Below are 72,089 nucleotides of genomic sequence, written 5' to 3'. Positions count from 1 at the left end.
TCTGAACTGATAGATGTCCACTCCAGAGCAGGCATGATGTGGGCAGACGTGTCCATGAGTGCACTCTCTCCCTGTCTCCTCTGTAAACACTGGCATTCCATACACATGAGAATGTTATTTAGCAGAGGCTTCGTCAAGAATTTAAAGACCTGCAATGACAAGAGTTATGCGGCTCCTGCAGAATGGTGTGTCTGTTGGTGTGTGTGTCTGTGTGTGTTTTGTTTTTCTTTACATCGCTCTGCGAATCATAAGAACTCTGTTTAGAAATATGGTCAGCTCAGGGGCTGCTAAGACAGCTGTTAAGTGTCCTGTGAGATTGGATGTTGTGTGGTAGAACTTTTTAAGTTGAGGATTTTGCAGTTTTGCAACCAGATACATAAGATGACACATTTATGGCATTTTAATTCTAGCAGACAAACCTTGTGTCTGTATGTGCAAACCTGCTTTAAGGACAGATTCCAGAAACAAGGCTTTGATTCAGCTGACAGCAAGTCCCAGTCCTATTGTATATCTGATCTGATAAAAACAACCCACACTAATGCTTGGTTTAATGCCAGCACAGTCTTTATCCATTTACAATAAATTTGTTAGTCTTTACATCGTCTTTGTGGATGAGCTGAATTATTGTGTTCTTGTGTGTTCATGTTCGACATAACATATAACATATAACTATATTTTGATGTTCAAGAACAAATTTAATCTGTTCTTTAGGGATTCAACCAGTCTGTGCTCAGAAGGAGAGGACTGGGGGGCTTTTAACGAAAGCAAACAAAATCCAACTGAAGTAGGTCATCACCTCTGAGAGCTAAACAACTACTCAATGTACAGGATGCACACATATAGTGAATACATGTATTTGAAGTTGTAGTATTACAGTGAAGTTACAAAGTGTTCAGACCACTTCATTTTATTATGTTGTACGTTCATTTGATAAAGCTGCAGTTTTTACTCATCAATCTATCTATTTTCAATAACGCGTATTGACAAAGTGAAAAGGTGAAACATTTTAGAAATGTTAGCAAATTTATTAAAACTCAAAAACGGCAATGTCTCATCTACAAAAGTATTCAGAGTCTTTGCAATAGCACTACTTTTTGTGATCTGGTGCATCCTGTTTGCTTTAATTATCCATGAGATGGAGATGAGAGATTTAAGTTTTTGATCTTTAAATAAATTTGCTGAAATCTTTAAAAGCACTTGTAACTTTGGGTTGTGATTGATGGCAGTTTATCTATTTAAAAGAAAAATAAACAACAAAATAAAAGGTTGAAAAAGGGAAGTGAGCTGAGTACTTTCTGAAGCATCTGTGTTTGAGTATTACTTTTTAATGCCACAAAGCTTGGTTGCTACTTCTTAACTGCTACTTGGTGCGTAAAGTACACCATAGCACGCCTCATTGCTTTTAAATGTAACTTCCTTCATCTATGTTCTGTCAGTTTGCATCTTGAGTCAGTTACTGCTGTGTTTCGTTTGGTGTGGTCATCTTAAGATTGGAAATGGCAACTCTAAATGGACACTGTAAGGTTTTTATCTACCTCAGATATAATGTACAGTACTGTGTACATTTAAAAGTGCTTGCTTTGCTAACAAACAATGACCCCCTATAATCTCTGTAATGATTTCAAACAAAAGCTGTTTAAAGAAAATGGTAGTTTGAGTGAAGTTGTGGACAAGAGTTGAAAGGGAGGATGATGGGGGTTTCTAGGCAATTCAAGCACTTGTACTGCTTGATTATACATAGTGATGCTCTGATAAGGCTTCATTGAAATTTACAACAAGCAATCTCTACCATATGGACTCACCAAATGGAGATCACAGACTGGCAAAAGCAATCAGCTTTTTAATTAACAGAATTAACAGTGCGATGTTAAACCATAATGACAGCAATAAAAACAGTTGATGTGACAATCAAAGTGCACCAAAAACATTCATAACCATTATTTTCATTAGCGTGAGAGAAAGACAATAGCAGTGAGTGGGGTTATATTGGAGAGGAATCTCAGACCCCACTGTAATCACACTTGAATTAGCTGCAGATTCTGCAAATACTCAAATAGGCTATAAAACATGGGGTCACAGAAAACAGTCATTTGGGTTTATCTTGGACACTTCATTTGATGTTGGCATATTCTCTAAAGGAGTGAGGTTTGTCAGAAGCAATAAACATCCTAAATTTTGAAACATTTCTGAAAGTGAGTTGAGGACCAAATCTACAAAGTTGGCTGACCTGCCAAGATTCATCTTCCAAACTGCCGCTGCCGCATTACAGTGGGAGATCTGATCAGCAGCTGAAAGGCTTTGGCAGAAAATAGCTGTTTATTGACCATAAAACATGTGCGTGTACACATAAAAGCTCAAACGCACGCCCACACATTTACACAAATGCAAGCGTGCACACACACACACACATACACACACAGACACACTCACATAAACACCTACACATACAGAGATAAACCACAGCAAGGGCCATACCCCTGGCAACAGCACACAAAAGAAAGTCAAATTATTAGAAATAATGAAAAGCCATCAATAAGAATTCTGCAGAGACTCATTTCATTCTGTTTTCAACTGCGTTTTTCAGCCCATTATTTTCTGTAAATGTTAACATCACCAAGCCTGCCTATTGATTCTATTATTTTTGACCTTGCATTAGTGTCGGCTAATCTTGCATGCTATAAAATTTAATTTCGTAGTGAAAAATACTCCAAGGCCCTAAGGGTGAGTTATACACAGGTTGCGGCACCCCTGGGATTCATAAGTGCACATGCGGGTAAACAAACCGTACATTTAATGTTTCTTAGATGAGTGAGCAGCGCTGGGAGTTTCATTTCTTCCTAAACCTCAGGATTTTTTCTTCTTTCTTTCTTTTCTGCAAGGGGCCTCAAAGTGAAGGTTAGGTAGAGAGGCTCATTCAAAGATGAATGTGAGCATCTTCCAAAATGATATTGTGTTTTCTCTCCTGTACACGGGCCTGAGAAGAATCTGCACCACAGATGTGAATGCCTCTTTTATAGTGCATGTATGAGGCATCGCTGAAGATTGTTGTATTTTTCAGATCACAATCTAGAATGACCCATGTTTGACCTGTTAACAATGAAGCTCTACGTCAGCTATTTATTCAACTGACACCCAGTAGTAGTCAAATAAGACAATAAGTTTAGAGAAACCATTAAATATCTGATGAGAACTGGTACCTGGATAGTTAAGCTAAGAAAAAAATGCTGGCATTTTTTGGAAGTGCAGATAACTGGTGTGATTTTAGCTGTAGTCCTCAGGGGTCCAGGCCAATAATAATAATAGAAGTATTCCAGCTGATAAATGTGTTTACATTCTCAATCAGGGCTTTTATTGTTTTTTTTCCTGAATTTCATAAACCCAAAAAACTTTTTAGTTTTGTAAATCTCTTTCAACACACACTTTTACAAACTACCACTCAGTTCATTTTGAAAAATGTTAAATTATCGCACTGGATTAAAAAGTCTCCAGTAGTTGTCTTCAACTTGTTTTTGTTAATTCAATGAATGGACAAGAGCAAAAATCCCTTATATTAGTGTGTGTATAAAAATTCTCTTATATTGTAGATAAAGTACAAGAAATATTTTGTGTGTCATAACTGTTCTCCACTAGGTTATTGCTAATCAAACCCAAATATTGCAAAATATATTTTATCAGTATTATGAGTAGCTTCAGAGTGGAGGCTGCTGGTGGGTACTGCAATAATAAAATAGAGAACTATTTTAATAACAGCAATATCAAAACATGTGTAATAGCAGCCTAAAAACTACTCAGTCAGCAAAACCAAGGTTTCACGTATTTGTCTGTACACACACCCCCCGTCCTGAGCCATAATAGGGGGAATTTTTGATTATTTTAGTGAAACTTTTTCTATATAGCAAGGGTTCCATAAATGGACTCTCACAGGCAGCAAAAGAAAATGTTGCAGAAAGATAAGCAATTTTTCTTCATTTTATCATCTCTAGAGGGAGTGGAGTATAATTTAATAGATTTAGAAAGATAGGTGTAAATGTGGTGAAACATGAAGGCTTCCTTGCTTTGGAGCAAACTGGCCACACAGGTGGTTGCATGAAACAGATTGGGGTCGTACCAGTAGTTTCCTAAGTTTTTACAGGCATTTTCTCTTATTGTTGTTAAAATATGTCTCTGGTCACCTTGCTTGTGGCTGCACCTCGTGGAAAATGTGTTACATATGAAGTAAAAATTTGTTCAGCCGGAATTCCTAGCGGATAAGTAAGGGAATAAAAATGGGTGATGTATTAACTAGTTTTTGCATAAAAACACATCAGTATTTTCACTTCAGAGACTGCAGTCTGAATATATGTACTTGTAGCTTTTTGCAAATTGAAGTGAAAGAAATATTAACTTTATCTTAACTTATAAATATAAAGTTGTTATGACATCTCATGAGCTATTTGACCATTTGACCATCTGGCATGTAACAAAAAGCTGAATAGTCAGCTGAACACCTCCAGAACCATAATGAAGATATGAAAGACACCATTATAAATAATAAGTAGATAAACACATGAATCATGTAAATAATTTAAAAACTGGTCAGAGCTGAAATGGTTAATCATGCCTAAAAAAAAAAAATAAAAACATTTATTTTTTAAATCACAAATAAGCAATAATCAGTTAAAGTAAGTAGAGTAGAGTATAGTGTCATTTCATGTATGTATAGTTTTTGTTGCTTGTGAATCTGTAGCACAAAAGCACTGTTAATAAAGACCAGACCTGGGCAGACAGAGTTATTTATATATTTAAATAATTTAGAAATAATAAAGTAATTTCATGACAGCTTTTTTTAAATCTCTTTTTATTCTCAGATAAATTGATATCTTTATCAGAAAAACGTATTCATTGTTCTTCCAGATTAGTCCACAGATGTGTATGTTTATTTATATTTAATGTTCCTCCCATCTTATCACACTTTTCAATTTGGAACTTTTGACACAAACATGCCAGAGCACTTTGCTTCAGCTCCAAAATTAGAGCACGAGGAAAAAGCAGCGGAGGGAGAGAAAGAGACACCCAGTGATTTTCCAACTGTGGATGTCTGTGTTCTGGGTGTCACTTTGGTTAATAATCTTCTACCAATCCTTCAACTTGGGTGCATGTTCAGGACGCTTCAAACCATGAAAACAGCTGGCTTTGTGCAGCCCAACTGTCAGAGTCTCCTTTGCTGTCGATGATGAAAATATCAAACCAGCGAGCCATGAGTGGACATCTCAATCTGAATCTCTTCAGCTCTTCAGGCTCACCACAGCCGTCCTCCCACTGATAATTTTTGCAACATACATTCACATTAGGCACACGCTGAACCGTGTCTATACAATTCTCCCCTTTTATACAATGATGCACAGGCAACATCAAGCTCAGTAATTCTGTTAAACCTGAAATGAAATGGATTTTTTGTTATTTCTTAGACTTGGCTATCACTTTGATATACAATTGTTCAATGAACATCAATTCAATGTCCTTTCTTGCCATGTACTCTTTGCAGATATTAAACAAAATACTGGATTTAATGAAAAAGCCTGAGTTCAGCAATATACATAAGAGAAAGCATTTTCTCTCAAAGCACATACTTCTAGAAATGATCTCCACTCAGGGAATGAGCTGTTTGGCGTGGATACCATCAAATGAACACAGCATCAGACCATTTCAGCTGTCTCTAAATTACCATGCTGCTCTCTGTTGCTTTGCCAGCATGCACTCAATTTCCCCATTTATTTTAATCATTGCAGCAAACAAAAAATAAGGAGTAATAGGTGCGGTGTTCCATGGAAATCATAATCAACATACATGTCTAAACATTTCTGAGTCATTTGTCAAATAAAAACAAAGAATGTGTCAGAATCTACTGTGAGTGCCTGGATCTAAGATTTATTAACCACTAGATAGAGTGGAAATTAAAACATATTAGCTGATTCATTTTCCACAGAGAACAGATTGCACTCGGATGTTCAGAAGAGAGGCAGAAGGAATGCCGTGTTTGTTTTTCTTCTCCACACCACCATTATGTGTTTTCAATATGATGTGACTTGGAGATAAAATTATAGAAGCCCCTGGGACTCATCCAAGTTTAACAAAGCACCAAGGACAGACAACCTTAAGCCCACACACTGCTACAATGCTCCTCTCATGGAGAATGTAATAAATAAATGAGCAGATGAGTTTGGTTTTGACAAGTGAGGGACATGGTGCTCCCTGTGCATTTTTGATAGTGATCTAATTCATCTGGCAGGCGTGGATGTTGATTAAATCAGAATGTCAGCCACTTGACAAGACAAGACACGAGCCGGCGTGGAACCTGTTTGAACAGCATGAGCCATACGAGATGGCCAGGGAGATCTGCAATTCCGCGTGGCTGCTGAACTCCACGCGCTGCCCTGCTATCATCACTTCCCATAACATGTCCAGAGAGACAGACAGACAGATGGCGAGAGACGTGGTGGAATCCACCAAGGTCCACCTCTTCTTTTCTCTCTCAGGGTGACACAAGCCCTCTGACACTGCGGGTAAACATAAGGGTGTGATGGCTGGACCATGTTCCCCTTCACTCACATGCGCTTGATGCCTCCATCAAACCTCCTTGACAATCACAGAGCTGGAGGCAAAACATACGTACGTGTTGAAATCACAGGCTCTGTAATTATGGGGAACAAAGCTTCTCTGAGCAGACTCCCTATATGAGACACCATCAGTGGAAAATCAGAGGAAAGAATGCTTGGGGTTGGTCCGTCAGTAGCAGCACACAATAGGAGTATGATAAAAGGGGAGTTACACACAGAAATCATTGAGGCAGGTTGCTATTTAACTGATGAGTACCTCTCTAGAATCACTATATCTGTGGAAAACTATTGCTTTGTCCCAAATTCAACACAATACCCCAACTATCTGCCAAAACATGACAACAGACTGATGTAAACACACTTTGGCAAGTGATACGCACATTGTCTGAGATTCCTTACATGCACAAGGAATACAAGTGACATTTTGCACACTTGTTGGCATAGGATCACTGTTTTGTAATCACTATCATTTTCACAAATTTGACTTACTTTTCCTAAATTCTTAACACATTTGCTTGAATTGGGATTTAGCACAAAATGAAACGTCCTTGGGTAGCTGATCTCCTGTCTCCCATTCACCTTCCTGGATGCTCAGCTACAAGGAGGTCAAAGTTACATGTACAAAGTCACTCTACTAATCTGCTTTGTCACTCATAAAATTTACACAACATCTCCCTCATGGAAGCCTGTCAGTTTGCTTCTGCCTGTGGCTGTCAGAGAACACAGATAATTACTCGGAGGGACCAGAGAAGGCCTTGATTATTTATAGGTCTGGATGTCTGAAAAGAAAAAAAAATACTATATGATGCTTTGAATGATTTCTTGTTAGTAATAATACAAGATCATTATTATTATTTTTTTAAGTTTTGAAACAACATACAAAGACAGAAGTGGTATTCTTTTCATTTTAGTTTAAGAATCTTGTTACTCACAAAATGAAGATTTCTTGTTGTATAAAATCCAGTATGTGAGATAAAACCTTTCTTCATTCTCATAAGAGCAAATGGCCATTAGAAATTCACAGTGAACAGTAATTTACAGTTACCACCAGGGTGTGACCTACTGTCTCACCCTGCTGGACAATGACATGATATGTAATACTGGTCAGGTGAAAATGACATGTGAATGTAACAGTTGCAGCTGTGTGGAGTTTTTGTTCGCCTTATTGTTGTGCCCTTGCCTGCTGTTTGTGTGCACTTCTCCCATGATACCAGTATACAAAGCATGTGAATTATACTAAGCCTTGTCTGAGAGAAAAACAAGCAGAAATAATGATCATGTTACAGTGATGACTGCTTTTGATTCCCCTCACATTCACATCATAAACATCTCTTTGTATTCTCCATATAGTATGGCGCTGTAATGTACTGTAATGGTTTAATCTCCAGTAGTGTTTGGGATTTATAACCCTTGAAAATGTTGGTTTCTTCAATTCTTAAGAATATCTCCATAAATTTTCATGACTAAATAAGCAACAATCAAAATGCAAAGAAAACTTCTTCAGTGTTTATCAATGAAAACTATGATGAAAAAATATTTGTTGACAATGCTTTTCCATTGCAAAAAAATGAGACTCAAAGTAAACAAGAAGTAACATTTAAAAGTGAAGAACTATGAAAACATGTATTACATTTTTGTCAATTAACAAAAACTAAATATTGAAGTAAATATAAAGGGCAGCTGGACAAAGGCAGTCAACCATCTACTGTAAACATTCTTCCTGATCTTTACAAAAAAATCACTTCTCTGTAGTGAAACACCGACATAGTGAAAAAGTCAGGGGCTGCAGTTTCTGAATAGTTTGTTGCTCTGCAGTGGAGAGTGCAGGTATATGTAGTAATGTTAGGTGAGCTGAACAATGAACAGCAAGCGGTCCTGCTCACTCAGCCATAGTCTGGAAATGAAAACTGGTTAACTGTAGTATTAATGAAACCCATTTTTGCACCCATTGTTGTAACTTATTAAAAAGCAAACCTATCAGAAAAATATGACCACTTCACACACATCAGTGTGATAATAATTACCTAAAATGATGAAAATTATTCATTATCTATACCCGCTCATTCCTCATTAGGGTCATAGGGATCTGCTAGAGCTTATCCCAGCTCCCCCTCTTTGGGTGAAAGGCAGGGGTACACCCTGGACAGGTCACCAGTCCATCACAGGGCCACATAGAGACAAACAACCGCACACACTCACATTCACTCCTATGGGCAATTTAAAATCACCAATCAACCTGACATACATGTTTTTGGACTGTGGGAGGAAACCGGAGTACCTGGAGTAAACCCATGCCAGCACAGGGTGAACATGCAAACTCCACACAGAAAGGTGAGCCCAGGACCTTCTTACTGTGAGACAACAGTGCTAACCCCTAAGCCGCCCTGCTGCCCTGATGGAATTCAGCTTTGGGAAAAATGTATCTTTAACTTTGTCACGTGGAATGGGTGGGATTTATGACCAATGCTGCAACAAGCCACCAGGGGGCAGATCGTTAGTGGTGGCTTCACTTCTTGGGCACTGTACGTATTTTTTGCACAGTCTGCAGCTGCAGCCAAGAAACAAGGGGATTGTCTGTTCTTGTACGAGTATTTTGTAATGCCCTGTGGTGTCATTAGATTTTAGAGTGTATTATAATACTTAGAGCTATGTATTAGCTGAAATGTTGAATATAGTATTCATAAATATTTTGTAATTAAAGTGTAATCACTGGAAAATAGCAACCTTTGCATTTTCTTAATCTTAGAATGAGCCTTTTAAATCTACTGTACAGAGGTAGGGGGCCTCATTTTATGAAAGTAGCCATGCTGCATCGCCATGTTTCTACAGTAGACCAGAAGAGACAAACAAAACACTGGCTCAAAACACGGAATTGCATTTTGCTTTAAAAGTGATGGCCACTGTGCCCTTTCTCATCCAAAAATGTGTTAAATAAGCAAATCTGATTCAACATGCATAAAAAAATAATAGTTATAAATAGTATAAAATATTATTCACAATAGGTTGTCTTGACATAGGAACTTTAATACTGGCTTATTAAATCTCTTAGAGTAGTAAAATAGTGCAAGTGACCAATATCAGTACCATCATAGCTTCTAATTACATGTGCCTGTTTAAATCTAATACGCCACTTAAATGCCAGTGCAAATCAATTTTATGATATGTACTGGGTCTGCAAAGTGCACATCACACATTACAAGCTGGGGTCAGGTGCCTCTTTTTTCAGAATTACAAGGAGAGTTTGCAGACAGATATAAATTTACAATTAGTCTCATCTTGGGGACTGCTTAAGGTTTGTGACAGTGTCTGGGGTTCCACTAAAGGCCATGTGTGTGAAGCCATGAATTTCCTGTGACAGGCTATGATACCAGAGAGGCTATATTTAGGGAGGATAACTAGTACTGCACGGTATAATCTGACATTTGTACCACAAGGGAGTCATACTGCAATGCTCACAAATGACAGTGTCACTGTTGGTTTGTGTCCCCGGTGGAATAGGTTAAAGAGAACAAAACATGTTTTTGCAGTGGAGTGCCGCTCTGCAAGACAGATCTAATAAAACTGTATTTGATTGTGGGGGTATGATCTGACTGTGACTGTCACTGGTGAGTGAGCCCCCTGAGCGCGGAGACAGCAACAGTCTGGTTGAAAAGGAACAAAGAGTCCCTGGGAGCGGTCTCAGTAGACTCTGAAACAGGAGTCTGCATGACTGGCCTGCCTTTGATGGCTGACTTCAGCAGGTCACTTCAGCTTCCCCCTCCACATCCCTGGCCCCCTGACCAAGGACAAAGAGAACAAATAGAGGCCACCAATTGTTCTGCTGTTAATAGCAGTAGTTTTCCATAAATTTCATGTAAAGCTTCCCACTTTAGATGAGCTATTCATGAATAAACATGCTGCATATCCCAGGCAACGTAACATTTTATCAATCTACAGTTACATTTTCGATCTGTTCCCTCATAATTTAAATTATAATGTCAGCCAGTGTGTTTGAGTACCTGTCAAATCGTTTTAAAGAAAACAAGCATGATGTAATTCTGTTCAACCAGGCAATTCATTAGTCCAAGTCGAACACTCCTCGTGCAGTTGACTGCTGCTGTCTTCCCTGCAGACAGGGAGAAGCCACTTAGGTCCACCTTCACCAAGGTGACCAAACCTGCGTCATCCTACACCTGCTTCCTCTCTCAGGAGGAACCAGTACAGACTGCACAACAAAGCTGTGATGGCACACTTGGGGAGTTCATCTAACTGTGTCTTCAATCACCACAACCCAATGCCATCTTAGAATTGTGGGCATTCAGACAAAAAAAAAAAAGTGTATGCAAGAAGAAGTTTGTTTAGGATGCATATACTGCACCAGCTGATTGATGTACAAGAAATGTTCCAGTCACTGTAGTGGTTTCTAGTATAGTTATAGTAAGTTATGTGACATTCAGCATTTTCCTATCCAGATTTTGCATTCTCTTCCAAAGCACCATGCAGAAGGAGAAACAGTAGTACTAATAAACAGTCATATGGAATATGAGTGTTGAAGACATCTTTACTATGAGACAGTAAAGTCATGTTAGTAGAGGCAGTAGAATATTATACTAGCTAGATGCTCAGTGGAGATTTGGGGATCAGCAATGTGCAGGCTGTTTTTTACAATGATATGTTTGAATTATTTCTTATGGGTGTGCATAATGGCAATATAAATCTTTCTGGGTGTGCAATTACAAAGACTGGCATGGTCTATTCCCCGCTGGGTGATCGCCTGCGAACAATGACATATTACCGGCTGGCCGGCAGTGGTCATTAAGAACTGATATGGGATTTATGGCCAGTCTTTAAACATGAGATGGCATTAAAGAGATTTGAATACAGTCAAAATGGCACAAAGAATCCTGCCTGAGAAAGATGGAGCTAATGAACTGTGGTTGGAAAGCAGGGGGATATAAAGTTATTTTGGGTAAAGCCAATTTCTCATCAAGCAAAATGAGTCTGATTTTAATCACAGGTTGTCAGAGTCCATAACCAGCTCACTGTTATTATGATATTGCATTGGTGAGGTTTTATAGGGTTGCAGTGAGCAAAGTTTAGAAATTAATATATTACCACGTGGTTCAATGTGTAATAATAAAATGCATGTTGAAAAGCAGATGACAAAATATGAAGTGTTAATATGAAATATGAAAATCACTGTATGACTGTATTACAAGAATTCAAAATGATGCACATTGTGAGCGATCTCAATCAGTGTTTCTGTGCGATGACAAAAGCTCTATATACCCATGCTACTAATTTCCAGTGGCAATTAAGGAGTCTTACATTCCACATGATACCTGCTGAGTGAGTATAAGGAGCTTAAACATAAGATGTGTTCATTGGAAAGTGAGAAATAAAGACTTTGCCTCATCATATTAGTGCCAGCCCTTAAAGTGACTGTTTATCATGAGGTAGTGCTCAAGGTTTTAATGAGCTCCCTGCCTGTTCTAGTATAATTCCAATTAGTCCCTCCGTCTCATATAATGGCATGATTACCTTGTGAAGCCTCCATTGTTTTCTGCACAAGCTTGAAAGGAACCCTGACTATTTTAATCTGTTTCCTAGTGGCAGCATACCTGCCAAGCCAGTTACACCTCCTGCAGAATGATCACAGGTATTGGTTCATTAATACAGAGAATAGCAGCGTATGAATCCCCACTGGGCACACCTAGTGGATAGATGAGAAAATGAATGTTAAAATCAGATTTTGACTGCATTTTTCTCTTAATATTAAACACGCACTGTTCAAAATTACATTCAGTGTGAAGAGTTTGTTTTTTTTTGCAAGATGGTCCTGCAAAATAGCAACAATATTGTGTATATTTTATCTCTGTTGTGGTTATACTCAAACTACTTCTCTAATAATTCTGTTTTGTTTTTTTTTGAATATCTCAGCTTGCTGATTGTACAGTGAGACTGATCTCAGCCAAAGTAATAACAAATCCTGCAGCTGTGTCAGCCTCTAAAGTAAGGGCCATTACCTCAATTTTGGTTGCTGCCATTTCAGAAGGAGAGAGGAGAAGGAGCTATTTTTGATCAAAACCCAGGGAAGAGGAGAATCAGTCATTAGCAGCAGCCATTTGCACTGTCATCTTGTTTGGACAGCGTGTGGCTTCCACTTGGAAAAAGGAAATGCACCCACCTCATTCAACAAAGCTTCAGCACTCTCCACATAGGGCTGATTTACCAAGAAACTCCCAACATTATCAAAATGACATATTACTCTTATATTTGTCATAAAGGCATGCAGAGAGTGCAGTAACTTCATGCATATGAATAATTGAGCTAATGCTGTTGATTCAATAACGTTTCCAACCGCAAGGACAACACACTCTAACCCCACCATACTGTTCCAAGTATCTTGGTAATTGATGCTCTGAGGACACTGTCTTGCACAAGAAATGTTTCACTCAACTCATAATTTAACAGGGTATCAGCAACAATGAGCACAATAGGAAATGGATGGTAATAGCCAGAACCCAAAACTGAATTTAGATTTTCTCTCAGATTTGACTTGTGCAGAATAAGAGACAGGAGGGAAGAAATGGTAATCTGCAAGAAAACCCTTAAAAGAATCAATTTGGCAAGGTGTCTGAGAATGTGACTTTATCCGGCACTGTGATTCCGACTGTCTCGTGTAAGAGTGGGATGACTGTCTTTCTTCCCTGCTGACAGGCAGACCCAGGCCAAATTGACAGTTCTTTAAAGCGCCTGACAGAAAGTCGCATTAATTAAGTCATTGCTGGACTTTAATTGTGTTAAGAAGTTGAAAAAAAAATCTAATATGAGAAAAGGTTACCAAGTCCTCCGTGGTGTCAGATTTTCTACTTTCTATGAATATTAATGTGCCTAATGAAGACAATCTTCGCTTCATCTCCCCATTGTTCTGTATTCAGGTGCCAAGCTTTCACAGCCATTGATTTGTTGTTAAAGAACAAATATGTCATGGGAGAAAATGACTGCCAAGTCTTTTATCTTAAATTTATCAAGAAAAATGCCTCTCTTTTCAGTTGATGTGTGTGTATTTTTTATTTTTTTGTTATTCTAAAAAGATTTTAGCTGAGTGAGTGTCATGCAAAAGTTGTCAAGGTGTGTTTTGGTGTTAATTAGATGTGGTAAGCCAATTTTTCCATTCCACTGTGAGTAGGGAACAAAAGGAAATTCAGATTTTATGAGGTGCTGTGGGCAACAAACAAATAGAAAGCAAAGCAAATAATGTCTTTGTATTTAGCCAGTGGCATAAAATTATTTAGGCTTTAGCATCAGTACGTCAGCAGGTCCATTCAGAAATAAATGTGTTCGCAAGCACAAAAAATGTTGAATGCTATCGAGATAGAAATGAGTAAACGTGGAGAATCAAGGTTTCTCCAAGGTGGAGAACTGCTGAGCTGCAACTGTCTGCCATTACTGGCAGATACAGTCATGTGATAAGATATTTGATGTCAGGTTACAAGTTCTTTGTGCTTGCCACCAAGCCCGGGGGCTGAACAACACCGAACGCTGCCCAAACTTCAATATTAACCGGGCATCATGATTGCCAGGCATATTGAAGAGACAGAAATTCAAATGAATGTCTTTCCCTGTGATAAGACAACCTGAATCCTTGTGAAAGATGAGCTATGCCTATTTCTGGAAAACGAAGGGCTCGGTCTCGCCACAGGGCAAACCCTGAATAGCCAGGGTTGGAATTACTTGAAAAGAAGGACTGGCTGATGTACTTGGCACTTGTCATTGAGGGAGTGTCTTTTGTTCACAGTGCCATAGATCTCATCTGAGGAAACTGTACAAAAGAACCCATGTATTTGTGAATCCTTTTGTGAAAAATTAACAGATGCATGATACAGAAGGGAAAAAGATACTGTCAGAAAATGAATTTTGCAATACCTCATCAGAATTTACTGTTTAAATTTGGGGAAACCTGGCTTGCAACGCGCCCTTTCAACTGTTTTTTTTTTCTCTCCAAATGTCCTTGTCTTGGATGGCTGTTGAAAAGAGAGTAGTCACCATAGTTAATTTATGTTGTGGGTTGGGTGTACACAAAGTGTGAAGGATGGGGAACTGTGCACTTGTGGACGTCCCTTTATTGCATCTGACAGAGAAGACTTTTTTTCTGATGTCATCCCTCTGTGCATGTGGGAGTCAGTGAAGTTCACATTGTTTCCCACCAGAGGAGACACACACACACACACACACACACACACACACACACACACACACAAGAGAAATCAGTCAAAGCTGCTGAGATCAAGTCTGAGACATCATCAATTTAATGCTTCCTTCAAGGGGATCTGTGATTTTATGTGTTGGAAGAGTTTATGCTAATTCAGGCTGAGATAATCTTGTTCATTGAATATATGATACATTTTTAGTTTTGCAACAACTTTTCAGCTGAAGCATGCATACAATGTTCTTTTGTCACTGAAAGGCCCAATCTGTAACCTGTATGTAACAATTTACATCTTTTAAATTAGGATTGTTTAGTTATTTATGTATTTGTCACTGTTAAAGGTTCAGTTACATCAGTATTGTTGGAAAATCCAAAGGAAAACCTGTGTATTGATTCAATTATGATAAGCCAATTTTTAATCTATAAATTAATTTTTTGCTATTTATGTGAATGTACAAAAAAGTGGAAAAACAACATACATAAACCAGATTTCTCTCAGGTAACTCAGGGGATGTTCTTGCTCAGATTTAGTTCCCATGTGCTTTGAACCAGACTTGCTTTTATTTATGGGCAAAGTTTAACTTTTGACTTTGTGCTGCAATGATTAGATTTTGACAGTGGGTCAGTTTTAAAATTAATCAAATCTAATGGTCATATACAGTGATATTTTAAAATTTACTTTGATCTATCTTTCCCTGTATAATGATAATAATAATATTTTTATTATTTTATTATTTTTATTGCTTTGATTTTGGCCTCAACTGTGGCTACACTGACCCCAAAAAATACAGAAGAGAACAAATGAAGAGCTACATCAGAGAGAAAGTAATGAAACGTCTTTCAACAACACTTTGTCTCCGTTCCTTTGGCCAAGTCTGGGATACCTATTAACACTCCCTTTAAATTATTCATTCTGATGGATAAAACACCTTCACAATTAATTGCACGTGGGCCACCCAACCTCCTTAAATCTGTTCAAGAGGCTGAAATTCACAGCATGCACTCGTTAACTCTATAATTCCCTACTGCTGCACTTTTAAATATAGAATTAAAAATGTAAAACTGAACTGTAGGTAAATATGGTAAAGCTGATGTATGCTGATTAATGAGGACATTATGAAATATCCTCTCTTGATCAGCCCCCCTGCATCCATCCCCCGTGGTAATACGAATTGTAGTGAAAGAAAGGAAACGAGAGATGCCCTTCTGATATGAAACTTTCCTATTGTTTGCGTATTCTGTTTCATGGACATCACTTCAGAGCAAATGAGCACCACACGTCTTTGCACAGTCATGTACATTACATTAGATTCCCAACCTTGCTCCATCCACTGTGAAAATGATATTCAGCATTAGATATTAATTATAAACATCATCTATGTATGCAGTATTAAATGTCTTATTTCTCTAAGATAAGCTTTAGAGATCATGTCTGTGGGGAAGGTCTTTTCTGTCTGACTTGTTAATTTATAGATAATGTGGTACATGATTTCATCTACTAACTCCTAACTTGCTAAAGTGAACTGCTGTTTCCATCTGGAAAGGAATGGATAACACATTTGTGTCACATGAAGGTGCAGTATTGACGCAGAACACAAACATAAAGGCAGACTGATGGCTGCTACTAAACTGATGTTAGTGTCAGTATTGATGTTTTTCTACAATCCTATTTTAAAAATGCTAACTCAAAGGTGAAAAAAAAAGTTATAGAAAAAAGTCATGCTGTAAGCAGCGAGGGTAAATAAGCATTGTGTTTTTGTAGTAGTCTGCTATGCAAAAGCTCATCCAGGAAGAAGAGTGTGCTGCCCTGCTATTTATTGCTGCTGAATGCAACGCCAGCTCAAAAGGCTTCAAATCATTGGGGAGATTGTTAGGCTTCTGTGAAAATTACGGAAATGCAGGGGAAATGGATGAGCAACACTTCATGACAATTAATCAGAGGCCGCTGATTAATAAAGTTCATTTTTTATTCTCGATGATTCAGGGGATTATCAAAAGGACACTGTCCTTGTCATTTTGATTAACAAACCCATCCTCGCTCTGGAAGAGGACGCGCTGAAGGGAGACGCTTTCTTTCGCCCATAAAATAAATATTGAATGAGAATATTAACTCGTTAACCTTGACAAGTATTTGTAATTTTCATAAGGGGGTAAACTAGCAGATTCAGCACAAAAAATGCTGTGGGGGTTTGTGAAAAGGCACAAGAAGAGGGGTGGGGGACGACAACACACAACAAATTAGAGAGAATGAAGAATGCTACTGCATGAATCCTGTCATTTTTATGGGCTGCAATGATTAATTTGTTTGTTCAAATTCTCAATTAAGCCAGGAGGAACTGGCAGAATTAGAAAAGGAGAGCAGTGCAGCGTTGTCTTGGTTTTGCAAGTGCCCTGGGGAGATATAGTCCTACCTGATCTCAGGTCATAAGGCTCACACAGCCTGGAGCAGGGGTGTGGTCTTCAGCATTCATTCTAAACAACCCACGAAAAATGTAAATCAAAATGTTTCGTCTGCCCCTCCTGATAAATCATTGTGCCTTTTCCTTTCATTTGTCCAGGTTGCCTTGTCAAGGGTAATGCCCTTAAAATGTCAATTGTCAGCATGAACATGTATTGCATTTGATATAAAGTACAGTTCACCACACACCAAACACAGTCAGTCGGAGTGTTATACAGAGAGAAATAAAATATGGAGCTTGTACTTCCCTTTTCCCTGGAGGCCCTATGCACTTATTATTTGTCAGAGTGACAGATGTTTTTCAAATGATGGTGTCTCCTGTGTGCTGAACTTCTACCAAAGCCCTACCGACTGTGGGACGCTATACACCATCTGATGGCGGAAACCTCCATGGACTGATTCCCTGCGCTGAGAGGCTTTCTGCAGGGAAGGCATAACAACAGAGGAAGTCGTTGTCAGGGTGGTCCACTACACTGAGGCTCGGACCTGGACCCGCATAGCCAATATTCAGCAGCACAAAGCTCACAATCCACGTTACATTTGCTTATCAGAAGTGAATTTGCTGAGTGCTGTGAATTTGTTTTGGTGGCTGCCACAAATATTATTTACAGCACAGACATAAATATTAATATAGACAGAAAACAAATTTGCAAGTAACTCTTGAAACTGCTCCCTACCATAAACTGAGAAGAAAGAAAAGAGGTCATTTTACAATATGCATTTTTTAATTGTGTGTGGGAGGTAGGCAGTCAGATAGCATCTTACAGTAGAGCTAAAATAGCTTTTACCAGGTGGTTGTCAAAATATGCAGAGTCTACTAGCACAGAGGGGGTCAATGACGTATTTTTTGCTTTCTCACTTTCAGCTCAAATCATAATGAATTTTCAATCAGTACGCATAAATTGAAGTATTATTATTATTTTTAATGATTAGAAACACTACAGTAGATATGGTAAATGTGTCTGGTTTGCTTTAATAATACATATCCTCAAATATGCAGAACCAGTAGTTTTAAAATACATGTACTTAACTTGAGGACATCCCAAAGCAAATGTACTCTTTTTGTTCCACTGCATTTATGTAACATCTGCAGCACGTTGTAGAGAAACATTTTCTAAATTGTAATGCACTTTTTCACTGTAAAAGAGCACACTTAACGAGAGAGAAATCACAGCAAGTGGAGCTGGATCACTGACTCTTTGCTGACCCACTGATGTGTGGGCAGAGTGCAGTGACACAATGCATTTAAAATCAAATACTACACTTTTTAGACTATAGTTGCTCCAACTTTTAATCAGTAAAGTATTTGTTTACCTCTATAACAGTTTTGTAATATTAAAATCAAACAAAAGAATACATCTTGAGAATTCAGGTGTAACATGTCAAAAAATCATCTGGAGAGAGGAGTATTTCTATTCTGTATACACTGCAAATTCACCAAGCAAAAGTGCACCTTTGTTATTGTGTTTACACCCACTATATGATTTTTATAATGAAATCACAATGTGTTTTCCGGACCAGTGGGTGCTTTTAATAGTGTTGGCCACCTTTCTTTTTACAATTCAAGGTGTCCTCTATACAATGTGTACATCCAGAGCAGCAGCATTGACTAGAGCCAGCACTTGTGAAGCGAAAATGCTTATTAGTCAATCAGTCCCCATCGGAATAATGCCACGGTCAGCCAGTGGTGAGGGATAACTCTGTGTGGATGACACTGAGCCTATTCTGTAGGGGATCTGCTTTAGTACAGCTCGCACAAACATGATGTATGGACACACAACCAGAGAAGCATCATGGGACCACACAATGGAAGAGCTGCGGATGAGTTGCTGTAGCAAGAGCACTGCTTGCACTGAACATGCTTTTCAGAACAATGACAGTATGTTCTAGCTTCTGTTTAATGATCCATTTGCCCCTGCAACCTTGCATCAAATCTCACAGCAAAAATAAAGCAGTTACTGGAATGATGATAGAATGATTAGAGCTAATGTTAAAGCCTGTGGCCTACATAGTGTATTTCAAAGTTCATTCAAAGTAATTTCCTCCTTTTTTGCTCTATGTCCAAATGGCTAAAGACCTGCTTAGACAAGAAAGTGATACAATGAAATCTGTCTGTGCGCCTTCAGGAAGTACATGGTGCCAGATGATGATTGACCAGGGCCACTTGCAGAGCTTGTTTTTGAACTACTTTAGCTGGTGAGCTAAACACTAACACACTAGCAGGCCACAAACATGCGAGCAGTAATCAGTCACATAGGTCTCTCAGCTTTGTTCTACTTTCTTTGTACTGGATTATGTACTCCCCCTGGGCATTTTGTTCTTACTGTTACAGTGTATAGATTTCTTTTAGTTTTCTTTTTTTTTTTTGCACACATACAGAACAGCATAAAAACAGATAATTAGCATTAACAGACATAGATTTGGTTAACAGACCTCCCCTCAATTTACAAAAACCAATAAAAAAAAAACACTAGAGCTAATCAGACATCATGAATTAAGTGTGATGACTCTTTCTTAGATAGCGAACTGTTAATAATGTGTACTGTAGTGTGTAAATGCTGTCCATGTTTTTTTTGTGTGTGTATGTGTATAGATGAAGATAGTGTGGCCTGGACTGATACTATGGAAATATGTATTATTTCAGTCGGTAAAAAGCTGAGGGAGGAACAAAACTTTTTATATACGCTGTCAGTTTATAGTGCTAGCAGTTGAAATAAATGTGGATAGAGCAACAACAGCTAATATGCTAGGATAGCTTCTTATATTTTAGACTCTGGCTCAATGTTTCCTCAAAGGTCAGCACTCTCAGGTCAGCTTTAATTCATCTTGATCCATTGATTGTAATGATTTCAACTCAATGAAAAATGCTAGTGTGACTGGGCCTTAACAGAGTCATATTTACTTTGACTTTCGGTGCCAGGGCCCTTCAAGTAAAATACACAAAGGTTTGTCAAAGCATCATATACAGTATTTACGTGGAACATTTGCAGCATATGGGGAAGGGGAAAATCAATTTCCCGCCCCTCTTGATAATTGATTGTATTTTCTGAGTGTAGTGGAAAGATGACAGGCTAGATCTATCATATTTGCAATGGTAGTAAAGCAGCCATTTCTGTCTATCTATCTATCTATCTATCTATCTATCTATCTATCTATCTATCTATCTATCTATCTATCTATGAATATCACCTTGCCTATTTACATCTTTTGTCCGTTTACAGCTTTTTGGATCCTAATATCAAAATATATTACTGTGTTAAACAATATAATCATTTAGAAACCCAGTGGCATTCTTTATAGATTTAATTCCTCAGCTCCACTCAACTCAGACACCTCGTCATTAGCCAGTAAACCTTCTCAAAATAAATCCAATCCCATAAATCTACCACTGAAGAAATCTGATACTTTAAAAAAAGTGACAGCCACTGACCTTGAGATTTATTTTAGTCACAGTAGAAACTGTCTCCCTCAGCAGAGAAAGATGTGCCTGTCCAGATGGTTTTGTGTGGCATCGTCTTGCTAATTGTCAGTGATGCCATCAAAGGGATGTAGCAGACCTGACAACTTAGCTGATGAGCAATAAGATGAGTATGAGGGGGGAAATTAGAGCCAAAAACATGTGACTGTTATTTTATGCAGCCTACCTATGCTTTTAAGCACTTTAAATCATTTGGCTTGTTTCCTGCAATTGTTGCAGTCTATAGTAACATAGAAAAGAGTGCTATTATTTTTACAAACTGGGATTCAAAATAGTCATTGCTGTGTAATTATTGTCTAATTACATCATCATCATAATCATTATTATTATTATTATTAAATATCTGAAACACTAAAAGAGGTCTGGTCTCTATGGTAATAATATGTTACGTGTCTAAATTCACTTTAAAGTTGAATAGACTGCAGGACACAGTAGTGTGTCTCTGGTGACTGTAAAACATGCAAGACCAAACAAATGACAAAAGGGATGATCCTGACCTGAGACTGACATGTGCTAAAGTACATTATAGTCATTGCTAGGATAAAGGTCACATTGACTCCTGTTATAAATTGGACAGGACAGCTCCAGCATACATGTAGTGTCAAGTGTGAGGAGGTCTGATAGAAGATCCCTTGAATGGTTCTGGACACACGTACACATATGGGTGGATAAATAAAAGTGTCTACATCTCGCTCTCACTTAAGATTTGCAAGGAGCAGTCCGTGCTAAGTTCATCATATAATGGAGATGCAGAGCGTGAGGTGTTTTTCTGTCTTTATTTTAAAATGCGCTGCTGGCCATTAGAATAATACAGAAAGGTGAAATAAAAATTAAAGTTCAGGCTTTATTATTGCTACTGCTTATGCTGCATATCTAGTGATTAAATCCACAGTTTCAGCATTTCTCTTGCAGAAAACAAATATATGTACATGTTCATTTGCAATATAATTGTGTTTTGACTAAGACTATGTTGCCTGGAACAGCAATACGCATAAGAGCAGACATTTGCACTGAGATACAAAGGGAAACAACTTGAAAGGAAATAAGCAAATTATTGCAATGCCTCATTAGGCGGGTTTTATTTGACCGTAGCCAATTAGAAAGCATCTGTAATTTAAAACAGTCAACCTAAAAAAAGACTCAAGAATGCATTTCTCTCATGGGACTGAATCCTTGGCCTTGTTTTCATTCAAATTATTTTTACCAGTGACATTTTTTGTTTAAACGAATATAAAGAATACACAAAGGACACTCATGTTTAGAAATATGCAGATAGGCAGCCTATGATAGGAGTTAGTAAAATGAGATGAAAGAGCAGGGTCTGTGAGATTTCACCGAGGTCAAGGTTGCATGCTGATGTGTGTTGGCCTCACTCTTGGCTGTGCTCACTTGTTTTGCTGTTGCTTAGTGATCAATATCCCTTCCTCTGTCTTAATCAAGGACCCACTGAGGTATTTGCGGACTGTTACCTTAATGACACAAAGGTGCTCTTGAAAACGGAGCTGCAGTCTGGGTCAGACTGACAGCTGGTTTAGCCATGAATCACACCTGAGTGCAGATTAACGTGGCACTCCTCACAAACAGAGACAGTGCTGAAATATTGATAAAGGAGAAGTAGATTCTGAGGCTTGTGTGAGTGATCCACATCAAAAGATATGAGCATAACAAGATCCCGACTGCTTACTTTGCAGAGGGAGCCTCGTGAAAAACCGTAACACCTGTATTGCTTATACTGGTTGTTAAGCATTGGAATAAAATTTTGTGCAATATGCATAACCAAATGCTGGAATAATGAGCCATCTGTATGTGTGGTCCCTTCCTTGGAGATGCCAAGAACGGCACCATCTGTGATGCAGCTACCAGCTGTTTTCCTTCTTATTACATGTTTATTAAAAGCTGAAGTTGTCCTCTTCAGGAAGAGGAAAAGAGAGCATGGGTGGCAATGTTGGTTATCTGATTGCCTTCATCTCCATTAGAAACAGACTTGAGCTTCGTTCCCGGTCCTATAAAAATATACTAACTGTTTCAACAGAACAGAGGGAGTGCTAATTAAATACTCCTTCTTTTTCATCAGCGACTCACAGGAAATTAAGAGAACAAACACAAGATTGACTGGCAGCAAAGCAACAAACATGAAAGAGGATGAATGAATCTAATCCACCAGGACTGGAAATAAATAAATAAATGATGTCACTTACCCCACCTTCACTTAGCCCTTTGGGTTTATATTTCAAAATCCCTCAGCAGGGTTTACGCAGCTTTTCTATTTGCATTGTTTTCAATTTTCAAAACCTATTAGCAAGATATCGATCGACCACAATTGAGCATTTATGCACAGCAGGCAACCTACATCCCTCAAGTCAAAATCAGATCACATCTCCCATAATTGAGGGTGGCAGAACTGCAGACCACCCTCTGCAACTGTCAACAAATTTCAGGAGCTCAAACTAAGATGCGTCAGGGATGCATCCTGCACCGAGTGATGGACACTGAGAAGGAGAACTGGAAATGTCCATCAGCATCCTCTGCCATGTGCTGAACAAGACAGGTCAGGTCTGAATAGACACTGACAAACCCAGGGTGGACACACTGTCGACGCAGACTAAAGCAATACCAAGGGACAAGTGACAGGCTGCTCTGATGCCTTACCTAACTGCAGCACATGCACATGCAAAAACAGTGTCAGACTCCTGCGTGCATGCTCATCCATATATAAGGCCTCACATCCCTAAAAAGGAGATTAAAAATAACTTCAGAGGCTGTTTAACCTCATTTTAAAGAGTCAAAATGCTGAAGACTGCACTGTATTTTAACATTGTGTGATGAGAACTGAAGTGCAGAAAGTAGTCTAAAACAGCAAATTGATATTTGTGACAGTACACCCAATTTTGAGGTTAGTGTGTTCACTCTGCTCAATGCTCAATAAAACAAACAAAATGCCCTCAATTTCTGTATAAACAATTACCTGCCATAGATTGTAACCTTATTGGATCGAGTGAAATGTTTGAAATAAATCATTAAATGCGCTGACAGGGCATTTATCTTCACTCTTGCTTTAATGCTCTGTGCACAACACAGTGGATGAAGTCAGTCAAGGGTGTGCATGTGGTGTGTGTTTGTGTGTATGTATGTGTGGTTTGAGTAAGCTGGGCCCCAGTGTGCCTCAGTGTGTGTGCTTGTAAGAGCACCACTGCGTGTGTCAATCCTCCTGTGGAGCCATGTTCTCAAAGCTCTTCATTTTGAAATCAAGCATGAATAATTAAGCCATTTCACAAGGCTGCTTTAACGATATATTACATGAGAGGAAATAGGTCAAGCAGCAGTGTTAGAAAGATTGTTTGAATGGGGTTAAAAAAGACAGTGAACAATACTCCCACCCCCTTATGCCCCATATACTGTACTGTACTTACCGTGCAGAATGACTGACTGCCCCAGCTTCAGGCTCGTTTTCCTACAGAGGTGAAAGCCTTTGTGATAAGTGGTGTATTTGCTTAGTAAGCAAAATAGTTATTGTCAGTTTTTGTAGCGGTGGCATGGCAGTGTGGTGGTTAGTACTGTCTCCTGACAGCAAGAAAGCTCTAGGTTTCTAGGGGGCTTTCTGTGTGGAGTTTGTATATTTTCTCATGTATTCCAGTTTCTTCACACAGTCCAAAGACATGCAGGTTGCAGTTCGGGTAATTGGTGATTCTGAATTGCCTGTAGGTGTGAATGTGAGTGTTTGTCTGTCTCTGTGTGTCCACCCTGTGATAGACTGGTGACCTGTCCAGGGTGTACCCCTCTTGGACGGTGTCAGCTGGAACTGGCTCCAGCCCATCACAACCCTATATGTTCCAGCATACGTGGTAGAAAAGGGATAGATGGTTTTTGGAAAGTGAAGTCTACTTGCCGTAATATGAAATAAAAGTGCTTCTGGAATTATATCGTACACCAAATAAAATAAATACACATTTCAAGTATTTCCTTTTTTTATATTAGTCAATTAAAACTTTACAGTGCCCATTGTTTATTTTAAGGTAACGATGAACTAAGACAAGCTTTTGCTATTCTGCAGGTCTAGCACCTCTCATATAATATCCATCACTTTTATACTAATGAATCAATAATAAAATTCTGTTTTTGGTTTGCTGAACACAGCAACAACAAAAGAGATGCAAGATAGAAACACACTTAAACACTTTTAAGAACTTCTTATTTACTCTGTGAGCTCAAATGCAACAGATCTGTCTGAAATGTTAGAAATGTAGAAGACACACAAATGTCAGTGATAAGCAGGGAGAAATAAAACTGCTTAATTGCAGTATGTCATCTGTCTCAGTGCAGGTCTGAAACTCACTGAAACACCTTCTTGGTATTTATAGTTTTTTGGCCTCTTTTGGGGGAGCACAGAAGTTGTAAATACATTTAGTTATACATAGCTGTAAACACAATATTTAACAAAGCTGCTATGGCTAAAATGTTAGCATTTTATTTATATATCCAACACGAACAGGAAATGTAAGTTCATTGTTGACTCGAATTTTAGATCCATTTTGGTCTTCTAATAGTCTTTAGAAGAATGTGTATATCTGCTAAATGCTCTAGTATTTTTACTACCTAGTAAACACAACAGTGACATATTAATAAAAATATAATCATTACACTATTCTTGCTTTAGTAAGCACATTAAACTTAAAACATTAAGTTTTTGTTCCTTTTTGGGTGTTTTGCAATAGCTCGTTTTAGAAAATGGTCTCTGTTGACAAAGGACACATACATGAAGTTTTGGGCTGTTGCATACAAAAGCTGAAAATAATTAAGAGAAAAAAAATCTGATTTTGAGTTTTAAAGTAAGAAAACAGAAATTCTCACAACGTGACTTCTGTTGCCAGAGACTGTTACCTGAAGACATCATGAACTAAAAAACAACAAAAAAACAGTGCTAGCATTTTGTCTCTGCCTTTACGTTTCAATCTTTACATCATGGCACTAAGCTTCACGAGGTGTTTATTGTATGATATGACATACCTCAAAATGAATACCATACAGCTTGACGCAGATTGTGACATCACTCTTACAATGTGATACAAAACGAACCTGCAAAATCAATGTTATACACATTTATGCTTACTGTGCATACTAGCTATAGACTTTATTGTTTAGTACATTTCGTCATGCACAAAAAAGCCCATGGCAGTAATGGATATAAAGTAGACACCAAAATAATGGAATAAGACAGGAAATATGAGGTATTAACACCAGTCAAGAAGAGAACGACTAGTACCCACTTGTCAACTGTTAGCATTAGGTATAAACAGTGCAACAGTATTACAATAGTATCTGTGTCTCTGTAGTACACTATAAAATTGTGAAAGGGAGTAAGTTCTGACTGATGTGAAAAAAAGCTCCAATGATCTCTGTCATCTGTTACATTCAGCCCTGAGGACAAACACGCTGAGTCCCACAAAGCTTCTTTAACAGTGCTTTCAACAAAAACAACACTCACGTCAGCTTGTTCAACCTCACTTACTTTCAACTATACTGTGTTCTTCTTAGGCAGGATGGGACCACATGCTATTGTGTGTCTAACCACAAGTACCCTTCTTACATTGTCGAAGGAGTTGTTGCATTCCAAACTTAAAATTTTCTGTAGTCAGTTTCAGGAAATGTCCTAATGTCATTGTGAAAGAGCTATATCCAAGGCATCATTTCAGGATGTGTTAAAAGATGTTTGTGTCTGTTCATGTGATCACAGATTACTCCACTTATGTTTCATGTGATTTGTTATTCACCATCTCTGAAACAAGTTCATATTATGCTTGCATCATTATATTGCTGCAATGTAGTCCTGCTCTGAAAAATATTATTTTTAACCTCTTGTCAATCATGCAAATGGAAACCAGTTTTTTTAGACATTCTCTGAATTTGTAATAACTCTTTGCTTTTGGTAAGTTTTCACAAGCATTACATGAATTACATCTTCAAATCAAACAGCTGCTTTTGACTACATGCATATGTTGTTCTGCTTTGAAAATTATGAAACCACACATCGATCACAGGCTGTCCACTGTCACTGGAATTTCATCTTTGGATTAAAGACAGTCTTATACTTTCTACATCATCCTCCTTTTATTATGACTAAAGCATTATAATTAGAGTGCATGTTGTCAAAACTGCCTAATATGAGTCTAGTGTTGGGATACTGGAAACAGTCTCAAGTTGAGTCCAGATTTTGCTCAAATGGATCATTGACCAGTGTAGATCCACAAAATACTTGTGTGTCCTTTTGAATGGTCTAAAGCTACAGAGAGCTTGTAAAGCTCATAGTGAGAAGATCTGTTGAAGTTTGTAAGACAGAGTTTGTTTGGGTTCACTTTGAACTCGGTCTGCTCTTGCACATCGTTGCCTGTGAGATGTTTGCTTGAGTCTGTTGCCTTGTCAGAAAATTGAAAGTGTCTAAGATTTATCCATCTTTTCTGGATAATGTTTGTTATGCCAAAGGTACATGTATAGAGTAATTATTTGGACAATGTTTCAAGAGTTACAGTTCTGACCTTGGAAGAAGTGCCCATAAATCTTGTTAGAGACTAAATGTTTACCAATCCATGGGTCTTTAATGAAGAACCAGCCAAAACAGTCACCTGAAAATTGCAAAGATAAACTGAAAAATCTAGAGAAATTTCACATTCACCTAGATTTTCTAGAGCATTTTAATTACTTAAAATATGTGAGCTCAGATGCAGCCAAATAGATGTTTGAAATGTTAGAGTTGTAGAAGACAGACACAAATGTCAGAGACGAGTAGGGAGGTATAAGACAGCATAATTACAGTATTGTCGTCTGCCTCACTGTGAAGGCTGAAAACCAAGGTAAGAGTCTAGTTTCTTTTGCTCTGTAAGGAAACACATCTATAATACAGAATTTTGAAGGAAACACTTTAACATTCATCTGTTCCTGAATGCACATCTTGTCATAAAGAAATCAATAAAAAAAAGACAAAAGTTTTTGGGTTTTTTTTGGCGATCATTTTTGGCTTTTTTTGGGGGGACCACTTTGAGTGGCAGCTCAACATGCTGTATACATCATTTTATAAGGATGGCTAACATGTTTGCAAACTGTTTTTTATGTACCCAATATATTATCACTGAAATTAGTGTGTTGTAATTCATAGAAGGACATCAAACAGCCGTTACAGTCCAAAAATATTTATAATTTGACTCAACAGATGGTGTCATGCATAAATTTAATAGTATCTCTGCCATATCAATGAATAACATATATAAGTTATTATGATTATGTTTTTACTGGAAGAATCTTAAGTGATTTGCGGTAAGCATCTGATATATTACTGACTTGAAAAACAACAGTGATTCGTTTTATATGTAATATAGCCTGTGGGCTCATGTTAACAGCCATGGTCTCCTAATTTTAGTTGCAATTCTCACTGACATCACACACTGACATCTGTTTTGTCTCTCTTGTACTTTCCCAGGTTACAACACTGACTGTATGAGACATAACATTCAAGGTTAACCCTGACGCCTCACACCAAAAAAACAGTGTGTCTCCACCTCTGAACTGTCCAGAATAAACCATGTAGATAAATCGAACACTCTCAAAGCTAAACGATAAGAGGTCAAAACTCACTGGCATCAAAAGACAATTTCTGGAGCTGCTTTGGTGACAGGAAATAAAAGGCTATTTTTTTTCCCCAAACTGCACAAGGGCCATATGTGACTTCTAAGGATTGCAGGCACATTTTCTGTGTCAGACCTGACTGCAGATCAAGCTTACCTGGGAGTAAAAGTTCAAATATTTAAAGAACTCACGTCCTTTGTCAGAGAAGCAGCTCCAGTTCTTGATGAGATATGAGATAAAACAATAACTTATCATATTTCATGTTTTGGGAAACAACTGGCCATGTCACAGGGAAGATTTTCAAATTCCTTTTTTAAACAAATATATGATTTCAGCCCCACTTTAAGTTTCTAAGTCTGTCAAGTCAAAGTTCACATGCATTAATAAAGTTTTGTTGTCAGCTTTCTCAATGTGTGCTGCAAGGTGATCCACAGGTGGCTGTGAAAAAGCACTAACAAGACATATGTTTGTCATATTTTGTTACAGTAGAGGATCACACTGTAAGAGAAATCTGTTGAAGTTGTATCCTGGAAAATACTTAGGCAGCCAGGTATGATAACTTCAACCATGTGAAGGAAAAAAAGCTCATCAAGACTTACGGGATGACAAATTCCACCATCTGCACGTGGAGCTGACACTGATGCATGAATGGTAGGTAAAAAGTTTGAAATGCAAGTATTGATCAGAAAGTTTTTCAAAAGCAGAGTGTTGCGGATGACATAAAGGTTCACAGTAGGTGTGAGTGGCAGTGGAGCAAGGCCAATCAGAGAGATAAGGTGAGGTGTTGGCGACAGTGGGCACTGGTGTAATGCCTGTCACCGCACATGCATGCTTTGTGTACACACAGGGTGCTGAGAGTTGTCAGACAGGTACGGCTCAGGCTTGATTTGAGCTGTGATTGATCGTGCAGGTTCAGGTGGGGTTCATGGGAGGTCTCCGGTATCACTGGCAAATGAGTGACAGACACAAAATAGGGTGATGGAATATTATCAGGAAGCCATTTGTAATGCGGGGTGAGCCTGGATCTCTAAGGGGTGTTGTCTCTCTGAAATGAAGTCATCCATCACCTCAACTTCAAATTTGATTAGGTCATGAGTAGCTTTTAAAGAGAAACGGAGACTTTAGTATTGTGTTTGCAACCAACATTAGAGGCTGCAGTATAAAAAGTACTAAGCACTGTAAAATATATACTACTAGAATTAAAACTCGAATTACAGATATTGCCAAGGGATGAAAAATATACTCCAGGATCAAAAGCAAGTGTCAACATACAAGCACTTAGTACAACAGGGTAATTTAAACCCAGCAATGTTTTGTGTTTTAAGAAAAATTTTATTCTGCACACAAAACTACAAAAGCATTTCTCCCCAAAATGTAGTGGAGTAATTTAGTTGAAGGGAATAAATTTAATTATAACTAAAATGTTTCATTGATTAAACAATCGATCTGTAAATGTTTTGATCATTGATAAATCTAAATGTCAAATACTTCCCTAGTTTTGTATTTCGAGGTATAAAGATATGTTCAGAGAAAACAAGACATGATTGGCAGGTTAATCTATAATCAAAATAATAGTACTGTGCAGTCCTAGGTTGAATGTTAATAATAGGTAGGCAGCAAACAGTCCTACAAAACCATAAGTTTCAGAACATGTGCTTTCTTCAGAGCTTGAAATCATCAGATGTGGGCCCATCAGATGTGCAAGCCAGTCTGTGCAGAACATTTACTATTGGCACAGCTCCAACCCTGTATCCTCAGCCCATACATCTACTATAGTGAACAGTATAATCTACTGCAAATGTAGCCAATGATCTAATTTGAGTTAGATTTATACATTTAATCCAATAATTGAATTGATCAAAAGAGGAAGTATCGAAGATAAATGTGAAACTGCTGAGAGCAGGGAAAAGGAAGATGGTGTAAACTGAATGTGACTTATGTAATAATAATGAAATTAATATATATATAGATCCTAATAATTTCTATTATATGCATTCAAATACTGGTTTGTAATGGGGCACATTTCACAGAGCAAATAAATCTACATAGGAAAGAACCACAGTTGCAATCAGATTAAACCAGCGAAGCCTTGTTTCTGGTTAGTTTTAAATCGGCTCTAACCAATTGCATTTTCAAGGTAACCACCAAGCATGGGAGCATTAATCAGGCCTTCAGAGTGGGAAAAAAAATCAATGTACCTATTTTTGTGTATGTTCTAATGAGATAGCTACTCCTGGAAGCAGCACAACGGCAGCTTGATGAAGAGATATGATCAGTTTGTAAAAGTAACGTGTTTGTCTTAAATCGAGCATGTTATTCAGTTACAATTCGTAACTGCAGCGGTGCATTCATATCTGCTGGAAATCTTAAAAACTTTGTCTTTCTTCTAGCGAGCAAAGCGGGAAGCTGCATGAAAGGCTCTAAAATAAAATGTAAAAAAAAAAAAAAACAAAAACAGAAAGCTGCATGAAAAGGCGCCGAGCAGAGAGAAGAAAACAGCAACACAGCAGCACACTGCCTGTGCTCCCGTCTCTTTTCCCTGGCCTCTGTTCCTTTAATAAACTCATGGTTATCTAGTGTAACAAATGTCTCGCTGCCATCATCAAGTCCAGGCGAGGAGGGAGGAGTTTTTAATGTTCAGTTTGTTCTATGGATCGATGTCTGCTGGCATCGCCTCTCCCCTCGCATGCACCGTGCGTAATATACTGTACCATTACCCAAACGCTTTTTACGCGCATTTCCTCCACATATTATCCACCGAAAACTGCCTGCGGGACTGACTGACACACGTCGATCAACATATGTGGCACTGATGGACAAAAACGGATGGTGAAAGGAGACGATTCGCCCCCCGTAGGAGGAGGAAGAAGAAGAAGGTGAAAGAACAAGCCAGATTAAACATCTGTTTTCCCGTGACAAAAAAAAAAACAAAACAAAACAAAAAAACGATTCCTAACTGGATTTCTTTTTTAATATAGTGAGAGAGAGTGAACTACTCCGAGAGCCAAAATAAAGAGTCGAACACACACACTCTCTCTCTCTCTATGCAAGGACTATCGTAGACCGCATTCAGATTTCACCTGGACACAGTAGTGAACTGCGACTCCAAAAAATGCCACGGAGGAAACAGCAGGCTCCCAAACGGGCTGCGGGTAAGCGATTTGGATTTGTTGTTTTTTTTTTCAGAGAACCAGTTTAATATGAGCATAACATTTGTTGATTGTTTTTCTTCTGATTCTGTGGGTAGCGTGCCTCTAACGCAGGGGTTCCCTCTGAAACTTTTATCATGCGCGACCCCAGAATAAATAGGAACCAGACCCCCGCATTTAGTGAGATATTGTCCCGATGCGCCGCACGAGAGCCGGTCTTTGTAGTTAGATACAATTTAGTACAGTGTTCTATGACTGTGTATGTACTGTAGTGAAGAATACAGACACAGTGACACAGACAGTATTCTCTCATTCTCTCATTTCAATGGGGACCATCTAAAACCCACTGAAGGACTCCAACAAGGGCCTCGGACCCCACTTTGAGTACCGCACTGCTGTAAGAAAGTCAAACGTTAAAACAATAGGAGGGGAAGTTGCAGCATCAGGAGCCGCAGCTGTGAATAAATGAAGAAGAGTTAATAATGCAACCAACCAAAAAAAGTGTTCATTAGTGAAGAGAAAGACATAAACGCTGTGCGGTTTTCCCTCATACAACATGTCACAGGCTGTTCATTTGTTCATCGATCAGAAAGTTTAGTTTTGAGAAACCTCCCTGGCTGCGTTTGATTTGACCGGCATGAAGTGTAGAGAGGGACTGAAAGATGTGGAGCCGCTGTATCTGTAGCAGATGAACTCTGTATGAACTCTTCATAATCTTATGGACAAATGGAGAATGGGCTACACTCACTCACTCTCACACCCACACACATACACACACACGCACTCCAACCATGCTGCAGGCAGGAAGAGGGACACACACATACTCCTTTATAGCACACAAAATTTTTGTGCAGCACGGTGTTGTGGTAAAATATACTGTCTGATGGTTGTGTGACAAATTTACGGACACTTTGTTGAAGCAGTTGGTGAAATAATATTCTCATCGGCCTTTTGTATGGTTTAGAGCAGCATGTCCGCTGTGTGACTGTGTGTGTTTACTTTTTCTCTTCATAAAATATAATCCTGTTAGATTTTGTACAACTGGGACACTGAATCTCAGTTTTTCCTCTCTACCTGAAGACACCCAAATATCCTATTAACCATATTTTCTGTTGATATATTGATTCCTAAAACTGCAAAATTTCTCCATAAGAAATTTTCTAATTCACAAATTCAGCACTACCTTTGACCTTGTTCTGTGTAGTCTCATCCGGTATTTCATGTGAATTCTAATGTTCCTAGAAAATTGCCTCATTATGATGGAGTTGGTGGATTAAAACAAGATTGATCAAGGGTATTCCATCGTTTGAGGATGCAATTACTTGGTTGTGGTATGTTGAGAAGTTATCAGTCTTTATTATGGTTGCGGATGTAGCAACCAGATGGCAATTGTTCTCTGCCAATAATAGCGTCTCTTTATACCCGCTTAAGATACTGAGACGCTTATCTGCCCAGCACACTCTCAGTTTACACAGGCACATGTACACACACACACACACACACACACGGGCTCTCATTGCCACACAGTCGCACACTAAATATTTTTCCCACATTTCAGCCTCCAAAAGACCTCTTTTCTTAAAAAACAATGCCCCCAGTTTTTATTCTGAGAACTTTTGAGAAGATGCCTAAGTGATCCCTTTACACACTCACAGCTGCCTCGCCTGTACTCTGGTAAATGTGTCAGCCCTATAGAGAAATAAGCCTTCCAGAAGAGTTTCTTCATTGTTGAGGTAATTGTCTCCTCTTTGACAGGCACATTCATCAGTGGCTTAATGGTCAATCAAAAGTTGGCAGGCAGAGTGTTTTCATTCTTTCCTATCCACTACATTAGGAATACTTAATCAAAATGTCTCCCGGTAATGGCTGTGAAGAGTTCATGACTGACTGATCCGTTGTCTGTGCCGATAGAAAATTAACAGCTCGGCACTGGAGAGATGTGGGCCTGCAGATAAACAAATTGTGCATTAATATTTCATCTTCAAGACCTGGGATGTGCTATCAAGCGGTGGAATATTCCTGGGCTGTGTTGTCATTTTTCTCGCATTCAATTTTTTTCCCCCTGTATTCTTGAAGGCTCTTTGCAGCTGTAACTCATTTCACTTGATGACTTTACTGGGGTTACAGAGAGTGACGACAAATTGATTACCTGGCAGAGCAAGAATGGAGCGAAGAGAGACGCAGGCTGACAGTCATGTTATAATAATATGTTTAATGATGTGTGGATGGGGGAACAAGGAGAGAGAAGTATTGAAATAAGAACATTGTAGATGCAAAGGAATAGGTTTCACTTTTTTTTTGTACAGCTCTTAAAGATGCAGTATCCCTCTTGATGGAAATAGCATTTTGCAAGGTGTTGTAAAAAAAAAAAAAACACCATTCTGAGCTCAGACATTAATTCAGAGGACATTCAGCATCCATGGTGCTTGTATACCCCTCTGGGAATTGTATTATTAATAGGCATATTTGTAAATGAGCCCACAGACGCACCAGTAAAGGCCAGTTGTTTCTGATTTACTTCCTTTGCATACATTGTTCGTATGGTAATTTAAAATGCCAATTACTCACGAGTCTAGAATAGGATGCACTAAACCTTTGCTTTATCACTGAGAAGGCTTCAGTAAGACAAAGGGCTATCAGGCCACAGATTCCAGGATGAACTTTGCGAATCAGGTTTATATATGGTGTAAACATAAAGCCCTATAAGTGCAAGGGATGCATTTTTGAGTGAAGGGAGCCATATGTTATTTTGTGGCCATGGGAGTATTCCTCTTACTTTTTTTTTGTTCAATAGCTCTGTGCTTCAAACCGTTAGCCCAATTTGCTGTTAACAAGATAAATTGGAGAACAGACAAAGGCATTAAGTGTTGCAGTGCCAGCTAGTGACTGACAGCAGCTTGTGGGAATTGGCTAGCAAAAATTCCTCCTAAGTGGTTTGTTCAGAAAACATCCTACTATCAAGGCAGATGTTGTTTATCCAGTTTTGGTAGAAGAAGGAAGTCCATTTTGAATGACAAAAGCTGGGAGGAAAATGGCAGCAAATACGAGGGTACCCTATTATATATTTTTTTAATACCAGATTACACCCCTCTTGGTTTACTATCGCTGTGTTCACTACCCTGTTGTCTGCAGTGACAACAGCAATTTTTATATTCTGTGGTTTACCTACATTTATTTAAAAATTGTTCTAAAGTTAGATCAAAAAAGCACAAAACTCTTGCTGACCATAAAATTCAAAAGTTTTTTTTAAAATTTAAAACATGTCATTTTTACAGTCATGTTTGTGCAACATTTTATATTTTTCCTATTCTAAGCTTTTCCACAAACATCATGAAAAACTATGCTGAGAGTTCCTGTTGACTGAAGCATCCCAGGTTTAGCTATTAGTAAATGAATTATGAAAATGACCAATGGCACAATACGCAAAAGACAGATGAAATGTGACAACTTCACTCTTCTTCAGTGAAATGTGCAGTTGCCAGAGAGTGGCGCACATAATATAACTGCTACTCCAGAGCAAAGGAACAATTCACAAAAACAATAAGGCAAACCTTCTTCTTGGCCTTGGTAATTATGTGACTGTTGCTGTGTGAATAGCTTTATCACACCATTTGATCTTTTTGGATACTCGAATTGAAATCTTGCTTTTTCCTGTATTTTTCAAAGCTGACATCAGAATTTCTGCATATTCAACAACTCTGAATCCACATAATAAAAGCTGATAAGCTGATTTTAACAGCAAATATTGTAGTTTAAGAGGGTTTAGTCACTTTTTCAGCTTTTTTAGACCCTTCTGAGAGCAAATCTGCCTCCAATAAAACTAGTAAGTGATATTATCATTAGAGAGTATTAAATCTCTTATTTCCTGTCTGTATCGCTCTGGATTGGTATAAACCAGGCAAATGTTTTGTTTTGATCAAATCCAGCCTTGAAATTTTTGTTACACCAAACCATATACTTACACTTTGTTGCAATGCTTGCAATTTTCTATCTTGCAGGCACTCCCTATAGAGATACCCTTTAATAACTTTCTCCTCATCAGCTAGTTTTTACGCTCTATATTCTTACTACAGTAAAAACAACAACAACAAAAAAAAACAAAAAAAAAAAGAAAAGGAATATGAAGGCAGGTGGTTTTAGTGTGATCTCATTAAATTTCTCCTGCATGCCAGTCAGGTGACAGGTGTAGATAGCTAGTAGTTTGCAAAGGACTTTTGTTTGTGTGAGAGGCAGACAGGGTGGTGCACTGTCTAGGTGATAAGAACCAAGACTCCTGTGCCCTCCAGCACAGTGATCTCTCACTTTCCCCTACACTCTGCGCTCTCCTGTGTGGAAAAAACAGCCTGTTATGATTGGTCTCAAGGCAAGTGCCTATGCAGTGTTGCACCTCTCTACAGCAACTGCTCATTCACCTTGCCTTCCCTCTGAGACCTGCACTAGTTTCCAGGCAAATGACACAATTTGATATGCCGTTGGGGTGATTCATGTGGATAATGTTTCTATGTGATCATCACTGCAGAAAAGAGACTATTTCTTGTTATGATTTTTTTTTACTCATTAAGTCTAACAATAACTAGAATATTGAGAGAGTTTATTGCAAGCAGGCTAAAGCTCATTATTTCTGCTAGACATTCCAAGTACAAAAGAAATTATGTTATGGTATTTTGTCCAAGTCCCTACAGATATAATGATTTACAGGGGAAGAATGGGGTGGAGACTTTATAGCTTTGGTTGTTCATTTATGTGGATTTAGACGATAAGAATGCAAGACAACCTTACAGTTAATACAGTAGCACCATGGGCCTGGTATTGGTTACACAGAGAAGGTGTGGTATGTTTTAAATGGCTTATGGTAAAATGCGATCCACTTCATGTGCTTTGTATTACTGTAATGACAGACATTCCCATCATAGTTCATTTCTGTAATTTATATCATCTGTTGTTTTGTCAAGAGCATGTCATCTCTTTTTTTTTCCATACAGAGTCAAGAAGATTTAAGTGAGGTCATCCGTCTTGTAGTTGTTGACCTACATGTACGGTAAAGTGAGTCGGAGAGCATACATGTTGGCCATATGCTTAGGTGGTCTTTAGAAACAATTACAGGCGGATCAGGATAACCTAACCTGAGATGCTTTTGAATGAGGTTGCCATATTATTAGCATTATTATTTCAAATCACTGCAAATCTAGGCAGAGAGCAGCCGAGGTCCATGTGCTGCTTTGCTTTTTTTTTTTTTTTCAAGAGTAGATTGGATGATTATTCAACACATAATATGCACAAACTATAAAGAGAAAAATTATAATTGAGCCCCCCCCCGGTTTAATTTAAATCACATATACTGCAAAATGTCTAGTAATGATGGAATGTGACATTTCTCTTCGATATGCAAGCGCCAAAAAACAGAGAAAGCATTAATCTTAAGTTATCCGCGGTGTACCTGATTTGCTTCTTATCAAATCCTTAATGAGCTTCAATTAAGATTTATTATGCAAATTAACCCTCAGCTGCCACTGACTGAAGGAGCAGGAGCTATGACAATATTGTGCTAATGGTGTGATCTGTAACAATTACAAAGGTAAACTGCCTTCACACTGCACGCTCCATGAGTCTCATAGCGGTCAGTTTGCTGAATATGTATTTAGGTGTTCTGGAGATTTGGAAAATAATTTACTAAGTCTCCATTTTTAAGTGCCCTAGTGTATTTCATACAATTGTTACAGTATTGCTGATAGCCCAATGTTAAACCACGCTACAACATAAATAAAAAATCAATAGGGTCTGTAAAGCCTTCATTTCATGACAAAATGAAGAGTCACTAAATGCATTTCAACAGTGACAAGTATTGTTCCCCCCCCCAGACACACACACTGCTGGATTATAAACAAAACCTCAAAATGCAGGTAGAAAAACAGGCACAGTTTTCTGATCAGTACATTTGCTGCCCTACAGTCTAGCACTGTATGAAGTTGTGAACCTTGTACCTTTTGTAACTTCATTTAGCAGGATGTTGATGGCTTCCTGACAGCTTTACAACCTACATGTTTTATGAGTCGTCATGTAGAGCAATTACATAGAGTCTAATTTGATGAATCAAGTCAGTGTTCCGCCGGCTCCATTGACCTTGCTGGCCTGTGATCTTCTCTCTCCATGAGGGTCAAACAGAGACGTGCACACTTTGTACAGTTCAGCCGCACTCAGGTAGAAAAAAAATCTGGGACACATACCTCTTATTACAGCCAATCAAGATTGTGCTGATTTGTAATGAGCAATTGTCAGTTTGTTTTAAATGTCTTTGGCAAATCATCAGTCCAAATGAATCAGTTAATCAGCCAGGCAAAGCAAAATAATGCATTTCCAGTTTCCAATCTGCCATATTGCAGTGCAGAGTGATTCTTATGTTTTTGATCCTTGTTTAAGTTTATGGTACATGCTACATAATGTTGGTGCCTGAAAATGAACAAGCTGAAGTAATCACAGTTGAAGGTATTTTACAGTCATTGCCCCACAGCTAACGCCATCTAACCACCTTTAACTCGCTGATTTAAACTGGGGTGTTTGAGGGACATGGCCAAAGAGACAGCATATGAGTGGAATAAACAGCGGGCAATATATATATACATGCCAAGATGTTTTTTAAAAAGTACCTTGACTGTAAGACTTTCAGATGGTTTAACTGCATTTAACAACATTTCATTTTCTTTCATGTTGCTTAAAACAGCCATGTAAAGCTTCCTTAAAAAACTGAAACACATACAGTAGTTAAGTAAGTATTTGAATCGGTACAATTGAATTAGAAGCTGGCTAATCGTTGCATGTATCGTTAATGCTTTCAGTGTTGTTTTCTTACAAACTCTTCTCTCAGTAGTAATACCGATGTGGGAGATAGAAGCTCCAGCTTTCTAATTAGTAGAGCTTTCAAATACTGAAGGGCTCATTTGATCATTTTTGTGAACAGCAAATACACTTTAACACCAAACTGACTGTGAATAAAAAGTTTGTTTTCCTCAAATACAATGTTTGGCCCCTGACAATTTAAGGTAAACAAGAAATGAAAAAATGTTATAGATCCTAGTCTCTTTTATTTATCTATTGAGAATTTTTATTTTATTTTGATGATGCTTGGGATTAAGAACAGTAAAATGATCTAAAATTATTTATGCATCTTTATGTAATTACTGTACTATTAAAAACTGGTAAAGATGGTTGAATTGATGAAATTGTAAATTTTACATCAATATTTTAAATACATGTAACTACTAGAAATATACTCTAAAGATCATGAGCATCTAATAACCTGTGGATATTAACCAAAAATATTACTGAATAAGCACATGCTGAACAGTAGCAACATTTCATTAGAGACGGAAAATGTGAATACATGTTACACACATTTATGTTTCAACATGAACTAAAGAATATTGGGCTGTAATCTTAATGAAATTAATCACTGTTTGCTTTGTCTTTACCCATTTCCTGTACATGAACTGTGTACGGTGTTGTGTTCAGAGCCTGTTCCTGCGGGCTGTGCCTACCTGTTTGTGTCTACAGTATGTGCTGAGCTAGTCTGTTGAAACAGCTTAATTGATACTCATTAAACAGCAATGACAGCTTAGGTGTCTGTGATGAATGTAGAATGATTCTGTTGTACTTACAACTTGATTAAGGAGAAGCACACGACATGTCAGTGTTGTAGCCTATGGCTTGGTCTGCATGCACTTTCCAGCTACTAAAAATGAGCAGTCTTATCGCTGCCCCTGAGATAATCTGTTGCAGTTATGTGTCCCTGAGATAAACAACTATTCAGAGTCTAAATGAAAAAGTATCACAAATTCACATGAGGATTAAAAATAGCTTCTGGTTTATTTGACTTTGATTTTGATAACTTGGAGAGTGTAACACCTTGCAATAAACTTCATCTAAAAATGTGAATTATGTTGACTTTTCTTTGTGTTTATTCAGCCACAGTCTGGCATTTCCATACAATAATAAAGTCAATGGATGTCAGGCAGATGAAAAATGTGCATCTTGTATTATTTCAGTTAGAAATTAGAAGAAATTGGAATTGGTTCAAAATTGACTGTCTTTGTAATGAGTGCATGACGAATGGTATAATTTAGAGAAGAAAATGAATGCTGGGAAACCAAAAATATTATTCTGCAGCATTTTATATGCCATGATATTCCATGAAGATGAACTAATTTCTCTAAATACCCATAAAATCTTCTCATAATATTTTTTGTATCTTCATAGAAACATAGTTAACACAATGGAGTTCAGGTCATCAGGCCAGATACTTAAGTTACAATAATGATGTGATTTTCTTTAATTTTTTTGTTTTGTTTTGTTTTCTGTGATAGCTTCAGAGAAAATGCTACATTAAAGTCCTTATCACTTAGCTTCTTGCATTGTCGACATTTGATTAAACTGACGTTCCTTTCTGTAACAGAAAGAGGTCTTTTCCCCATTTTGAGTATAGATGAAATATGGGGACTTTCCACAGAGGATGGATTTACAACTTTATCCTCACATGATTAATATTACACTGCAAAGTCTTTGTACAGGAAACAGCATGTCTAATTATGGTCCAACTGTGTTTGACTGAGAACAAACATGATGCCAAAGGCTGCTCATAGGAACTGCACCGACACGTCACACAAACGGTTCGTGTGGGTGTGGGGTGATGTCATCATCACCCGGATTTCATGATGCTAAGCCCACAACTGATTGAGCAATGGCAGACTTTAGGCTTTCATTGTAGTATGCCCAGCTGGCAGCAGCTTTCTAGAAACAGTGTGAGCATATTGGATTTATCCTCAATAAAAATCCTATTGGGAAGTGTTTCCCTTCTTTTTCTCATCTTTTCAAGGTTACACATATCTACCAAACACATAATGATACCCATGACCTCACTTATGATAGCTACAGTATGTCCACATTTGCTGTACTCTTCAGAGCAGATGCAGATTCATCACCCTCCCCTCACTGCGAGAATTTCAGGGACTCCTTGTCCTCCCACGTTTGTCTGTTCATCATATATCTCAGAGCAGACATTCAAGAGGTTGCTAGCCAGGCCAGCTATAAGTCATCCTATCTATCAAGACAGGACCGTGTTACTCTGCTTGATTTTCAGCTGTTACTTGTAAACCAGAACAGCATTCTTAAGATTAACTGGGTGACAGGGAGGCCTCTAAAAGCAAACTATAATAGTGTAATATGTTACAGTCATATTTTATAGCCTTTAGTGTGTGAGGTCAAGTATGCACGGGTGTAGATGGATCAGCTAAAGGATCTAATAGACCTGCATTGCACCTCGGGGAGTGCAGAAAATAATGGTGTTGTGTTACTGCTGTTTTTCATTAGGCTGATAATAATAATAATACCGGCACACACGTCACAGGCAACCTGGTTGGTCGTGGTCAGCCTCATAAATGCAGATCAGATGTGGCAAGGTTATTCTTTCCATCATCTTTTTCACAGCTTATCTTCAATACATTGGATAATCCTTTGAAGAATATGTTTTTGTCTTGAAGTGTATGTGCATGTGCGCTTCAGTGTTTGTCTGGGAAAAGTCATTGATATAGAACTAACTGTCAAAATAAGTCGTGTTCAATCCAAAACCGTTTAAGTTGTCAAGGACACATTTTCCTCCCTCCCATATCCTGACAAACATTGAGTCAGCAATTGTCTGTTGTATTTTCGGTACTGGTATCTCATGCTTACCCCCCCAGGCCATTTTAAAGTTGTAGAAAGTGGTCATTTTCTCTGTGTCAGTAGGAGGTCAGTGTTGTGGCAGTCAGCAAAGCTATTCAGTCTGGTGAAACAGAGTCTGTTGGGAACCCTAAAGACATTTTGTCCAGTGTAGTCACCTCTCACTGTCTGTCTTCATGTCTCCCTCTCTTTCTGTTCTCATGGAGCTCGTAGAAAGTCAAGAAAGCTTGAAGCATCTGTCGGATTACTTTAAGACATGACACAACTTAAGAGTTCTTAGCTGTCAATTATTTACACTCACCCATGGAACACACATGTAGGAATCCTGTTGAATATTTGCATTTGCATACCCTCCCTTTGTGTTTGGCCATTTGTCTTTAAGTCACAACTAGTTCTTGTTATTTCTAGCTCTTATTTAGCCTGAGTATCTACCTGTCGTTCTAGCTCTCTGTCCCACTCACTCTGTTAGTGACTGACATGTCCTCTCTGTGCTGTATAGTGTATCCCTGGTAACTGTCACCTGGGGCCCACTCGTCACTAAAATGTAACAGAGGTCATACACAGATCATTGCTTTTGCCAAAGGCCCTGACATTAACACAGAGTGCCCTGTGCAGGACAGTGGTGCAGTGGCTGGTCAGTGATGGATCTGGAAATAACAAAAGTATAATCTGCTCCATCATCACTATTATAGACCCCGGGTGTTATTGCTTTTGTGTGGACCACTGGTTTGGATGAGAGGGGGATTAACAGTGGCCGAATCGCATCCATTTTATGCGAAATGCTGATTTTAATGATGATCAGAGCTGCATTTATCTTTTCCACACTTAGTTTACTTTCACCTAGTGTAAGTCTGTACTGTTTACACCAGGATTGTGTTTAATAGTAGACTTATTGGCCATTTACCCATTTGTGATTAGTTTATCATTTTTGTAAATTATATCAATTAAAGTTTAATGTGATTGAGAAAGTGCATATCTGGCAAAGCTGATGTTTTGCTTGAAGTCATCTATATCTGCTGACTGCTATGTGGTTATCTACTTATGGTAATAAAGACACACCCCTTGTAAGTCACATCTGCCAATTGAAGCTGAAAATATCTACATAGACGCAAGCTGATCATGTTGACAGCTCTCAGTCTAGACTTTAGCTTATGCTTGATAATGTTAGCTACTGTTATTGCACACAAGTCAGGACCAACAGCTGCAAAAAGCTAAAAAAATGATTGGTAACATGTAACCAAATTTTTAAAAAGATTATTGATATTAATGTATTCAAATACTGCAACATGATGTGCTCAGTTAGTTAACAGTAGATAGGTTTTTGGCCAAAACTCATCACTCTGTTGGTCTTTGTGAACAACAAAATGTGTAATCTTGCAATCTGCCAAAATCTGATTGAAACAAAGCAGTTTTTCTGTCTCTAAAAAACATGTTTGGTTTAGTGTATACGCACTAGTTTCACTGTATAGTTAGATTCGCTAAATAAACATTGTTACAGCTTATAAAATCTAAAAATGAGAAGCACACTCACAGCTTTTCTTCTGCCCTTGATTTTATGGGGGTTTGTTGCAGAAAGGTTGCAGCAAAGGGACATGTTACATTTAAAGGGGTCACTGTTGCAATGGTGGGCTCTGGCTCAAACCCTTAACATTGCATTGCAGTATATTTCTGAACTCACCCTTGATTTCTAACAGGCGGATAACGCAGCAGCTGACCCTGTAGGCCAAAACTTCATAAATGAGCAAACATTGTCATCAGTAATATAGACTTGTTATATCCGTTATCAAAATCTACTTTTAATGTCATAAAAGGAAGAGGTCATCATCCAATCTCTGATCACCTTGATCAGTATCAGGGCTGATTTTTTTATTGATCGGTATCGGCTTTATTGACCTGGACCTAAGTCCAATCCTTTGTTTTACATCAGCTATCACATAGGTGTTGTAAATGGAGAGAACAAGCTAAAGGTGAAATGTCTGCAGTGTGGAAATATTTTAAACTAGAAAACAAAAACTGTCCAGTAGTCAGATGTAATGGCTGCAATGTGTGTATTACACCAGGCAGTAGAAACAGAGCTACATTCAATACTACCAGTTCTGCAGAATACAGTGAGTTCAGTCGTCACATTTTACTGTAATGCAGCACTAAGCTGAATTTGATTTGTGTTTGTTGCTACTGTGAAAGTTAAAGTTAAGATGTTACACCAGTTTGAAGTGCAATTGTGATTACATTGACTTCTGGTTTTACTGTTACAATGCTGCACTAAGTGGAACTGACTTGGATTGGTTCTAGGCATTTAAGACACATTTTAGTTTGTTGACTTTGGTATTTTGTTAAGAAGCAAATGAAAACCAATGCTGCGCTAAGTGGATTTGTTTTAAGAGCCATATAAAATATTTTCAGTTTGTTTGGTGTGTAAAAATAATTAAAACATTAATGAACAGCTTGCATGCAGACATTTTTTCTTAATACATTGCAGAGCTTTCAGTTGTCGAGCATATGCACTGGATTGATTTAAATAATTGTAATGTACTTGAAGTGTTCACTGTGCAAATGTATTATTTAGGAAATATAAGTATTGGAACGCTGTATCTGCAATATTAAATGACTGGATTGTGACCTCCCTAATAATATGTACCTCCTTTAGGAATGTGGTTTGTGCTCCTTTCAGAGCCACTGCTCTTTTTACCACCTTTAAAATCTTCCTTTGAAGTCAGCTATAATTCCTAACCAGGAATTCCTTCTTCTGTCAGTGAATTAGTTGTTGATGTGGTGGATCTGTTGCGCTCAACTTCCAGGGGGGGCATCCTCACTCTCTGGACTTACAGACTGGCTTAGTGTAGCTGTTTTTTTTTATGACTTGTCTGCCACATCCTCACATGCCTCAGTGAAACAAGCTGCACCCGTTGGTGCTATACGACTGCTTGCAGAGTGTGATAACAGAATTTATCTGTGTATTCTGAGACTTGTGACTGTAAGTGTGGCTTAGCAGTGGCTGATTAAGTTTCTGTATGGATATGTCTATGAAGGTTCATAAGGCTTTCAGACTGTCCTGTTGGAGCAGGGGAATTAAAGCCAGATGCCACATGAACACATTGCTCCATCCATCCATCAGCTATGCTGCTTATCCAGTTGAACACATTCCTTTATAGAAAGCTTATCGACATGGTTTGGAACCTCTTTAATTTGCTTTTTGTCTTTCAATGACTCCAAGATTACATTGATATCAGTCTGGTTTGTGTTTGGGGTTTTTGACCTCCCTACGTTCTTCTCATTTGTTCCCCCATTTCTGTAAGTTACAATGAAAAGAGAAACCCATTAGCCAGTCAGTCGCTGTATACACATGCTTGTGTGTTTATGTACCCATGATATTGTTAGTTGTTTGTGGGTTTATGCATGCGTTTGCGTGTGTTTCCTACATGCTCTGTGACTACCCTTAGACCCTGGCAGCGACCCAGCTGAAAAGTTCCGGTACTGTCCAGACGCATCCTTTAGGGACCTCATCAGCCCCTGAATTTCCTTCCCCTAACGCCTAAGGGCATCCATATTCATTTCCTCCTCTGATTTGGGGAAAATGATGAAAGGCTGGCTTTTTTCCCATCTCTTATTTCCTGCCAAGTTTGCCTGCATTTTAATGCAACGCAAATCTGCAAAGACCTGCAAACATGCTCCCTTTTGGACATGACCAGTTCCACATTGTTAGTATCATGCCGTGTCAAAAAGGAGGTCCAAGGTTATTATAGTAATAATACAGTACAGTAGTGCTAAGAATTTTTGCATGAAATAATCCTGTATCACAAAAGTGTCTCATTGTTCAGTTACTAAAGTTTCACTATTGTCTGTATTTACTTCCAACAGAATGCTTGCTCTGTCTCTTCATAGAGGCCTGCTTCTCATAAAATAAATATCTCATCCACTGTCAAGTTATGAGAGCTTGATGATATCATGGAGATAACTGCATTGGTTTGAAATAAACCTGTGATTAAACTGGTGGGTGGGTATTTGCTCTTGCCGAAGACGGGAAATGAATGTTAATGAAAATAACAGTCACATACAGTAATAACCCAACTCTATAATTATTGGCATGCTTTGATGATGCCATATATACTCAACACACATGTGCCTACTTAACTAAACCTCAGGTAGACTATTAGGTCCACTAGCAGGATCCTGTCTTTTGCTATGCACAAGGGTGCACAAGGTTGCACAGGGTGGGGCAGCCCAGCCCAATGAAGGAGCGTGCTCGTGCAGTCACCAAGACAACCCTAAACACACATGTACACAAAGGGAAGGCCCCACTGTGAGAGAGGATCATCTCCACCTCTGGGTGGATAAAGAGCGGTGTGGCTCCATGCACTGGAATGCACGCCTGCCCTACAGGCGTATACAACAGTGTGTATACGCAGTGAAACCATCCCACCCTGATCATTATTCATGACACACCATTCATTGAGGTTTATACTTACAGTGCTATACCTAGAACACATTGACCATGTGACTTTTACTGTGCATATAATGTGGAAGCACAAGAGCAAGTTAATCCAAAACTACACCATGTTTTGCTTGAGATAAGAAGTGAGATTCATTGTGGCTAATAAGTACAGTGGCACAGCTGATTTTTGTATTAAACACAGGTAGAAATACTGATCAATAAATACTGTTGACGATTTTCAGTGTGGTTTTCAAATTGTGAGTTGAAGTCTGAAAACACTATGATATGGTGAATAGGCAACTTTTTATCCAATACTGTTTGCTTTGTGTCTTGAAGTAAGTGTGACAGCTTATTTTCAAAAATGGCACAGATAATATTCACCAAAGGATTTATAGAGCTCTGAACTTACCCTGTTTTGTTGGGCTCCAAATCTGGGCCACATATGATAACAGAATTATGCTTCTGTACAGTAAACATGTGGATAGTCATGCAATTGTCTATCATCCGAGGCCTGCAAGATGCAAAATAGCTTGTGGCTGTGGGTGTCTGATAGACTGATAGGGTCTTTTATAGTGCAGCTTTTTAATGTGTGACACAGAGAGAGTGTGTGGGCATGTATCGCTCTGACCCAAACACACTTTTCCTGCTGACTGGTACAGCAGCCAGTGTGTCTCTGACCATGAGGGCAGGTTTTATTTTTGTTGACATGGGGTGCATTTATATAATGCAATTTCCTCAACACATTCCACAATATGAAAATGAGTATAGTGCTGCAAAGGCTGAGCTTTAGTCAGAATTTCTGACACACTAAGTTTGTAGCTTATTTCAAATCCAGTAACATTTTCCATGATGCTGTTTTGAAGTTAATAAAAATTTGTATTCATGGCTGCACAAGTTTGGTTGCATTGGCCTCGTATATACAGGAGCTTTAGTGTTAGGTCTTATGGAAAATACAGATTTTAAAGAGGGTGAGTAAAACTTAAGCACTGCTAGGGGACACAATTCAGCTAATTGTAAACAGCTGCAGATGATATCACCCTTCAGAGTATGGACAAAGCAGGGGTAAAAGTCCCACTGAAAAGCAGAGCATTAAAAGAAAACACTGGGATCTAGTGTGACCTACTGAGGAAAATATAAAGTGTCTGTTTTAACAATAAATGATACTAATTTACTCTGTCCCCAAGTAACTAATGTGTTTTGTGAACAGCAATGCATTTGCACTGCAGCATCCTACAGGCAAAATCCCCACTGAAAAGCCCATTAGAATCAAATGAATGTCAAATTCTGCTAAGTGTTTGCACATGACAAACATCTAACATGGCTAATTGCGGAGAAGTGTCAGGGTGAAATGTGTTTTAAGCCTAAGATGATGCAAAATGGCATCTTGTATTTTTGTTTTAGTACAGTTGCAATAAAGCCTAGGTTTCTAGTATATGTGCCAGAAACACAAGATTTCATTTAGAAACTGAGAAACGTGTGTCTGCATTCTCACTGTTTGTCAGCTCTAAATCATAGTGGTTATTAGGGCTGGTTAAGAAAGAGCAAAGTTAAACACTGCTCACTTTTCCAGACAAACCTCTGCATGGTATTTCAAAACCAAAAGGCATGTATTACACAGATTATAGAGAAAGAAAAATCCTAGATTTATTTTTCCTTACATGTTCAGTGTGTTTTGAATCAGGGTATGTGCAAGTAAAAGTATTGAATTCAGTTCCCTCAAAAAAGGAAAAAAAAAAAAAAAAAAAAAAAGGACTTAGAAGATTTTAAAAAGTTTCACATTTCATTTAAAGAGGTCTTGAATTTTTCCTCCCCTGCTGCAGACAGTAGCATTAGCTCTAAGTTTTTTTGAATGTGGTTTTGGCTGTCACGAGGTTTTATACATCAAGAAACTACGAGTGAGACTGGGGAAACTGCGGATTATGCACACACTAGCTGGATAATTGCAGGTGACTGCAGGCGGCAGAACCTAGAAAGTTTATCCATTTCTAGTGATTAAGTGTCACTTTTTTTGCAGTTAAACTTGTAGTTTAATCTATCCATCGGTTTTCTCATTTTATCTTGGTTCAGGTCACATTAATAGATTAATTTTATTACTAGCAAGGAATTATTGCTATGTACAACTGGGAAGTGACATAAATTTGCAGTTAATAAATAATTGCAGGCCTAATTTGTTTTCCAGCATTACATTTTTTTTGGTATTACATGTAAGATTCTTAAGTCTTTACTATAGAAACTATGAATTTAACATCGTAGAATAATACTAATAATAATAATAATGCAGTGAACTGTTTTGATATTCCTTCCTTCCTTTTTAAGCAAAATGTTTAACATTTTCACAAATTCCACTTTTCAAATATGATGCTGTGATGCTTTTGCTTATTGTTTGTGATAACGAATGGAACATTTTGGTCTGTTGGCCAGATTTGCTTTCATACATGAAAAAGGAAATTTTGATGAGCATTTTTCAGTGACATATTACAGACAAAATGATTGATCATATAATCAGGGTATTAAACAATGAAAATCTTGACTAGTTGCAGTCAAAGTTAGTTTTTGGGTCTGGTATTTGTGGTGACCTGGCCGATATGTCACACTGTGTTCCTGTGTCTGCTTGTCCTGGACTTGTACAACATCCAGTGTTTCTGTGCAGTAGTGTGACTGGGCACCATCTTGTGTCCTCAGCAATAGCAGCAGGCTGTTCCATGGCAGCACACCAGCTGCCTGTAGCAGAGAGGGAGAAGAGCAAGCCTATCTCAGATTTGGGTCTGTGAGTTATTGACCCTCTTTGATAAACCCCTCTGAATGACACTGGTATAATTCAGCCTAAAAGTTTGCACTGTCACCGGGATGAGCTAACTGTCTTCACTGAATATATGGGTGCAATTTTCGAAATAGGTTTATAGCAATTCTTGGGAGAGGAGGGCGAGATAGTGATATTACTGACTTTATCACTGCAGCTGAGCAGCATCTAGCACCTCTCTCCTCTGTATTTCTCTATTCCTCGAACTGTAGCTCAATGAAGGATCACATAGCACTTACACTGTAGGTATTACTAAAGAGAAAAGAGTCTTATCTCCTAATGGGGGACAGGAAATGATATGTCATTATTACGGTAATGCTGTAGTATCTACTCTTTTCATAGGCTTCTGTGTTTCTTTTTTCCTCTGGAAGGATTTCGCATCTAACTCAGTATTTTAACTCGACATTTGTTGCATTGTGCAAATCGATTTTGTAGCTTAGCTATTTTAATAACCATTCATAGTTATAGTTTTTTAAACAGATGGGTAATTTTATTAATTTAATCTTCAATTGCAAGTACAGTAATAAATCTGTGGTCTAATGTGTATTTAAAGGACATTATCAAAATTTTCCAAAACTTTTTCAGTCTGATCTTCATTGGTTAACTCTTTATATTCAATGATCACTACTTCAGAGAAACATAGTCACAGTAAATGTAATTTATTAATAATAGACCTGTTAAGCAATAGAAAAATAATGAGTCATCCTGTCTATAAACTGCACTTTTATTCCCCTCTAATTTTGACTCAGGCTACATTCTTAATGTATTTTCCACCGTGTGATATGAGCAGCTCATTGATGAAACCTCACAGAATCTTTTTCTGTTTTTCCTTTCACAGAATCTAAACCCATAAGAATCTAATATGCTGAGCCCAGTATAGTGCATCCTATAAATTGATTTTGACCCTGGCTTTGAACAAAAGGAACACTGTTGCTGTGGCTGATGCCACTCCCTCTTTGGCTCATGCTGAATACTCCCCTTTAATAGTGTGATGGGTGGTAGCTGGGTGGAAAAAAGGTGCCTTATTTAGTGGGTTGAGAAGAGGCAGGCAGAGTGAGGATGGGATCTCTGACTGGCACCAATCAATCACTCTGTGAGGGGAAGCTAATGAAGCAGGCTATGGTTTATTAAAGGGTTAGCAAAGAAAAGATTACTGTTGGGCTTCAGCTTCCCAGAGGCCCAAAGAAGGAGGATACAGTGCACCTCTAATTTTTAGGTGCTAGCCATAAAGCAATCAAGGTGTTTACTTTGAGCTGGCTCCTATTATGTGATCTGGGTGTGAATAAATATAGTTTTAAAATCTGATTTTTTACTAGTTTTAGAGTTTGATTGTGAAGTCAAATTACATTGAAAATGTACTCAATATAATGGTCCCAACACACAAACTGTTTCATAATATAGTAACACTAGCCCTTGGTTTAGCATTTGGAAACACAATCTGGATTTTAGGCAAATGTTCATTGGATGAAGTCCGTAAAATAACCTTATTCTGAAAAAATATGAGCAGATTGAAACCCAGGCACTCTTTCAGATAGTTTGAAAGACAAATGAGTAGCAGGGGAGTGAAAAATGCAAAGCAGATGTTTTTCTCGCCGTTTTTAATGGCAGCAAGACATTACTGATGCCATTACAGAGACCTTTTATGGCTTCTTTTAATCCCCTGGCCTGCCTGAGGAAAGAAACCCCTTGTGGTGCAAAGTAGCCTCTTTACTTCAGAACGACAATTTGAAACCATTTCCAACTCACTTCCCTAATCTGCCACAGGGTTTTACATGGCTTCCTCTGTAATTATTCTGCTCTGAAATCAAAGGTAAAGAGGCATTAAAATACACCTCTTAGGTAAACATATGCTGCTCATCATGTAGGGCTTGACTCAAAGTGTCTTTTGTAACAAATAATGCCCAAATGCTGCAGCTTTTGTGTAGTATTTTTTTCTGCTGCAACTTATTTTGGTCATTTGGTTCACATTTTCAAACAAAGCAATCTTTTATAATGAGATCCAATAACTATCTTCGAGCTCCAGTTTCATATCCACATTTGAAGCCGTAGATTTACAAGCAGTGCAGTGTTTGCTGTCTGCTTCCTGCATCAGACCTAACCTGTAAAGCTCAGAGGAGCACTTACAGGGGTCTGGTTAGGGGCTAAAAATGAGGAGGAGATGAACTATATGGCTCCATCCCACCGTCCAGCTGACAGTATATCAACAATCGCAGCCGTATGGGCGTGTGTATGTGTGTGTGTGGACATTCTACTCATAAATATCTCCCCCCTCCTTCCTTTACTCCACCCCTTCCCCACCAGCCCAAAGGGGCCTCTCTGATGGTGATGGCGAAAGGATGTCGCTGTCTGGGTGATTGAGTGCTGCTGGTCCTGGCCCTGGGCACATCCCTCCTCTCTGAGCCCAAGTGGGAGGCCTACCGCTGAGCACTGGCCTGAAGGGACTAGCCTGGAGGCGAGCAGCCGCACAGCAGTAGGATGCGCCTCTCCTTCTGTCTCTGACACAAGAACACCAACTTAGTGCAGCTGCTTCAGTGCAGATTAACAGAACAGACAGCAGAAATGATTCAATTAGCTGAATATGTTTATTCAGATGCTTTTTAAATCCGTCTATATGTGTTACATCTGTGTGTGTTAGCCTTGTCTGAACCTGGACCTGATCTGTCTATGTCATTGTCATTCTCAGTCACTCAGAAACCTGAAATGATCAAGCTGCAGTAATTAGCCCCATTTGCTGCATTGTAACTGGGGGCAGACGGAGGTTGTTCGTTCAGTCGGTCGTTTTTTCCCAGAGTGCTCCATAGCTTAATTTTTCTGATCCTTCTAAGCTTGTTCCCATAGATGCTGCTGTTATTTTAATGCAGTGGCTCTTGTGCCTTTCATCAGTCATCAGAAGCTCCAGTGTTTTGAGGGAGGGAAGAGTTCATTTTGGAAACCCACTGTCTATTCCCTTTTTGGGTTTTAGCGCCGTCAGCCTTCCCACTGCCTCCACCATGAGAGCCTTGACACTGTCCAGGTCCGTCCTACTTGGCAAGGGGGAGAGCTACAGAGAAAGGCAGAGTTTATTTCCTGTTCTTGTGAATCATATATCAGTACAATTCCCCTCTGTGCTGTTTGGCAACGGCGGAATGACGGGTGTCATTTATCATATGGACTGAAAGAGGCTGTGGGAAAAGGGATTTGAATTCTTGTGGAAGTGTGTGGACTCTCCTTAGTGGTGAATCATTAAACGGAGGAGTTTTTCAACAGGGATATGAGTAACTCCTCATGCTGGTACTTTGTTCCCCCATTTCCCTGGCTGACTCAATCATTAAAGTCTCAAAAATAAGATTTACTAGTTTTATATAAATTGTGAAGGGACATGGCATTTAACTTGTAATTGGGGATTTTGTTCTGCTGAATCCATTAAGTTGCTCTTCAGTCTTGGTTTGATGCAAGCTCCCTTGGTCATGCTTTGGAAGAATTATATTTAAGCTAATTTAAATTTACAAATTTGATTAGCACTGCATTTGTCAGCTTCTTGTTGTCCCGCTAAGTGATAACATTTTCATCTTCATTCTACGGTTATTTTTTGCTCTGGGTTATGTTGACTGGTATTTAAGATTGTGCTTTATAAACATTTTGTGTTCCTTTGGATTTTTCTTTTCACTTGTCAGGGACGGTTACTACTTCCCACATTTTGAGTTGGATGATCAAAGAAAACGACTTTTGATAGGCTGTCACCAGCTCTTCAGCAGCACTGGCAGAAATAAACGTGTCAAGCTTGAACTTATCCTCAGAAAAACATACTCCTTAGCCCTGCTGCTCTAATTGAGTATAACTCCCAGAAACCTGTGAACACATATGCAAAACTGAGTAGATCATAAATCAGGCTTCTACAGACAGCCGCTGCCCCCCATATCCCACCCCGCACTCCTCCCAGAACCTCCCCAAAGGAACTACCGGTTTCCTTAAGCTGGCTGGAAATCAACCTTTTGTTTTATATTTTTGTACCCAACATTTCAACTTTTTGTTTTTTCAAGTGAAAGTTAGATGAAGTCCTCATTAAATAAAAAGTGTCAATAAGGTATTGTATAGGGAAATGTGGCTCAGTGTGTTTCAGCTGTCAGCAACTGTTAGCTGTCTCTCATGTGCAGATCACAAAGTTAAATGTGCTGTCAGCAAGTCCTCAGCTAGAAATAGACGTGTTGAGGTTAGCCTGAGAAGCACCCCCTGCTGCCCGGCAGAATATGGATCTATCAAACAATGTGAACACACATCAAATCTCAGTGTAAAGGTGTAATGAAGCACATTTTCAGGTTTCAAGGTGTTGGAATCTGCTATGAAACAAGGATCCAGAGGTATCTAAAAGGCTCCATTAATAACACATTTGATGTTGATGTTATTTGGTAATATTTAGCATTTAGGGCACAGTAGTATGTAATGCAAAGGGCTGGGTTGCTTTCCTTCTTGCAGAGACTTATATCTTGATGCTTTCTGAACCCAAGCTCGGAGTGCGTGACCTGTCCCAGAGGCCCAGAGTCGCAGGCCGGTATCTTGACATGTTAGCCTGCCACTGCCTGCTAAAGAAGAGTGTAGATGCCCCTGAGGTAAATGAAAACATTTGGTTCTTGCCAGACCTGTTCACATCTCAGCTGGGCCACATGAGCTGGCAGGTGACGCGTGTACTGAGGAGAATCGGAGACCGCAGCAGTGGCCTACTTCTTTTCTTCCGCACAGGCCATTCAGGCCACAGCACAGAAACACAGATGGATATGTTCTTGGCTCAAAAACAGCCTGGTGAAATTGACAAAGACTGACCTGCATCCAGATGAAATCCAGGCTGTATCTTGGGCTTTCTGGGTTTAGGGATCTCTTTCATCCCCGTACTGGTGTGTGATAGCATCATGCTAGTCTCTTTTGAATGATAACAGTCAGTTCCTCAGTGTAGTGTCTAAGTTTAGCAAATCCTCTTTTCAGTGAATTTAGGGGTTTATTCTGTGGCTGTGAGCTGTTGAGCATCTTTTTTTCATACTGTAATTTTCAGAAATAGTCTTGACATTGTGTCACCATCTTATATCAAACAGCTGCAATTACCAGACAATCCACATTCAGGTCCCGTGGGGACATATGATTGCAATTAAAAGCACAGGGCAAATGTTAATTAAGGAAACTAGACACTTGAAACTGGAAACAAAGCAAATGTTTAAAATGTTTTTACTTTTAACCTTGTACTTATTTTCACTTACTTTGATATTTGCAGCCTGGTGAAAATTACAGTGTAATTTTAGAGATGCAATCAAGGGTTTTTTTTAATCCTTTGGGTTCGCACTGAAATATTCCATAACATCTACAACCAATTAAATATATTGTACATTTTTAATTAAAATTAATTGTCACTCTGAAGATATGTTTACACTCCCACATAATGTTGTTGGTAAATGTTAGGATGTTCACTAGTTGACTTGTAGTGGCTAACGCTGCAGTTCATCGGGTTATAAAATCAGAAGGAATAACAGGCCAACTTCTGGCCATTCTTGTGATTGATGAGCCAAGCTTTATTTGCTGAGGCGGTGTGTTTGTTCCTGTGTAATTGTCTACCAGATGGCTAAGCTAACTGTTCTTAAATGCCTTCAGACCTGCAGGGGTCCTGGGTCTTAACATTTTCCCTGCTAATGACATTATGCCTGCAAACATCATAGTTTTTTTTTCTTTACTTTCCGATCTCTAATGTTTGGGATCGGGATGGCTTTCCAAGGCATTTAGCTTAAATGATTTCTTCTGTACAATTCTGTACAAAGTAGATGTTTTGAAGCTGCTCTGTTGGTAAACTCTTTTTGTGAAAATGAGCCCACCTGAATTTGAAGGGAGATGAGAGGGTGTGTGTGTGTGTGTGTGTGTGTGTGTGTGTGGATGGGGGGGGGTTGAACTCCACTCTACCTGTGAGGAGTCAGATTGGAGGAGAAAATGGATCTAGGTGGTAGTGTGAGTCATCAATCACAGCCCCTGAAGGGGAGCTGCAGCTAAAGCTGCTCTGAAGTGCTATCTGTCAGCTGCTCCGATCCAGCCGGGGGGACTAGAGAGGGGCCATATCACCACCCATCAGCTCATACTCAGCACACAACTGCCATGTAAACATGTGCAGGTGCTCCTGTCAAAATAACCCTTGTCCCAGTTCACAAGATTGCACATATTTTCACAAATGGTCAGTCGGCCTTCTCACTGTGACGACATGTTCTTCAGAAAATAACTCAGGATGCTGCACTTCCTGTAATAGGTTTTTGATTGTTCACACTGTTGGGTGGTTTATTGTAATTTAAAAGTGAGTGTACTGTTTCTCCTTCTTCCCTCCGTCCCTCCTATCCCGATCTTGAATAAAGCCACCAAGTGCTTCTCCGCCAATGTCGAGCCACAGCTGTCGATACCTCTCAAGATGGATAGTTGTTCTGCATGCTTATTGATTCAGCACAGGCCAGAGATATAAGTATCATTTGTCATTTCTGGAATTATTTGGAGTCCTAGTTAAAACCCAGAGTGGTGGGGGGGGGGGGGGGGGGGGGGGGGGGGGGGGTGGCTGTGCCTTGGGGGGTTGGTAGTTGGTGGGGGAGTAGCAAGTTGTCTCGGCTTTGATGAATGACTGCACGGGTTTTTGGTTTTTACTGCGAGCGCCGGGGCCCTTTAGCTGCTATTTGCTTTCACCATGGTCCAAGAAAAACAATGCAATGGGTCCAAGGACTGAGCAGCATCGTACTGTCATGTAGTGTAACACATCAAGCAGGGTGGTCTAGGCAGAAGAGTCAGGAGGAGGGTGGGCCTTGGACACTACACGCTGCTTTTCCAAAAGACCCAGTAGGTTGTAAGCCATCCCGCTGCTCTGCGGTCCCAGCTAACAGCCCTGAAACACAGGCTATGAATTTAAATATTTAACATCCAGAGTCTACAGTGTAATGACGAACAGATTTTTCTTGTTTAAGAGTTTTTCTGTTGTTGTTTTTTTTATAGTTTAAAAGAACATACAGTAAGGAAATGTAAGGCTGTTGTTTGGTAACAGTAGCTCCAGGATATCCCCTGTGACTTTGATTATATCCTGTTTTGGGCATCAGGCCAGCGGCAGAGCTGGCTTCATTACTGTATGGATCATCTTTTAAGACCATTTAAGATCAATGAGAGCTTTCGTCCACTAATGACAGAGACGCTGAGAAGTTCATTACACTCAAACCCTTTGATTCATTCAGCTTCTGATTCATTCAGTTACCAGAAATTTTTGCGTTAACAGTTTTTTTGTAATTTCAATGAGAGTGTTTAATTTTTAGCTTAAAGTGGGACTTGAAAGTTGAGTAAGAGTGTTTTGGAGTTTGGTGAGGAAAAAGTGTTTAACAGAGGAACATGTTTAACAGCAACAAAAGAGGAAAGAGAAACCTGACACATGAATGACAAGTAATTATTTCTTTTGTCCATCAAACTGTGTTTTGATGCAAGGATGCGATCAAAAGTGATATGAACAACTTCAAGCCTTCAAATGAAAATGATTCACAAATCGTGTGAAGCCTGAGTGTGAGCTTTTGTGTTGTGCTGCAGCATGAATCATTTGGAGACACACACACACACACACACACACACACATGCACACACACACACACACACTGTGCAGGGCAGTCTTCTGCCTGACCAATATTATTGCCACAGCTTTTCAATGCTAGATGACCATTGTGTATTCATTTCCATTTTAGCTTGCCAAAATGTCTTCTCACAGCAGGAGAGGGATGGAGTGAGAGAGAGAGAGGGGGACAGCTTTGTGTGTCTTTTAGTTCCTGTCTGTGAATATCCCCATGCGCAGTGGGCTGACCGACTGCCCCTGGTCTCCCGTCAAACAGGACAGTGCACAGGGCCTGCTACATTCTTATCTCTTGTCTTTTCTTTACATGGGCCTTGATTAGCACTGCATCCTACACTCAGATTCAGAGAAAGTTTCTTTATTAGCATTTTTTCATTGTGCTCTGGTTTCTACAGGAGCCTTGTAAAATGGGTTGTAAAAAATATAAAGTTTGAATAATTAAAAACAATTATAATAGTACACTGTACCTTTAAGTATTCATTTAAATACACGGCTGCTACAGTATATCATGAAAGAGGGTATTTGCATTAGTAGGGCAGTCTTCTCCATTTTGTCTGCCAGTGCAGCGGGAGGACAGACAACAGAGGCCGTGCTTAATCCCTTTGGAGAACTAGTGCATGAATTGATATATCCTCCTCTCTCTTCATCCCTCTCCCTCTTGCTAATGTCTTTCCTAGAACTTGAACAAACAGCCTGTGCATGTAGGACACATAAGACAGATGTTTAGGATTACTTTCACCTCATTGCTCTATTGTGTGCACTTTAAGGGAGCTCAGCTGATGTGGAATGCCACTCATTCAGGCTCTCTGCTCCTACAGGGCTCCTCCTGTTTATCAAAGTGCCATCTGCACTCAAGACAGAACAACACAATTTTAAGGAGCAGCATGTTGGGGAGACAGATTCAGTGGCACTTGGAAAAATGTAATGTTTCCTTGCCTGCTAAATTTTTAATGCCATCTCGTAGATTAAAATCAAAATGGTAACATATGTAATTGAAGACTAATAGTGTTTTGTTTTTCGTCAGTGTGGGCACATTTTTCCTCTAAAGAATAAGGTAGCCCTGTTCTCCATGTCTGCCTCTCTTCTCTGTTTATGTGTGAGTGTTTACAGATGTAGAAACAAATGGGCCAGACCCACATTGATATTGTTGAGGGGTGACATTATCTTTTAGCAGAGCACTTATCTAATCTGGCTGCCGTGGGAAGCTGGAGGAAGTGGCTATGGGACAGGGGCCGGGGATGCTGCATCTTTAATTACCATTGATATCGCAATAGAGAGGAGAGGGATAGAGGAGCAGAGCTGACGGGGGAGAGGAGGGGGGAGTCGAGAGAGGGAGAAGACCCGTGTTCACTTTTTAATTAAGGCTCCGTAGTGTAACTCGTCAATGTACATTATTGGAAGAATGAACGTCAATGCCATTGCTTTTTCTCTCCCTCCTTTATCTCTGTCAATGATTCAAAGACATGATTTATGGTTCGTCTCCGTCTTTCAGGATCATCCATCAAGCGCTGGCTCTGCGGCAGCGCCACCCGTTGTAAATCATTCTGAAAGCCTGTCACTCATTTCCATTAACCGTTCCTCTGTCGCTCTGGTCTCCGCCTCCCTCAACCTCCTTTTTTTTCTACCCCCCTCCCTAACCCCCACACCCCACATTCCTCCCCCTCGGTGCACCTACAGCCACGCAGGGTATCAGTTCCGTTCCGCTGCCTCGTCCGCCTACCTTCTTTTCAATAAATTAACCACTTTCTCCCATGCAATGAATAAAAAGGCTGTGCACTCGTCTTGCAGTCGGCACCTACTCCTCCTCCATTATGGCTGAACACCTTAGAAATGCCACTCCGCTGACTTGTAGGCTAAATGAAGATATAGCACAGAGAAGATATTTTTGTTGCGCTGACTTTTCCAGCGGTAATATTTGAACAGCTTTGATATATTTGCAGTGTGGTAATAATGAACATATCTCCCACACACAAAGGGCGCTGCATCTGGTTTTATTAGAATTCTTTTACTGTAGGTGACTTGAGGATAATTTGCCAAAATTTGAGCACACAGTAAAAACCTGTGTACTTAGATTAGACTATGTTCACATTGTTGCTTTCGTGCATTAATTCTGCAAAGCATTAACAGTTAATAGAAACAGTGTTGTGTCTGTATTTATTCCATGTAGTAAAAACAACACTAAGTGGGCAGTGCTGTTATTAGAGGCTGCTGGTTTTTTGTAAATTCTACCAGTAGTTTAATTCAGACACTCTTACAATGACTGTAGTCTTTAACCAGTTTTTATAGAAATAGGTCTTATGAACAGAAATAATTGGGTGAATGGAGCGACTGTCAATCTCTTACAATGGTGGATGTGCCTGCTCTGGGGAGCCCAATTCACTGACTTCTTTTTTCATTCTAATCAACATCTAGATATCAACACAGCAGAATACCCACAAAACAGCAGAAAGGGGAAACTTTCAACTATTGGGTGCCAACACATTTCACTATTTGGGCAGCCATTGTTCTCAGAATGGGCTGTCAAAGTGACAATGCGCACCAGGCAAATCCAGAAGTTTGCACTTTTCAGAAAACAGCAGGCCCTAATCATTTTGTGGAGGACGCTTGACAACAAATTTGCCATTAAAATGAATGTGAATAGGAGAGAGCGGGCTGTTTGAAGCATCTCTGCCTCTCTTGCTGTTGCTCATCTTGTCCCACAGAGCTCCAAGTTTGGCGGGCTTGCTTCTCTCTCTTTATGCTTGCCATGAAGCAGCCTTTGGTCCCACTAGAAACTGACAGTACCACGCTTCAGCTGCAAATTCACTCTGTAGCCTCATTGTATTTAATGAAGGGAAAAAGTGGCAATCTACTATTAATGAACTTGGAATGTAAAAAAAAAGGCCTTCCTTTGCTGAAAACCGTATAAAACTGCTTGTACAAAGAAAGCTTTGGCTGGAGCCCATCCAAAATCTAATGAAAGATCTATACAGGGACAGAGCAGGCAGGAAGAGTTACTGAAATGTAGATTGTTTTAATAGAATACACACAGTCTCCTCCAAGTGCTCTATCATATTCATCAAGGCCTGACCCTGATGGTGAGCTGTTGTTGTTTGGGAAGGCCAGTGTTTAGGGTTCATGCAAAGTTTATGATGCAGGCACTGTACACACTGCATATATGTCTAATAATCTCAAGGGAAGACTAAATAGAATGCAGTCCATGGAGAGAATACTGAAGTGAGAAATGATTTTATTTTGAAACTTTTATATTAAAGAATAATGCATGTTATAACAAGACCAATTTAATAATAGACAATTGAACCCTGAATATTGTCCCTCAAATGCAAAATATTAATACAGTTTACAGTACATCTGATGATGACTAAATTGGAATTGAAAAGCTCTTTATTTAAGCAGGCTAGTGGGCGTGAAAAACAAACAGCACATTAGGTGAGTGTAGGCCATCATACCTTTCACTCAGTATCTCATAAAACTAGAACAAAGGCCTTATGTGTGCAGTGCAGTGGTCCTTTAAACGATGGCCCACTTTCCTCTCTGCTGCCACGCAAACATTCCTGACTGACATTCAATCAGGGAAATTTGAACCGAAGCAAGATGGTCTTTTATTAGTACCGCCCTGTTTGCTCGACTGGTCAGCTCCAATATGCGAAGCGGTTTGAGTGGCGTACTGTAAGATGATGGGTTCACTCTCTGATAAGGGTGAATGAGGGGTAAACTGCACTTCTGCAAAAAGGAACCATCAGACCTCATCATGTCGCTCCTGGAGAGCCGTGTCACAGGCTCTTCAGAATCCAAGTGACAGAGCGGCACAAGTGGAAAATATAGAGGAGCTGAAGCCACCCTGCTTCTGCTCCACCAACTGGAACTTTGTATCACTAAGGGCAGAAAAGATCATCTATAATCTGACAAATATACACTGAGGCTTTAGAGCCTCTTCAGTAGTAACATTATTCTACGTGTTTGCTAAATTGTTTGGATTTACCCCTACTCATTAGCAGAAATAGGTGAATTGGTATAAGTTTTTTTTTTTTTTTTTTTTTTACTGCTTATACAGACCAGCACATTTCATTAATTATTATTCACTGGGCAGTAATTGAAAGAGTTGATTCCCCTAAATTGCAAACAAACATGTTTTACCCTTAGATAGTGACATCCATTAGCTTCAAAATGACCCCTGCTCTCATTATTATGGATTTATTAGCATGTACATTACTTTACTCAGGTAAATTTCTTGTATATACTTTCATTTATAACAATGCGTCGTATTTTATAAACTGATATGTTTTAATGCAAAAAGCACCTGTTAGCGTTACCACAACAGTTAAGTACATATATATGTTTTTTGCAATTTTGGTCAACCAGCCCTTTAAGAATGCCTAAGACTTGTTTGCGCCATCCATCCATTCATCCATTATCTATACCCACTTATTCCTAACCAGGGTCACAGGGATCAGCTCTCTTTGGGTGAAAAGCAGGGGTACACCCTGAACAGGTCTTGTTCTCTCCATATATTTCAATTATGTATTACGTCTAAATAGCAAATTCCCATCCATCTTTACACTGGCACTTTGGTAAAGGTTTATGAAACACTATGGGAATGTGTGTGTAATAGTGTGTCTGCTGGTGCTGATTGGGGACCCTTTGGTGAGATGCTACACCAGGCAACTCCATGTGATGTGTTTGTTTGACTCTGGTGCTGGGGTGCAGATTGCAATTCTCTCCCACCGCTCACTTCCAATTAGGCAGCGGGCCGACTGATGCGTCTTGGAGTAGAAGCTTGTAGCAAGCATCATAAGGAGCAGCATCGCCCAGTGACATCACAAGGGGAAGGTGCTCCTGGAGTTAGGCAGGGTGATCTGATGTGGCTCAATAAATATTATGATTAGCATCCATGCAACATGCAAGGATAGACTTTGAGAATTCTCAGAGTTGGGTCATTAAATAAAAAATACCATTATAATTCAAACTAAACATGCTCAAAAGCTGTGTGTCTGCCTGAATTTTTTTTTTGTTTATTACTGTGTTGATGGTGCATTCCAAAGTTCTCTGTGTTTTTAGTTAACAGAATGTTGGTTGTGAAAACATTTTTGATTAATTGCCATAATTATTGTGATCATTTTTGCCCAAATGAACAGCCAGATGGCAGGATATGGTGTCATATTTGCGATCCTATCATATTAATCTGGCTCTGGGTCCATCTGAGCACATTGTGTAGTTTGCTGTGTTCACAATCTGTCCTCAAGTTGTCCATGTATTTTTGAGCTGAGAGTTTTTATTTGATTATATTAGACTATTAAATATTAAAGTTGAGGGTGTATGAAAGCAAGGCATTTATCTGCATGAATAGCTTGTGTTTAGTGAAGTAAGTAATGCGCTTTAAGTAACATCTCTGTCATGCATACAAAAATTAACACGAGTTTTTCCATCTCATGGCTTTGTAGTCAGAGCCTCAGAAAGACCCAACAAAACCACTTTGTGGGGGTTTATAGCTGCTTTTAAAGCTACCTTCTATTATGCAATCTATGTTTTGTCCTTTTTGTATTGATCATGATGTGTACCACCATGCTGTTAACAGTTTGCTTCTAAAGACGACATGATATATATTCAGTTACAGTGCATCGGCATAATTACGAAGCCTGTTTAGGGGCGTCATAGGAGTCATTTAACACTAAAATACTGAAAATGAAATAGTGGGTCAGATGGGAACTAATGACAGATTCCTATTTGAAAGCAAGTCAGAAACTATTTCATTCTGTGATATCAATTAACCTCCAGACAAGTTTTGTCAAAAGGAGCAGCCTGAGTGTGATTGTTCTCTTTTTACTCTGCAGTGTCCTTGGGCTCAGAGAGACTGTTTCCTGACAGGGAACAATGAAGAGAGAGGTGTTTACAGATCTTTACAGATGGCTCCAGGGCTCAGAATTAGCTCTTCACTATTTCTCATGTGATTCAGCTCAGAATTAACTTCAAATATGTCATCAAGACTATCATCAGGATATGTGACAATGTATCTATTTGATCTTGATGTGCACTGCTCACTGAGTTAGTCAGATATCACTGTCAAATATTAAACCTTGTGGCATGCGTGTCTCATTCTAATGATAGCTCGCTGAAGAAATCACATCATGGTGATTTTTGTAAAGGCACCATCCTGTTTCCAACTTTGCAGGCACAAAATAGGTTCACAACTTAAGAAAAATGTTTTGTACACAAAGTACTTTTGACTGACATTTCACACCTATTTATAACAACAAATGGGCAACGTACAGACACAATTAATTGGTACACTGCCTAGATGTGAGTGAAAAGAGAGAGGAGAAAAAGAAGAACCAGACAGCCTGGAGATTGTTCAGTGATCCTGACTTACCTTGTTAGCATGTGCTCTGCCTATCCAGCAGAGCACATGCTCTCTTTACATGGCATACATCCAGGAGATGAAAATGTCATGGAGCAGGTTCATTTTGCAAAGAGGTTTTGATTGCCATGCGCATGTAATTGATTGTTCCAAGGACAGGGGGAAATCTAGAAATGTCATAACAGTCCTGCTTAGGTTGGTCCCACCGCTAGGCAATCAATGAGAAGTAAAAAGAGATATTGATTTGCGAGCAGCAAAAACTGTAGCTTGAGACAACCAGAGAGTGCTGGGGAAAGTGGCACAGACATGCAGACCTGTCACTGGTACCTATGAATTACCCAATCTTCTCTGAAGATAGTGTTACCTCAGATACTTACAGAGAGTCCTGGGCTGGGTATTGAAGCTGTCCATTAGCTAAGCTCCTGAGGCTGCTAACTCTCTGTGGCTTGTCAGATTAATGAAGGCAATGTTGACCTTCCAAGGGATAAATGTTGATGTTCTCACCATTACAAAAGTTTCTGCTGGCATGTTAATACTGGAAACAAAATGCCCTTTGCATCTGGCACACACATTTCTAAAATGACTGACACATTTTGAATAGACTCACTTACACAAGAGAGTGGGGACTGTGCTCAATGAAAATACTAATACCTAAAGTTGACTTGTAACTGTTGTCATGTAAGCCTTTAACAGCAGTCCATTGGTCAGCATGCTGCCATGAATGTAGCCGTAAATGTAATGTGCTATTTCCTATGCAGTTAGCTGGTTTCTCTATATGTCGGGGGGAGGGGGCTGCTGCCTCTGTAAATCCAGGCCTTGCTATGCCAAGAGTCTGTTCTAACGGATAAAGGTTATAAACACTTCAACTGCCTGATTTATGATGGACACCCCAGGTTTTTTGACCTTTGCATATCTCTGTCTGAAGATATAAATTTGTAGTGACACAGATTGGAGGCTTTACAACAGTTTATGACATGCTAAATCTCAGGCAGGGCATGCTGGCCTCTTGTTTTGTAAGGCTAGTTAAGATGGGAGTTCACTAGCTGGGACTGTGAGACAGCATTTTCAAACAGATACTCTTTCTGAGGTATGAAAAAAATGTGTCCCAGAACATGTAATTGGCTGTTCCTTACTTTTATTTTACACAGTGATGCACATGTTTTTACACTTGCAATAATGTTGGTTTGTGAAGCATATTGGCAACTTATTTATTCCTGACAAACTTGTCTGTCATAATGATGATGTACAGTAGGTGTTGTCTGTTGGTGTTGCATTGTCCTTAAGTCTGATCTTGTATTAAAGAGTAATGCAGCTTGGCATGGCAGCAGTACTGTGGCAGACCAAAAGCTGGCAAAGCACAGTTACAAATGGTGTGAGAAGTAGAATTAGACCTACGGGTTTCATGGAGTGATCCCTGCCAGAAGGTTAATTGGTGCCTCTGGATGTCTGCTACTTAGGGCATCTGATAGAAAGGCATAGAACAGCAGGAAGGGCAGCTGTTAATCTCTGTCAGTTCCATCCTCAAATGCCAAGATAAGACACAAACATTCACATTAAAATTGATGTAACAGCATGTCAGTAGTTATTTCCAGGAAAACATGAATTTGAAAAAGGTGAATTTATTTTAACAACAGAACTTAAAACAACAGAACTCAAACCTTTACTCAAAAAGCCTAGTCTTGATCCAGGTGTCTTGGCTAATTATAGACCAATATCCAACCTGCCATTTATTTCTAAAATCCTAGAAAAAGCTGTTGCTAAGCAGCTATCAGACCACTTACACAGGAATGAACTATTTGAAGATTTCCAATCAGGATTTAGAGCACATCATAGTACAGAAACAGCACTGTTGAAAGTTACCAACGATCTTCTCTTAGCCTCAGATAATGGACTTGTTTCGATACTTGTCCTCCTAGACCTTAGTGCAGCATTCGACACCATTGACCACAACATCTTATTACAGAGACTGGAGCATGTGATTGGTATCAGAGGAACAGCGTTAAAGTGGTTCCAATCCTATTTATCGGACAGATTCCAGTTTGTTCATGTCCATGATGAACCTTCCACACGAACAAAAGTTAGTTATGGAGTTCCACAAGGTTCTGTGCTAGGACCGATTCTGTTCACCCTGTACATGCTTCCTTTAGGATATATCATTAGGAAGCACTCTATTAATTACCACTGCTATGCGGATGACACTCAGTTATATCTATCTATTAAACCTGTTAACACAAACCAGTTAACCAGACTTCAAGCCTGTCTAACTGACATAAAGGCTTGGATGACCAGTAACTTTTTACTTTTAAACTCGGAGAAAACAGAAGTCATTATATTTGGGCCTAAAAATCTCAGAAATAACTTTTCTAAAATTATAGCTACTCTAGATGGCATAGCCCTGGCCTCCAGCACTACTGTAAAAAACCTTGGAGTTATTTTTGACCAGGACATGTCCTTTAACTCACACATAAAACAAATTTCTAGAACTGCATTCTTTCACCTGCGCAACATTTCCAAAATTAGGAACATCCTGCAGAAAAACTAGTCCATGCGTTTGTTTCCTCAAGGCTAGATTACTGTAACTCATTACTATCTGGATGTCCTAATATCTTAATAAAAAGCCTCCAATTAATCCAGAATGCCGCAGCCAGAGTCCTGACAGGAACTAGCAAGAGAGATCATATTTCTCCTATATTGGCTTCTCTTCATTGGCTCCCTGTAAAATATAGAATAGAATTTAAAATCCTTCTTCTCACATACAAATCCCTTCATAATCAAGCTCCTTCATACCTTAAAGACCTCATAGTACCATATTATCCCAATAGACCACTTCGCTCTCAGAGTGCAGGCCTACTTGTGGTTCCCAGAGTTCTCAAAAGCAGAATGGGAGGCAGAGCCTTTAGCTATCAAGCTCCTCTCCTGTGGAACCAGCTCTCAGCCTGGGTTCAGGAGGCAGACACTCTCTGTACTTTTAAGGCTAGACTTAAAACCTTCCTCTTTGACAAAGCATATAGTTAGGGCTGGCTTCAGGCAACCCTGAACCATCCCTTAGTTAGTTATGCTGCTATAGGCCTAGACTGCCCGAGGACCATCGGTGCACTGAGCTCCCCTACCCTACCCCCCCCCCCCCCTCTCCCACCTCATGTATATTCCACCATTGAATGTTACTAACCTTGTGCTCTCTCTCTCCCCTAGTTTGTGCTCTCTCCCTCCCTCTCTCTCTCTCTCTCTCTGTACCTTCTGCAGGTGTCCCTGGTCCTGGAGCTGTTTATCACTGATGTGCAGTTACTGGCCCCACCAACTTGCAGTGTCTATTTGTTGTTTATTGTTGCTGTTCTTTTCTCTCTGCTCTATCCACTCACCCCAACCGGTCGAGGCAGATGGCCGCCCAAACTGAGCCCGGTTCTGCTGGAGGTTTTTTTCTTCCGTTAAAGGGAGTTTTTTCCTCTCCACTGTCGCCAAGTGCTTGCTCATAAGGGAATTGTTGGGTTTTTAGTTTTAGTTTTTGTAAAGTGCCTTGAGATGATTTGTATTGTGATTTGGCGCTATACAAATAAAATTGAATTGAATTGAATAGAACTTAAAACTGAACGTATTGGCAAATTTTAAGGTACATAACATTTTCAGGAAATAGCCGTTACATGACGATCTGTACAAGGAATGTGCCACTTCAACTACCACTGAACCAGAAAAATGTTCATCTCCCCACTTTGGTGCACTTTTTTACCGGTCCTTCAGTTTTAGTGATGACTTTGAAGAGAGGACATCAACTGGGAACTTGTCATAGCCATTGGTGTTCTCCTTCGCTGTGAATACTATATATAAAACTATAAATAAAACATACCTCTGTGCTCTTGACAACTCTCTCCCTTAGCATCAAGGGTGTTTTGGAAACCATCACTGATCGTGGTTGGCCAATAAAAACATCTCTCTTGTGGTGGATCAAGGTCACAGCACATTGGGGCTCTTGTGTACATGCGTGTGTGTCTGTGTGTGCAAGCTCTTGTTCACCAGGTCCCATTCTCCATGTTTGTTTTGAAAGCCCAAATCCCATCTCCATCTCCATCCATTAGTTGGCAAGCAATTCACCTCCAGGGTTTCTCTTGAGGCACTTGTGAAATATTGATTAAAAAAAGTCTTATTTTCAGAAGGCAAAGAAGGGAAGACATTCTACAGGCTGCCCAGCATGGGACTCCTGAGTACTCAGCTTCAACCAACCACTCATGGAGTGCCCTCTATTCAGAAAAGAAATATTAACCACATGAAATACATAAGTGCCCGGACAGGGCTGTTATGTTCTATTCATATTTAACTCAGAGCACACATCTGCCACATCTCTCCCAAAATGCACATTTTCCAGCATGACTCTGAGGTTGAAAATATCTTAAATGTGTGACAATGCTGAAAAGCTGTATTTATTGGAGGATGCCTACAAAATATTGGCTGATACTGGTTGTGATATTGCTGATATGGGTTGCTGGGACATTAGCTTTAAAATAATCTGTAATGGTTATTGTTAAAAAAGGACATTGTAATCATTTGTAGCGGTGTTTATATTATGAGTAGCAGATCCTGCAGCCACATTAAAAACCCTCTATGCTGAGTCAGAGTATCCCACTAATTGGATGATGGGAAATGTGTCAATTAGAAATACTGTTGTTTAATTATCTGTTAATTGAAGCAATAATGTTTGTGCTGTATGAGTTGAGAGAATGAACAGGTGAATAATGGAAGAAGTAATTGCTGTTTATGAGACTGTCAGGGAAAATATAATGATGTGACAGATTGCCAGTAATCTTTTGAAATTTTGTGTAATTGTCTAGTTTTAACACTGATAATTGAATCAGATTTTCCACCAGCATGATCAACACCTTCAGCCGCATGAGTATTCATATTTGCAACATTTTGCTGTCAACAAAATCAGTTTCCCAATGTTGATTTACTGAATATCAAAGTGACGTTGTTGTAATAGTAGCTTTGTTTCTGAAATATTGTTTTCACATCTTTTCCAAAAACACTTTGTAATTTATTGATGGGGCATTGCAGGATGTTAGGATATCTGGGTTTAAGATGGTAAGTCATTCCTCACTGAAATGTAGTTTCAGGGTAACTGAGCTGTTATCCAGAGCAGAAGGCTTACATTTTCATTGCAGTTTTGAGGCATCCATAATCACCATAGAATAGGTCATTTGCAATAACACTTAAGAGGCCCCAGAAGAATCAATTTGCTTTTGTCACTGGCCAATGATTGTTGTAAACATCTCAACTTGAGGCCAGAAAAACCTTGGACACAGCATTAAGTCAATGGCCTGTCGTGAATCACATGGTGCTGTTACACCAGAAGCACTCTGTTAGTAAAGACATTATGTCCACCTATACTATCCGCCTCCCAAGGCACAAAGCAGCCACCATTATGTGGTCAGAAATTGCTTTTGTGACTTCTCACAAAAAAAGAATACTTGATGCTGTATGTGGCTTGTCTAAATATTGTACCTTTGAGGTCAAATTGTAAAGTCATTCAACTGTTAATGGTGCTGACATTTGTTTTTATTTCTATTCTTTTTCTAGTGTACATGCCTGATGAAGATGCTGTTCTTCAGGATACGGTCACTGAAGACGATGGAGAGAACGACCCTCAAACTGAGGAGGAATGCTCAGAAAAGACCAGCCCTAAAGTGTCTGAGGACAGAGAGCTAGACAACAAGAGTACGAACACTTACAGCAACCAGAACTCTCCTGTTAGTGTCCTTTCCAACCAAGAGGCAGAGTTGGAGTCACGCCTTAGTGACAGCAGTGACAGACTTTCAGACTTCAAAACCTCCTCACCAATTGAGAGCCAGAGAGATGAAGAAAGTCGCAGCTCCAAACATAAGGAGGAGATGGGCAGCAGTCTGGAGAAAATGAGGGCAGCCTATGCAAACTTTCTCTCTGATTCTTACTGGACAGGGATAGGAATGGACTTGAAAATGGGGAAAAACACCAGCAAAGCCAACTGTGACAGCACCAACGGAAGTACCAAGAGTGAGTTTGATTGGCACCAGGATGCACTCTCTAAGACCTTGCAGCAGACACTTTCCCCAAAGCCTGTGTCCAAACCTAACCTCTTTAGCTCTGTCCACCTATACAGGCAAACCACCAAACCCTGTGGTTCAGTGTTCACAGGAGCCAGCCGATTTCGCTGTAAGGATTGTAGTGCTGCTTATGACACACTTGTGGAGCTGACAGTCCACATGAACAAGAGTGGACACTACCAAGACAACAACCACAGCAAACAGAGTAATTCCTCTGCCTCGTCGTCTAAATCTAGGAAACGGAATTTGCAAGATATGGAAGGGAAAGAGGATGCTCAAAAAGTTTTGAAGTGCATGTTCTGTGGCCACTCTTTTGACTCACTCCAAGATTTGAGCGTCCACATGATTAAAACTAAACATTACCAAAAAGTGCCTTTAAAAGAGCCAATACCAGTAATCACACCCAAATTGTTGCCACCAGCAAAGAAGCGGGCCTTTGAAACAGCAAGACCTTGCTCCCCTGACTCTACAACTGGTGCATCCGGCTATGCTGAGGCACAACGTGCCACCACCATTTCAAATGCTAATAATAATCGCTATGGCTATCAAAATGGAGCAAGTTACACTTGGCAGTTTGAAACGTGCAAGTCTCAGATTCTTAAGTGCATGGAGTGTGGAAGCTCCCATGACACCCTTCAGCAACTCACCACACATATGATGGTTACTGGACACTTCATCAAAGTCACAAACTCAGCCTCTAAAAAGGGTAAACAGTTAGCACTTGACCCTCTGGCCATCGAGAAGATCCAGGGTTTAGCTGAGCCTGCTGTCAGTGACACTGAGGGAGAAAAGGCGACTCCAAAAAATGCCTCCCCTGGGAGCACTGAGAAGGATAGCGAGGGGATGGGGACATCAGACAAAACAGAAGAAATTGAAGCTAAAGATGACAAGGAAGAGAATGAAGATCAAAAGGCAGGCAATGGGGCTTTTAAGTACCCTTATCTCCGTGAGGAGGACCTTGAACAGGACTCAGGTGGAGGAGGGGACATTCTAAAATCTTTAGCAAACACAGTGGCCTCTGCCATCAATAAAGCTCAAACAGGAACACCAAGCTGGAGTGCCTACCCGAGCATTCATGCTGCCTATCAGCTCTCTGGCATCATCAAAAGTGCCCCTCTCTCTGCATCGCCACCTGCTCAGCTTAAGCAGACATTTAACCACAAACTGAGACCAATTGCCCCAAAGGGGAAGTTTTACCACAGTGCTGTGGGAGTTGAAGGTCCCCAAGGACAGCATCAAAATGTGGACATCAAAAAAGAAAAGGCTGGCATTAGCGATGGTAAAGAAAGTCAAAACATTAAGTTTGATCTGGTGGAGAATGATGACAGCGATTGTCAGGATGATTCCTCTTCCTCTTCAAAGCTCGATGCAGGCTGTGTGAATGAAGGGAGTGAAGCGATCAAAGAGAAGTTGAGCCCAGATTTCTCTGACAGAGGCAAAACACCCAGCCCCTCTGCCAGCAATGGACGTAGCACTGCTTCAGAGCCTCTCAGTGACATTCCAGATATGCTTGGCATAAATCCACTTAGTGCACTGCAGTCTGTTCTGAACAATCACCTGGGCAAAGCAAATAAGCCCAATAATTCAAGAGCAGATAAACTGTCTCCTCATGCCAAGCCTATTTTTTCTGACATTAACCATAACAGTGAGAAAACAGCATTAATGCTTGGAAAGCCTGCAAAAAATAGGTCTGATAATAGCTTTCTCTTTGTTAGCGATGATCAACCAATAGACCTGACAAAATCTAAAAACACAAAGCCAAGTTCATCACTACTACAGCCCTCTACACCAATACCGCAGAAATATGCTCTGTCTGACATAGCTGATATGGTTAAAGTTCTTCCAAAAGCCACAACGCCAAAACCCTCCATTCCACCAAGAATCCCCACCATGAAACTGGAATCAGATGTCAGGCGCTTTGAGGATGTGTCTGCTGAGGTATATTCCGTTCATAAGCGTAAAGGTAGACAGTCAAACTGGAATCCTCGCCATCTTCTCATCCTGCAAGCTCAGTTTGCCTCCAGCCTCTTCCAGACCTCTGAGGGGAAATACTTGCTGTCAGACCTTGGCCCTCAGGAACGGATGCACATCTCCAAATTCACTGGGTTGTCTATGACGACCATTAGCCATTGGTTAGCAAATGTAAAATACCAACTGCGGAAAACTGGAGGAACCAAATTTCTGAAGAACATGGACACAGGCCACCCAGTTTTCTACTGCAATGACTGTGCTTCCCAGTTTAGGTCACCGACCACATTCATTTCCCATCTGGAATCCCATCTCGGGTTCCAAATCAAAGACATGTGCAAAATGCCAGTAGAGCACCAGACAAAGGTAGAGGAGCCAGAACTGTCGAAGGTCCTCAGTGTCAGAGCCACAGAGGCTCTGGTCACAGAGGAGGACACTGACTCAAAGTTCAAATGTAAGCTCTGCTGTCGGACATTTGCGAGTAATCATGCAGTCAAACTCCATTTGAGTAAAACTCACAGCAAATCCCCTGACAACCATTCACAATATGTGGAAATGGACAAGGAGTAGTTTTTCATATTATTGTCACTTTTTTCCTTTTCTTCCTTTTTATGTTGATACACGGGTCAGACATTTCAACCATTTTTAAATTAGCGTTGTGTAGTGTGCATTGCATCATTATGATGTTTAAAACATTTCATGGAGTACCGCAAAGACACACTGGTTAGAAATTGTATAAGGAATCACTAAGAGATACTTTTGCACCCTGCTCAAATGCATCACCAGTAATGAAATGTATTACTGCTTGAAGAAACATAATTGCTGATGTTTGCATGCAATAGCCCAGGCTATGACTACTATTTATTTGTATGATATGTCAAGTTTCAATTGTATTTCAAAGACAAAATAATGAACTAATTGTACTTTACAATTTCTGTGATGCAGTACCCCTGCAACGTGCAGGCCTACAGGTAGCCCAACACACAAGAACACACATGCAGACCTGTACAGTGTATTGCTATGTAAAAATGTTTTGTGTTGCAAATGATAGAAGAGAAAAAAAGCACTTTAATAAATGTTTAATCACAAGTTTAGACTGATTCTGTAGATGACTCAAAAAGAATTAGGCCGTTTGGAAGCAAGGATATTACACATGTAAATATATTTTAGAAGAAAAAGAAAAAAACAATGTGTTTCATGCAACAAAGATAAAGTCAAGGCAGATGATACCTGTGATACATGCACCTTTTTTACTTATTCAAATAAAGAGTTAACATTTGATACCAGTTTGTATTCTTTCCCCCATTTTACAAAGATGTTTGCTTGCAAATTTATCTACAGGAAAACATACAAGTTAACATATATGAAGAATAAAGTCACCAATAATAAAAAATACATGTATTTCAAATAAAGCCTTTCATGAATGTTCCTGTTTCCAACTGTATCTAGTACAAAAATGCACAGTTACCAGTATGTCCAGGAAACTATTGAAGAAATTATGAGGAAAATATTCTAATACAGTACCTTACCTTACAGTAAATATCTATTTGCACTACAAGGTTTTAATGTATTGGAAAGGAGAACCTCTAAGACACAAAGGACAACATCCTCACACTGTACAGTAGACTGCATTCTCTTTTACCTTATGACTTTTAGATACACTTCAAAGATATATCTTCTT

General features: G+C 39.3%; 1 protein-coding gene across 2 annotated transcripts; it reads left to right on the top strand.

The window, feature by feature from the left end:
• Positions 1 to 30,993: 30,993 nt before the first annotated feature.
• On the top strand, positions 30,994 to 71,689 carry tshz2 (teashirt zinc finger homeobox 2). Of its 2 annotated transcripts, none has more exons than XM_026333295.1 (2): positions 30,994 to 31,489; positions 67,938 to 71,689. In XM_026333295.1, the coding sequence occupies exons 1-2, from the start codon at positions 31,450 to 31,452 to the stop codon at positions 70,976 to 70,978; spliced, it is 3,081 nt and encodes a 1,026-aa protein (XP_026189080.1). In that variant the 5' UTR covers positions 30,994 to 31,449; the 3' UTR covers positions 70,979 to 71,689. The 2 variants fall into 2 exon arrangements, with proteins under 2 accessions (XP_026189080.1, XP_026189081.1); XM_026333296.1 differs by lacking the exon at positions 30,994 to 31,489 and adding an exon at positions 50,824 to 50,896.
• The last annotated feature ends 400 nt before the right edge of the window (positions 71,690 to 72,089 follow it).

The sequence above is a fragment of the Mastacembelus armatus genome, chromosome 7, assembly GCF_900324485.2.
Source record: "Mastacembelus armatus chromosome 7, fMasArm1.2, whole genome shotgun sequence".
NCBI lineage: Eukaryota > Metazoa > Chordata > Actinopteri > Synbranchiformes > Mastacembelidae > Mastacembelus > Mastacembelus armatus.
The sequence above is the reverse complement of the archived record's forward strand: the minus strand, read 5'-3'. Positions and strand labels throughout refer to the sequence as shown.

Coding starts and splice junctions, on each gene's coding strand:
- tshz2 (XM_026333295.1), top strand. CDS start 31,450: ATGCCACGGAGGAAACAGCAGGCTCCCAAACGGGCTGCGG. Junction 31,490..67,937: donor GGCTCCCAAACGGGCTGCGG/GTAAGCGATTTG, acceptor TTCTTTTTCTAG/TGTACATGCCTGATGAAGAT.